The following is a 72,089-nucleotide window of genomic DNA, read 5'->3' as shown; positions in this document are numbered from 1 at the left end:
GGACTGGGTTAAGGCTTCAGAAGAGAAGGCTCAGCCTGGGATCCACAGGAGTTTGGGATTACAACACACAGACATCACAAGGAGCATTACTACCTTTGGCATAAAGCATGGGTGGCCCCAGTAACCTTCTGGCAAAAGCAGACTCTTATCCTTCTTCAGCTAAGTTAGCTGAGTTAGGCTAAAAATCAGGTAATGGCAGGACTTGTCCCAAAAGAAAACCATTGAGGTCTCTTGCTGACTGCAGCAAGCTTTGCAGAGAGTACTCATTAGAGGGGCACAAATAATCCAGCAGTACACTCATGTGCTCAAGGTGAGAGAGGAGAGAGAGGAGGGATGGAAGAGGCAGGTGGTGACCTAGGCACTGTGGTGCTCTCCGCTTTTTTGCAATTGTAAACACCACCGGTTATCAGGATTTCTACAGGAATTAGACATGGCCCCAGCACAGACCCTTTGGAAGGTGCACATGCAAACTGGTCAATAAAACCATCTTAACATTCCTCCTTCAGGTAGAAGTGCTTTTTGTGGAATAAATGAAGGAGATGTGGATATTTGTTTCCTCAGTAATCTCCAAGAGCAAGTGATAAGGAATGTGGGAGACATGTCAGTCTGGTAAAAAAGTTCATAGTGGAAGATTTAAAGAGAGAGAAAGAGTAACTCCAAGCAAGTTACATATTGTTTCCTTTCTCACCCAACAGGCAAAGGCAACACCATTATTGTTACATAACATCTTCTTAAGCCCCACTCCGGTGAAGTGGCATCCTGGAACAAACATCTTTGGGAACAAGCTTAGAAGCAGAAAAGGAGTAAAAACTGGAGAATGGGCAGAGTAATTTTAATTTAGATTACTGAATGACACACCAAAACTGCCTGGGGGAGAAGTCCTTAGAGAAAATGACAAATCTGTGTATTACATGACATTAATTGCACTTTTACTGTGAGTTAACCCTATTACAGTATTGTGTATGCACACAGAAGATGGAACTTCTGTAGTGTCCCTCCTAATAAAGAGCTGTCCTTGCAGGGGCCCAGACATGGGGTTTACTATGCCCTGTACCACTACCCATAAAGGCTGCTTAATGCACTTCCTTGCAAGCAGATTTCTTTGCAACTTTACCAGATTAGAGGAATGGGGAGGAGCAGGATTTTCATTAACTTATTCTTTAGTGTGAAGTCCTTTAACATGAGCTCCAGATGAGATGTGAAATCCTTGTCCCAGAAGTCCCAGCCAGACCTCTATTGAAGGACTGGAAAAGTACTGCCAACACCAATAGTTGTAGTGTCATGACTACTCAAATCACTTGTGCTGATTTATCCTCCAGCACAGCACCTTGGAGCACAAATCTGAGCATAGCTGTGGGGTATAACCCTCAACTTGCATTCAGAAAAGTGACAGAAATTAGTTCTTCTCTGTGCTGGATTGCTGGGAGACCAGTAATGTCTTTCATGGGCTCAGGTGGCAATGGACAACAGCAGAGGTTCAGAGCAGGAGCAACATTGCTGGGGTTTTGTTGGAAGAAATAAATTTCAGAGAAACAGAAAGAAAAAAAAAGCAAAGGAAGATGAGAGGGCAAGAAAAATATGATTAGTCAGGTTCAGGTAAAGCCACAAGAAAGAATTTAGTGCATCCACTACCACATAAAGGCTTCACACCATGAACAAGAATCTCATAGCAATTGATCCCTCATTCCCTCAGCACAGCAGGGTTTGGCCAACACAAATTAAATTGCATCACATTTCCCCTTTCCAAACAAAATAGCTTACAAGCACCCTAAGCACTATTGTACTTGAGGCAAAAGCTGTGATAGAGATACCAAGCAAAGTGCTCAATAGCAAGATGCAAACAAACCAGAAGTAGTCAGCAAAGTAACATCAAAACAAGCATTTTAACAGAGACCTCAAGGTGCCCAAAACTTATTTTGGCACTGAGTGATTGCAAATCTCTTCCTCACTAAAAGCTGAGGGAGTCTATAATAGGCTGGAGATCAATTAACCCATGGAAGTTCTGTGTATAAGAGTGTGTGAGCTGTTTCAGGAAAAAAAGAGCAAGCCAAAGCTTTGGGCTGGTCCCTAACATGGATGAGGTAGCTTGAGGTCTGAGCCTCTTTCCAAAGCATCTGAAATGGGCTCTCCAAAGAGAACAGGGACTTGTGCAGACAAACCACCACAGCCTGCAGTTGGCATGACACAAAAGGCTTTGCCCAAACAATGATGGGATGGATGAAAGAACAAAAATCAGCCACTTGGTCGGTTTTTCACTTGAAAAATATTGAGTCTTGTGGATCCAGCTGGACTGAGCTGGGGACTATCTGTGCACTGCAGGAGTAACCCTTGCTGGAGGTTTCTTTAACTTCTACTCTATCAGTTGAACTTCATCAGGGACTTCTCCATGCTTCCTGCTCCTAGCTAGCCCTCTCATTTTGCTGGAATTGAATGAATGCTGGCACAAAATACTGGGTCAGTGTCTGCCAATCAGCTGAGAATGACAGCCAGTATTGGGGATATATACTGTCCTGTAGGCTTGGCTAGATTTGAGAACAAGTCTTTCCATAGGCTCATACTGCAATTATTTGGCAAGAACACTGCATTAATAGTGGATTTTTCCTCAAGTAGGACAGACATGCCATGCTGGTTGCTCAACAGCGCAGCAAACTCATGCTCTGGCAAACTCCTCCAAAAACAACTTCCTGCTTGCAAGAGGTGCTTTGTGCACTTGCGTACCCAGTTGCTGAGTAGTAATCAGTGCAAGCATATGTATGAGTGGAATTCAACCTGTGTACAGCAGTCAACTTCAAATGTGGACTTTGGATGAATGCTTTGCAGGTTTTCAATGGTTTTCAAGGCCAAAATGAGACCTGGCTGCTGACAGATATCTACAAAATTCTCTGCTTTTTATCGGTAGAAGCAGAAAAATTATATCAGCAGGAGCATTGGAAGTGAAAAACACTGGTGAAGTGTCAAAGTGAAGAGTGGTGGAATGCTCTTTCACTCCAATAATTTTTCTTATAATTCTTATAATAAGTGCATTAAATTACATTTAAGGCGGGGGAGGAGGGGGGGGGGGGAAGAAAAAAATAAGCCGAACCTGTTTAATTAATTTTGGAGGCTGCTTTTTCCTTTCCAAAACCAAAACCAGTAAAACATAGTGGAGGAAATGCAAGAGGCCTAGGGATGAGGAATGTACAAATTGGACATGCTGCTCTGAATCATTCATTTTCTATAACAACACTCTCTCAAAGGTGATCAGAGAGAGGAAATGATAAAAAAATGGGTAGATAAAGATGTAGGGTATTAATATTCTGTAACTGTCAAAACTACCCTGAGACAGAGACATAGCTGGTAAACAGCAAAAAATATTAAAAACTTGATACTTGTATATTTCTTGTATGAAGCATCCCTTAGCCCAAAGTGCCACATAGCAATGTGTGCAAATCTCTTTGACTGTTTCACCTGCATTTAAAGACTTCTGAAATCAGGGACCAAACTGCCATGGTGGGAAAAAATACTTCCTACATGGGAAAAATAAACAGAAAAGACCCAATTATGTTACAACGTTCTTTCATGTTTATGTTGTATTCTTACCCTTAATACCACAATTTCACTGTCAAAAGGATAGTTAAATAGTGTTTTTCTTGGTTAATCTGTAGTATTTTCCTTCTGAGCAAGTTTGCCAAAAAGAAGGTACTTAAGCAGCATGGTCCCAGTTCCATGTGGCCCCCAAAGGAAAGTCATTTTCCACACCATCTCCTGGGCATCTCTGAAAATTCTACCAATTTGGCTCAACATTTTTAGCTGCAATATTCACCTTAAAAGAGATCATCAGGAGAGCAAACACCATCTGTTTTGTTACAAATGCCTGTCTCATAGTCTGGTTCCTGGGTACCTCATTGTGTGCCAGGACAAGGCTTTCCCAGAGCTTCATATCATATAGAACCTTCATATCTCTTCTCTATAGTGGGCTGGTCATCTTCTCCAAAGGAGCTCCCTGATGATGTCTCCCCTCTTTGGGATTGCCTGTTTTCACTAAACTTGCAGAAAGAACCTACCTCTGACATCTAGCTTTTTCTAGCTGGGTAGCCACCCAACCTGCCAAGTCCTGGAGTCACTGTGTGTCTGAGAAGGAGCAGACCTTCCTCCCTTCCTCCATCCTCACTTCCTAGAGAAATGGTGGAGAAAAATTAGAAATGCATGAGCGAGACAAACATGAAATGATAAATTAAAGAGGACAAAAAGATGTTTTAGGAAGGGAAAGAATGGTTCAGAGAATGTTCGGGCTCCTGAACTAGAGAGAAGATAAAATAGTAGCTCTGAATTTTATCCCCATTGCTCTGCTGTTTGCCTGCTTACAGCTCCTGCCTCTCCATCTCAGTCCAGCCCACCCCGAAGATGATCCATCATGTAACCTGCCTAAAGTGGGCTTTTAGCTGCTCCAGGTGCTCCCATGCAGGGGAGCCACAAACACACAATTCAAGGGAGGTTATAAATCCCCAGTGGCACTGTCTAGCAGGTTACCACAGTATGGGTTTTTTTGCTTCACAGCTCTTGAAGGGAGCCCTGGGAGTAGAAGGATGAGAGGGAAAGAAGGAAAGGCTGTAGAGAGTCTGCAGTGGGAGGAGGGGAAGAATGGAGTCATGCTCACAGCTTTTCACAGCTGAAAACAGACCCCACTGCTGGTAATGTGAGAGGGCTGGAGCAGGCGCCAAATGGATAAGGCTGTAGACAGTGGGACTAGAGCACTGATACTTGCCAGTACCTGCAGATAGGAGACAAATAATTGGCACATGTTAAGAAAAGAAAGGAAAAAAAAAAAAAAAAAAAGGGAGAGAAAGAAGAAAGGAAAAAAAAAAGGAGAGAAAAAAAAAAAGTGGAAAAAAAATAGAAAAGACGGGCAGAGAAAGACAGAGTTGTTAGACATCTGTATTTTCTAAATGTGTCTGGCAGGAGCCCCAGCAAGGAATTTAATCAGCAAGAGTTGTTTAAACTGGGCTTTGAAAACAAGCCCTGTGCTGCTAGTAATGAACTTCATATCATCTGCAACTCCTGTTTGCTGACGACATTCAATTTGTTAATTCTGCAGCTGGTGATAGGGGTCAGATATGAAAGTGACGATTGTTTTTTGACGTTCCAACCTCTGCTCACATCTTTCTAATTAATCCTTTTAGGAGCCACCAGCAGATCAAGAGAAGTGTGGGGAGGGAGGGAGTGTAGGGAGGAGGAGAAAGAGTGCATTTTTTTTGTGTCTGGCCTGTGGTTCCTTGCCTCCCTCTGTGGCAGAAAGGAGACACAAGGACATACCTGCTACTTGGTCTTATGGTCATGAGCTTTTACAGATGTCTTAGAAAACCTTAATTTTGGAAAAGTAGGTGGCAAAAAATAAAAATTAAAATAAAAAAAGAAGTGTCACAGAGTCACAAAATAGGTAAGGTAGGAAGGGACCACAGTGGGTTATCTGGTCTAACCTCCCTGCTCAAGCAGGGCCATCCTAGAGCACATGACACAGCATTGTGTCCAGATGGCTATTGAATATATCCAGCAAAGGAGACTCCACAACCTCTCTGGGCAACCTGTGACAATGCATGGTCGCTGCTCAGTGAAGTTCTTCCTCATGAAGGTCAGGTGGAACTTCTTGTGCATCAGTTTCTGTTCACTGCCTCTTGTCCTAGTGCTTGGCACCACTGAGAAAAGCCTGAAAACATCTTCTTGGCACCCTTCCTTCATATATTGATAAATATTAATGAGGGTCTCTCTCAGTCATATTTTCTTGAGCCTGAACAAGCCCAGCCCCCTCAACTTTTCTGCATAAGAAAGATGCTCCATCTTCCCAATGAACTTTGTTGCCTTCCCATGGACCTGCCGCAGGAGCTCCAAGTCTCTCCTGCACTGGGGATCCCAGAACTGGACACAGCACTCCAGATGTGGCCTCACCAGGGCTGAGTGGAGGGGCGGGGTCACTTCTCTCAGCCTGCTGGCAATGCTCTTCCCAATGTAGCCCAGGATACCACTGTGCTTCTTGGCCACAAGGGCCCTGCTGGCAAAGGGACAGCCTGTTGTCCACTGGGAGCACCATCTCTTCTCCGTAGAGCTGCTTTCCAGAAGATTAGGCCCCAGCCTGTGCTGGTACATTGGGGGTTACATTTCCCCTGAGGAAGGACCCTGCATTTACCTTTGTTGAATTTCAGACTATCTTCTCTGCATATCTCTCCAAACTGTTGAGGTCCTTCCCCCTAAAATAGCTCACTTTAAAATCTGGCAAGCATTTCATCTATAACTATCTCCACAGGGAATGTGGAGATCCTCCCACTATATTATCTTGCTGATATGGGGCTGGTGAGATCTCCCTGGTTTAAAGAGCTGAGTGTGTACAAACCACACAGAAATCCAGAACTCTGTACAGGCAGGTAAGAATGTCATCAAACAGAGAAGAAATCATGGCCTCAAAAAGAGCCCATGTACGCATACACAGGCTGGTACTGCAAGGGACCCACCAACATACACAGAGGCTCACAATGCATAGATGGTTCTAATGGAAACAGCAAAAGGGCAGGAGATATTGCTGGCCTGTGCACCATGACAGCAGGACCATTTTGCAAATGCCAAAGTCTCCCTTCACAGAGTTTTTAACCTGTGAGCCTGAATTTCTTACCTAGAAAGTTATTTAGGGTATTGAGTCCACTGTGGTAACCACACATGCCTTGGAGAGGGCCAGCTGGCACATCAACCTAGATGTGGTGCAGGAAGTCTGTGTTCATCTGCAGAGGTTGGATGACGAGGCCTTGCAAGGCAGAAGAGCCAGCAATCAAGAAGGAAGAAATTTAATAGAAGCTCAAAAATGTTAGAGTGGAAAACTGGCTGGGTGACAAAATTTTAAGAAAGGAAGACCTGAGATTATGCTCAGATTGCTGGCATTGGGGAAAGGTAGAAGAAAATAAACTTGCTCTTATTAGCACTAGACTGAAAAAGAATTTTTAATGGAAGAGTTTGGTTTTTCTCTCCCAGTCCACCTCAGCACTGAGGTTTGAACTCACAGGAAATACATCATTATCAGCTGCCCTAGAGCAGGAGAGTCCTGGCAGAGATTGCACCTGTTCTGGGTCAGAGCTGAAGAAACAGTTCCAGGTGCTGCCCTCACACAATGATTCCCCAGGAGAAGAATGCTGGGATACTGGCACAACTGAGTAAACACATCTATACATTTGCTCTATTCCAACAGGATCTAACAATGAGCATTTGGCTCAAATGCAGGGGTCATGGTTCCTCTCAAGAAAATGGGGATCTACCAGCTCATTCTGGCTGTGTATCCACTGGACCCTGCTTTTTTGTGCCCAAAAATACAGCCACTTGCATATATGTTGTCAGTGTTCTTGTTTTCCTACAGAAATTTTCACTTGACTCCCTTTATTAACCAGCAATTACCGCTCTCAACAATTCTCATAATGGTTTACCCATCCAGTATCTTGCAGTATCTGGTATTGTGATGAGAAATCAACCACCTCCATAAAAGTTTATCTTTTTTCAGCAGACTTTATCAGTATGTATTAATTTGCACACAGAAAGGAGGCCTATTGCTCTTTCACTCCAGACTCAAAAAAGCAGTAAAACCCAGTTCTGCTCTTGGCATGCCAGGAACAAGACTAGCTTCAATTAGATTTGGCCTAGATTTAAATCAGTAGGCTCATGAACACGCTTTGCCCTTATGGTATCTCTTCAGTTTGTTCCAAAAGTTATGAAGAAAATCTCGGAAAATACTAGGGGTGGGGGAGAACTGTATGCTGTGATTAAATTGATGAAAAGGTATTGTTAGAGGTGGAGGTATATTCCTACTTGAGAATCGCTGCTTTCCACAAGCAGGTAACTCACTCTCAAAGCCTGCATGTAAACGGAAAAGAGAGTCAGAGGGCTGCCTGAGCTTCCTGGGAGACACCAGCCCCACAGAGGACAAAGAGCTCTGCTACATCTGCTGACAGTAGAGGACAAACAACTGGAAGGATAAAGCTGCACTGGGACATCAGCAATTAAACAGATTTTTCCCATCAGATGAGCTGAAGACAAGAAAACAGAATTATAAATGCAGTGAAAAATGAGTAGAGGAGACTGAATATCTCAGGCTATTTAAAACATGCACTGTTATTTTTTAATAGGCTTTCACCTGTTGCATATGTGAACACAAGCATATCTTTCACTCCTGCAAGATTTATAGGCTTAATTTAGCTGCTTGTGAAAGACCCTGAACATCTCTGCAAGTGGCTCATGGTATCCACTCTGCTTAGCCAGAAGCACAAAGCACTTAGTGAAAAACATTAGCCTTTCCAGTGTTTATGTTCAGCTCAAGCACATCTTAACCCTTTTATTGTCTGTATGGTTAAGTCCTACAGGTACCCTGTCACATAAAAGACATACTGTTTATTATTCCACTGTTAACAAAGTACTTGAGGGAAACAGTAATCTATTTTCAGTGGAGGGAAAAAACCCTACCAAAGCAAGTATGGCAAGAATTGCCAGCTCCAATAGCAACAAGAGGATCTTTTCAATCACAATCCACTGCAGAGGCATTCCCATGCAAGCCTTGTGCAGGCAGTTGTACCCCACTAGGTGCATCTTAAACCACAGATTTCAAATGGCTATGCTACTTTTCTCAACCTGTTGTTCTTGCATGACATTTCTTTGAAATCTGAATAATATTTATTTTTATGAATTAATCATATTCATGGTTATAAATTCTGGTTTAGGGTGATAGGTCTGATTTTCTCAGGTAGGAAAAGGCCTTTACATCAACACAGAATACCTAAAACCACAAAGAATCAATTCCATACATTATCAACTCTGTTTTCTTAAATATTTTGTGTTTTTTTTCCAGATATGTCTCTTGCCACAATATGAAGTTTTAATAAATGGGAAAATACATATCTTAAAGAAACACACCCTGTCTCTGAGACACACACACAAAGAAAAAAACAAAGCATGTCTAGATCGAAAACAGCTAAAAGGAATAAAGTCAACAAGGACAGTGTTTAAGTAATCAACATTCCCAGATAGGTGATGTCAAAATGGTAATTATCTTTCCAGAGGTGCCTGAAAATCTAAAGCAGGAGAAAAATATCCAAAGAACCGTGTTGCACTGCTCTCACCCTGTGAGGATACAGAGTACATCTGGAATAAAGTGCTCACAAAATGGTGTTCATCTTCCACAGCCCTCCAGAGCTCTATGGAAAGGGTGTAGGTGGTCCAAAGGGACACAATTACAAGAAAAGGAATAAAATTTAACACAGTAACATTTGCAGTGTTTATCAGAACAAATTCCCCAGCAATGAGACATAGCTGACATAAGGAAGTGTCCTTAAGGAATCAATGGGCGCTCCATTAAAGGTTATGCTAGATAAAGCAGGCAGCGCTACAACTTGGAAGGAAAAATTTCCAAATGCTCTGATTTTTGTAACAGAGTGAAATGACAGAGACTCTTCTGGGCAGCAAAGTTCCAAAAATGCCTTTAGGTCTCTGGCTTGTTTAGGCCTCCTCTTGGAGAGCAATGCAAAAGAATTAGATTGCATGAAAGTGGCATTATTCAGCAGGTGTTATCTTGGGCACTTTGGAACAAAGTTACCCTCTTGTATTTAGCACTTAGGCCTTATGATTAATTATTTACATCTGCCCTGTCTTGGAGGGTGTTCAAGGATGCTGCTGCAGTACAGGCCACCAAGAGCAGAGTTTGGGAGGCTATGGTTCAGTAAGAGAACACAGGACAGGGAGAATAAGGACAGGTACATGAAGATACCCATTGAGCTTTCTAGATCCATATTGAGGAATCTGAATGAAAGCAGCTTGATTTATGAAAACAAGCACATAAATATCAGACTTTCATGGTGAAAAGACTGCTTAAGATGTACAGCTTAGGAATCATGGATGGAAGGAATAGCTAAATCAGTCTTTTAACCGTTTGTTACACATTATAAGAGAAGAGAAAAGCCTTCATTCTCAGCAAACACATCAGGGCCAGAATGTATTAGAGACAGTCCTTGCTGCCCAAATGCTGTCCAAATCTAAATACTTAACAGTATTGATAGACATTAATTTTCAATACTAAGGTTTTAGATGGCTGCACAGAGACCAATCTTCCAGCTTTTATTTATCCATCAATTTCCATTTTGAGACCACAGAAGTATCTATGCTGGCAAGTGAAAAATGGGGAAATGAGCAGAGAGACATCTTAAAACAATACCGTTGTTCTGCACCACCACAGTCAAGGGATTATTGCCCTTCTCTCCCCCTGTAATGAGAGATTTGACCTGTATTCCCCGGGCTGGAAAGGGACAAGTGACCCACGTACCAAGACGCCCAACTCTCTCACCAGCAAGTGCCAATGCATTTTGCATTAGCACTTCTCACGAGGACACCCTGGGTCCCAGCACCAATGGGGCTAGGGGAGTGTGAAAAACCTCCAGAATAAGCTTTCTCACAGCTTGACAGATAACTTGCCATGAAACCCAAAGACTGTCATGTCATCCAGGACATAATATCCCATATTATAATTCAAAGGAATGAGTTGCTACTCATAGGTTACATAGAAAATCCTTAAAACTTCTATTGAAAAGTTCTTTTTCTTAGGAACACAGCTTTGCTCCTTACAGAGCCTATTCTCTAAATCCACATAAAATATGGCTCATTTAGCTATCTCTGGGACAGCAAAGTTCAGCTGGTTTGAAAAAAAAGAAAATAAAAATACCTACTTACTCAAAATTTTCGTTCTATGGAGTTTACTTTGCAAAAGAGCAGGGAAAGAGAAAAAAGTAGATGGAAATGCTTTAAAATACAAATACTATTTTTTAAAAATGAAAGAGTTAACATGAGGAAGGTTATTTTATATCTAAATTTCAAGTCCAAGATGCTCTGAGCAAGCAGTGGTTGGGAACAAAGCTAAAGTAGTAGGTTTCTCTTTAAAGAAATGTAGACCAAGTAGCAAAATATAGACTGAAAATTAAAGTGCAAGAAGACAAAAATGCTTAAATTAGCCTGGGGAAGTCTATCTATCTAAGTCTTGCCTATATTAGGGCTTGCTGGAAAAGGGAAAATTTTAAAATTACCAGAAAGTTGCCCTACTGGAAGCACAACCTTATATTAGGAAAAAGGAGATTTTGGGCTACTATAGCCCTATAAAGTTCCTTCAAGCAAGTAAGCCAAGCAGGAGAAAGGATTCAACTTCTGCTGAACCATTTGCCTGCACCTGCAGCCTGATGGAGAACAGTGTTGACTTTGCTGGTAATGGTTAATATTTTAGTATTTAGAACCATCCTTGGCATTCTTGGACAGCCTGGGGGGCAGTACTCTGTTTCATAGACTGCATTTCACAGTACAATGTCCTGTGTGGCTGCATCTGATTTCTATACACCCTCCAGAAGAGGAAGAGGAATAGGAAATGGAAGAGGAAAAGGAAGAAGAAAAGGAAGAGGAAAGAGAAGATAAAAGGAAGATGAAAAGGAAGAGAAAAAGGAAGAGGAAAAGAAAAAGGAAGAAGAAAAGGAAGAGGAAAAGGAAGAGGAAGAAACTCTTTACTTGAAGTGGAGGAGAAAATTGCTTAAATGTAAAATACTCAGGGGGTAGCAGAGATCCTGGGAAATAGGGGAAAGTAGAGGCTGTGGCCTTCTCTGCCTTCTAATGGAAAAGTTTAAAACCCTCTCTAGGAGGTCCAGGTACAAATTACTGTTTCCACTCTCATCCTTCCCTAACTCACAGGCGCTGTATGTCAAATACAAATTTTGGGCATGGATCCACTGCCTTAATCCCTTCCAAAGTCCTCTTGTCCATTCCCTCTTTGGAATGAGGTGACTCTCTCTGCAAATCAGTCCCATGATCTTATACTTTTCAAATCTGCACTTCTACCTCCAATACTTCCCCAAACCTCATCCCAAAATCCTTTTTTAACCCATTTCAAAAAAGGTACAACAAATGCTTGCAGATTGCTGACCTAAAGCACGATTCTTCACCTGATTCTGCACCTTGTAAACTTTACATTTTTTCTTACATGGCCTCTAATTTTGAGTTTCTAATAGAAACCTTGTACTGGCAGACAGCACCATTTTGTGGTCAGTTCAATGCAGATGGCCAGGATACTGTATTTATTTCCTCCTGGTATCTGTTTTGGCCAATTCTCATTTTTCTCTTTCCAGCAGAGGGGATACTCAAGATTGGTTAAAGAGAGTTAGGCATCCAAGTCTCTGTTTTAGAGTGCTAGTGCACACTGCTTGCAATTTGCTTGCAAATCCCCAGGCTTAATCTAACAAGAAGAAGTAATTTTAGCCTCTTTAGGTCTCTTTGCCATTTATAAGTAAACTATCACACAAAATAAAACAGTGGGGGTTTCCAACAGTAGTCTCCCTTCAGGCGAAGTCGTAACTTTTTCCAGGACAATTTTGATTTTCTACTACCAAACTATGGGTCTCAGAATTATATTCTGCATTGCAGATTTCATATTTGTGGCCTGCAGTCACAGGAAACTTATCCTTCAGAAGTTAATTCACTAGGACCGCAAAATGGGACTTGCTGTTCAAAACAATAGGAAGACAAGGTTTATTCTTTTCCTTACTTACCATGGCCAAAATGAAGAATAAAAAAAAAAAAAGAAGAAAATCAACTTTATCTTCTGGAAATGTCACATTTGCCTTGTGTCCTTCAGAATCCATTGATTTCTCTCTTCTTCCCCTGGAGTAATTGCCCAGACCTTTTCTGCCCATCTACACTTCCTCTACCACAAGCTGCAGAAGCATTCACTGTTAGCATGTCTCAGAGGTGCTAACCTAAAGAGACAAATATTAATGACATAAAAAACCCTGTGCAGCCTCTTCTATCCTTTTTCATTCTTACTTGTTAGAAGACAGGGAGCAGAGGAGGGATTTCCACAATGGTATTGTTTCAGCTTAGTATGAAGAAAATCCTTGATTCTTTATGTGTGCTTGGAAGCCTATAGTAATCATATTATTCCAGGGTCCTTATTGCTGGTTAATGGAATTCTTTTAATATTGACCCAAGTTTCTATTAAATAGATTTGCATTGATCTGGTGATGTATAGAGCTCAAGTAAGTCTATCTATGTGTAAGCAAATTAAAAGCCTTAAGCCTATACAGCCAAACTGCATAATCCCATGCTGAAAAATTGATCATCTGATACTCTCCTGGGGACATTTTTTTTTTTTCTTTGTAGGTAGAGAGATACCTTCAATTTCTTTGACACAAAGAAAAAAGCACAAATATTTTACATTCAACAAATACAGTCCAAAGCCACCAGAAAAAGTGTTTATAATTAGAAATTGCACCTTGCATTGGCTAACACAGCACTGACAATTCAGCAGTTATAATGAACATATGAATTATGTCGAATACAATAAATTATGTTTCTACAGCATCACTCATCATTGCTTTCCAGTCTGAGCATAGAGTTCGATATTTTTGGAGCAATATGTTTACCACAGCCTTGCTGTCACCAAATTCAATACCGGCATCACCCAGACCATTCTCCTTTGAAATCAAATTGGTCTTAGTTTGCCTTTTCCCTGCACTGGAATAAAATCACCAAACACATAGATCTCAAAACACTCAGTAAATTACACTGTCCTGGTTGTGTATGTGCAGTAGTGTTGAAAGTGCATCCATGAAACCTGTGGCAATAGCAATAAGATCCACAAATCTGCATAAGAACCAGTCTCCAGCCACCACCATGGGTGTTCACAGCCACTGATTGTGAGGATGGGCACAGGGGAGTAAGCAGAAGGAGCTCAGATGGGTGTTTTTCCAAGGCACCGTGCTCCTGGGTGGCTTATCCCATCTCTAGCAAGAACTGCATTCACTTTGAAGTCTCTCTTCTAAAAGAAGGCACCAATACTGCTCCTCCTTTCTCTTCCACCATGTCCATTAATTACATTCATTAATTAACCAGGAGATAATCCATCTTCACTATCAGACCAGTGGGTTCAGAAAGCACCCAAGGAGCAGGAAGAAACACATGTACATACACCCAAATAAGTGGGATGTCTTCAACGTTATTTCCATATTAAATTATACTAAAATAATCATAAAGCTTAATTCAGTTTCTCAGTTCCTGTTTCACACATATTTTGACCCTCCAGCACAACTGCACTAGAGGTAATCTTTTTCTAAAATATTACAGACTACTAGCACAACTTCTGAAAATCCACAACCATATCCAAGGTGCCCAGCTGCATATAAAGACCAACTCAAATTTAGGAAACCTTAATTTGGAGGACATTCTTACATTACCCAGTTAATATGTGTGTATGCTTCTGCTGTGTGCTTATAGTGTGTGAGCAAAGAGTGAGTAGAAAGAACCCACAGAAGCCTGCCAAAACACAGTGATCAGGATGGCAGAGTTCATGCAGTGTTTTTAATGGGGATGAATGATGAGCACTGTGTCAATGCTTGCCTTACTGAGTGGGATCTGTTCAAGAAAAGATAGTAAGTAAAAAACCACCTTTTTAGAAATGCTAATTAACATCAAACACTGATCAATAATCTTTAAAACCTCCCCATTATAAACGTGAACAACTATAGCTTTGAAAATTGAAGCAGGTCTTGGTATATGTGAAGATTTTCTGACTGGAAAAGCCATATCTGATGTTATCCTGTGTGCAAGCACATTCGTCACTTATTATCAATATCCAAAAGAGCATATCAGCAAAACCAAATATTTTCAGTTAGGGTATTGCATGCCGTGAACCTTGCATGTATTTCAAGAAGCCTTTTTTCGTACTTGTTATTCTGATAGGCTTGAGACCCAAACTAGCCTCTATTCTCTGCATGCAACCTTCCTGCTGGAAGAGTTTTGAATGCCAGGTCAGGAATGGTTTTCTTTTGATGGACTTTCCACATGCTTCAGTAGGAGTAGTGCAACACCTCGCTTTCATAATAAAGTTGTGTGCTTCTCTGTGATTTCTCAGACAAACACAATTATGAAGTGTTAAAACAATTTTCCTGCAGGTCAGCTGCATGAATTTGTTTTGGGGTGACAAGAGTGAAAGCCTTCATATCATTACCATCTCTAGTTTGCAGAATGAATAGATCACATCCCTGCATCAAGGGAAACCCACTGCCTACGGGACCTCAGTGTTCCATTATGATTGTCTTAAAATAAGTGAAAACTTAATGGGATGCTAAAGAAAAATTATTTTCCTATTATGGGTTTTGTCATGGGTCCTTAAAAGTAATTTTATCACAAAATTCCTGTCTGTACAGAAAAAAGATCCTTGCCTCTCACCCTCTACTAAAGGTAGGCATTACCTGCTATGTGGTACCTGCAGGATTTCCAAGGAGTGTAGTATGCAAACAACATCTCTTTCTCCAGGTGCAGAAGTCAAACTGAAAAAAAAAGGCTAGTAGTATGCCCTAACTCCTTTGCAAGACAAGGGGCTGCATCAGCAGTATGTACAGTAGCCCTGTGCAGCCCCCCAGGGCTGGGGCATGCTCCTGAGTCCTGCCTACCTCAATCTTCTGCTCCAGCCCCGAGCTGGAAGGTGACCTGCAGGAAACTCACAAAAAGCCATTACTGTGTTGTGTCAGCTCAGAAAACCACAACCAGGCCAGGCAGGGGAGGAAAAAGCCTGGAGAGGAAATCAAGGAAATTCACTTTGGCAGAAACTAGCAAAGCCTTTTTCTGAATGTTAACTATCTAATTTAATGAAGTCTAGAGATCAGTAGAGACAATTGTCACTGCCAGCTTAGATGCCAATCACAACTCTGGAACATGAGCCAGTGAATGCATCCAACACACAAAAGAGAAAACAAAAACAAGGCAAGGATTTGACCCTTTGCTCTCATGATCATTTAAGAAGAAATATCACCTTTCAAAACTATGGGGGAAAAAAATCTTCCCAGTCAGAACAAGTCAGCAAGTAAATGGAAAGAGAAATCACAAAGCAAAATACTACAGAATTGTAATTCCTCTCTGTCGGTCTGTGGTGCCTTTAGGGCTGTCGGCAGGAACACTTGTGGGTTGAAAACCTCTGTGTGGGCTGGAAAATTAGGGAAGATTTCTCTAATCCCTGTCAGGGAAGCAGGCCTGAACTTTTTCCATGTGAGCAGCTGTATGTCTGCTGTGCCTTCATGGGAGTCCTATTGCCAGGACACACTTCTCTTGTGCTGGTGGGTTCCCAGTATCCTCGGCTCCATCACTCCCTTCCCCTTATTCTTGAGAAGGCATACGGTGAAGGAGACGTTTTGCATCTCTGCTGAGTATATACAAAGTCCAATCCTCTGTGCGTCAAAGGCACAGCTAAGCAAATTAATATAGTCTGATTTCTTTCAAGCAGGTTTTTCCACAGAGACTTTCAATGGAAAAAAATTAGAATCATTAGGTTTGGAAAAGATCTGCAAGATCAAGTCCAGCCTTTGAAGATCACCATTCCCACTAAACCATATCACAAATTGACACATATACTCATTTTTTAACACATCTGGGGATGGTACATTTCTTTTTTCCCTGAAAAACTTCTTGCTCCTATGGGTAAAAATGGATTAACATATAAATCTGGACAATCTACTCCTTCCCAAGCTGAAAGACTGAACTCTTTCATCACTTGTACTCTTGAGCCACTCTTCCTTCTCTGAAAATGGGCTCTGGGAAAGCTCTGTAAAGGAGAACAGCATTTTATCCCCCCTTTAAAATATTAGGAATTTTAAGTGTGCCCATTTCTTGCTTTACATGGCTTTTGCTTATGTACATCCTCCTCAGAATAGTTACACCATGAGAAATTCTGATGGTAATAAAAATTACTTTAGTGTGACACCGTATAATCTAAGAGGTTTGCATGAAGTTTCTACCAAGCATACAAACATTGAGGGTGATTTAGGGATGGATTTCCCTGAGGGTACAGTACCTTGTAGCCAGTTTTGGAAGAATCCTGTCACAATGCAGAAGCATCCATCCTCTCTCCTGCATGCATGAGAAATACGAGATCCCAAATTCTTCTGTTTGACTTTCCCTTGCTTTCCTCTCAGTCTTTTCATCCAAGCTGTAGAGCTGAAAACCAAACCATATGATCAGAAGACCATGAACACATGGAGACCTATGGAGAGCCCCCAGCTGCACTGTGCATTTCCAACCTTGATCCACCAACCATCGTGTGTCTCATTTCAGCTATGCTGATGGCAGTCACCAAACTACACCAAGATTTGCAGCACAGTGAATAGCAACAGAACTCAGCAGACATAATCCCACCCAGGCCAGTCATATATTTTCCACAAGAGCTATACAAAGAGTGCCCCAATCCTGGCAGAATTTAGGTGATTTTAAGACAATGCACTGAAAACCATACTTTAACTTTTGGTCAGCCCTAAAGCTGTCAGGCAGCTGGACTAGATGGTCATTACAGGTCCCTTTTGGCAGAACTATACTAATTTCTGCCATTCTTAGTATCTCCTCCTTTCCGTAGAAGTACACACTGAGGCACACATACTGATGTACTAAGTACAGGTGCTGGGCATTCCTCATGCCTCTTCTGCCATTCAGCTCCCAGGAACTAACCTTGTGGTACTCCTCTCTACTTAGGCCATGGCAGAAACCAGCCCTGCGGCCCAGGGACTGCTGCTATTAGCTGTTCCCTCCCTGAAGACGAGGGATAATTTCCATGAGGCCATGCAGTGAGGACTGGAGACACAAACTCAGTTTTGGGGGGGATACAAGGGGTGGTTTCTGCAGCCACAGCCTGGATAAAAGACAAAGAATAACCAGAGCCATGGGCTGGGCTGGCCAGTGCCAAAAGACCGCCATGGAAACAACACAGGCTTTGAAAAACCAGTAAGTGGAGGTTACACTGGTGTGGTAGAAAGGTTGGTAATTTTCAGATCTAGAACATTCAGATCTGTTCCCAAATCAGAGCCAGGCAAGAAACTACATTTCCAAATGGCAAAAAATAGCCCGCTTCTGCTATCACTATCATACTCCCTTTCCCCACTGAAACCAAGCTGCATAGATCTTCTGTTAAACACACCAATTTGCTGTGTTTACATAGGATACAAAATGCATTTCAGCCAAAGGGTAAAACTTCCACAGCTCACTTGTGCCACTGTCCTTTTGAAGAGGAGAGGGAGAGGAGAGTTCAGCTGGATGGGACATACACCAATTACCTAGTCCAAATACCTGACCACAAGTTGAAGGCATCATCCAACTACCTCTTAAGCACCAACAGGTTTGGGGCATTGACACTCTCTCTAGGAAGTCTGCACTAGGATTTGGCACCCTCTTGATAGATACGTTTCCTCATGTCAACTCCAAAACTTCCCTGATGGAGGCAGATTTAAACCTGAGATTGTCCCTCAGCCTTCTCACCAAACTAGACAAACCTTATCCTCAGCCACTCTTCACAGGTCATGCCTTCCAGCCCTTTCACATCTTTGGTACCCTCTTCTGAATGCATTCACATCCCTCTTAAGTGATGGAGCCCAGAACTGCACACAGAACTGCACCAGTGTTAAGCACATTGGGATAATCCCCTCTTTTGACCAGCAGGTTGTGTTATGTTTGATGCACTCCAGGATGAGGTTTTCCCTCCTGGCTGCAAGGCTACATAATTCTGGCTCCCACTTAGCCTCCTGTCAGCCAGCACCCCCACTCCTCTTTCTGTGGGGCTGCTCTCCAGCCACTCCTCACCAGCTTTGGAGTTTCATCCAGTGTTACTTTACCTTAGATGCAGAATCCAGCATTCATTCTTGTACAAGTTTATGCCACTGATTTGCCAATGCTTCAGTCTATCCAGGTTCCTCTGCAAGGGCTCTTGTCCCTCGGGAGAATCAACACACTGATGACTGGCTGTGTGACGTTTATAACCCCAGTCATGTCAAGCCTTTGAGAGCTCTGCCCTCCAGTCAGTTCTTCAGCCAGTGTAATGTCTCCCTGTTCATTTTGCAAAACATCTGGAAAAGTTGTCCAGAAGGATGCTGCGACAGACAGTATAAAAAGAGTTACCTAAAATCCAGAAAAACTACATCCACTGCTGTCCCTTCATCCACTAGGCAGGTGACCTAATCACAGAAGAATATTAAATTAATTAAACAAGACTTTCCCCTTGTGAACCAATGTTGGCTGTGTCTGACAATTGCATTTTTCTTTAAATGTCTTTCAGCAGCATCCAGCATGATAGTCTCCATCATTTTTCCATGATGGTTAGACTAACAGTTTGCAGTTTCCTGGGTCTCTCCTCATCCCCTTTTTCTATGCTGTAGTCATACTGGCTAGATTCCTATCAGCAGGAATCTTCCCAGACTCCCAAGATATTTGGTAGATGATTGAGAGGTTCCTGCCATGACACCCACTAACTCCATTACGCCAGAATGAAGCCCAGCAAAACTCCATGGACTTGCAAACATTCAGCTGATACCATTGGTCTCCTACAGGTTCATTATCCATGAAAGGAAAGTCACCACTTCCATACTCATGGTCCTCTGGCTCAGGGGACCTGGCAGCCCAAGGTCTATCAGTAGTATTAGAGATTGAGACAATTGAAAGCATTGAATGTCTTTGCTCTTTCTTTATGCCTATTAGTCAGGTGCCAATCTTCAACAAGAATCTTGGCTGAGCAATAGATAATAGGCATCATGATACCTGCTTTGCCTTCTGTGTCCCTGATCCTCACTCAGAGGCTCTCAATCACATCATCCCTAACATTAAGGGCTGTGCAGTCAAAACCTCTCCTTTACAGACATTGCAGCTCCTACATCTCATGTGCTCTGTCTGTCCCTCCTGAAGAGCCCAAAGCCCTTCATCTCATTTGCCTACTTCACTTTGTGGGAAGATTCTCAGGTCTTATCTAAAATCCTGGTAAATCTCCTTTCCCTTTAGCATTTTGAGTACTGAAAGAGGAAGGAATAATATTATTCTTCTCATTTTGTACATTGATGCTAAAATTGGTTCGTACATTCAGACCATGTAAAAAAGACCATTTATACCATATACATTTATTTCATTGTGATGACATCAGAAGGAAAAAAAAAAGGGGATTGTTCCCTCTGTATGAACTTCACAGAGATATAGACCAAGATGTTATGGAAAAGTCTACTTGAAATGAACTTCTGGACTGTTTTTGCACTTTATTTTTTCCTTGCACTTTAATAGCTCTTTTCCTCTTTTGGCACAGGAAAACACCTATGTCCTTTCAGAATTCAAGTCTGTGTGAAAGAAAAGTTAGAACTTTTACCTCTTTTATCTCAGGAATAAGAATCTGTGTCAGGACTTAGGCCCCTCATATTTGTTGTGCTACATGCATGCTTTCCAAACTTTGGTGATAAGGGCACAAAACTCAGCATTGTGGCCCACTGAGGTGTGGAAATCTTCTTGGCAGTCTTTCCACTCCTCTCCCAAAGTTGACCCACTGTACCACTGGGTAGTGAATGCCTGGGTCATGTCACCTGCACGTTGGGAACCACAGAAGCCACCAGTCTATGAGAGGAACAGAACTTTATTGAGGTAGATTTGGGCTTTTTTTCCCATTGACTGCATTCAAATCCTATATACATTTCTTTGCCTCCAAAAAACCAGAGATGTCTTGGATCAAATGGCAATTTTCCAAATAATATGAGAAGGCTCTCAATAAGAAAGTTTCTTATCTTAAAAAGATAATTGGTGAAATATATACTGTTAGAGTACCCATCAGCACTGCCAGATGTCAGTCATTTCCATTACAAATCAGAGTACTGAAAATAAACTGGAATTAGGCTATTATGTCCTTTGTATGGAAACCAGCTCCAGCACTGAATGTATCAACTCATGTACACTAATTATTTTCTTAACTGAATTTTATCTCAACATACTCAAATGAACAGAGTTGATATGATGGTGGATACAAGAACTAGAAAAAATATTAACTCTAAAGATGGGGAAAAAAATTGTTCTGGCTATTGATAATATCAAGAAATATCTGTTCAAATTAGCCAGGTTCACATCACAGATGTTTTGGACTGAGTGAACCTGTCTTATAAATAGTGCTTCTTATATTGTAGCTTGGCAGGACGAAGACCAGGAGGGGTGATAACTCTCTCTGTAATGACAGCAGAGCAGCATGTGCTAGAAGAGAGGAAGCCAAGGTATTTTGTTGGGTTAGTATATAAAACCCAGCTTTGTAAAATTGCAGTGAGATTTACATACATTTACTTTAGGAATTATGTCAGTAGAGAGTTTCTGGATCACTGATGCTGTCACAGTTGAATATTGCAAATTCACTCTTTCAGAGACTTGACCAAGGGCAATCTAGAGAGCAGGTAGATTTGCTGCTGTCCCTGCTGCCATTGGAAAGCCATGACAGAACACTCCTACCATCAATTTCCAATTGTGGTCAGCTGTTCTCAATTTTATTTTAGGCTAAACAACAATTTTTCCTCATTGCTCTTTGTTCCTCTCATGGATGCAGACAGTATTTACAGTCTCTTCACAGAAGTCTTTATGCTAGACTCTGTAAATGTTGTTCTTGCAATTCCCTCTCCAAAGGTTTTTATTTGTCTGGGCACACTATCTGTCCTGTCCTCCTGTGCTCATGGGTGTTTAGGGCCATATTTCCTATGAAGATACACCAATGCTTTGCCCAGGATATTGCTTTTACTTCCTCTGCTGGAAATGGATCACCTGTATTTCCCTGTATTTTCTGTTTTCACAGACCATCACAGGAGTATTCATAAGCAATCCTGTCTATCACTAATTGTTACAATTATTTGTCCTCTGCATCATGTTTCAAGAGAGTTTTCAGGCACCAGGAAAGCCAAATTCTGGAACAGACTCAACTCCTACAACGGGGTGGGAAGAAAAAATCCTAACTAGTTTTAAAACTCAGCCTGATAAATGAAGAGGAATATATGATGTGACTGCCTGAAATATCAGGAGCCTGGAACTCATGATCCATGAGGACCTTCCTTACCCCGAGTCCAGAATTACTAAATATAATAATATACGATAAAGTCACTGAAAATCTCTAGCTAATCACTCACATGCCAATAGCTTTTTAGGTAGAATTTTGAAAAGCAAGAACAAGATGAGTACCTAAGTCCCTTCAGCCCCTGTAGAAGCTTCAAGATGCTTTTTAGTTACACTTTTTTCTATTTCCAGCGTTGGCTACAGAACTACATTCACATAGAAAGTTCTTGTTTCCTGGCATTTGTACACTGAATGAGCATGACAGAAAGACCAAAAAAGGACTATCTATGTTTTAAACACTCAGAAGTTAGAAGAAAGGAGATATTAGAAATTCTGTGGAGTTGCAAAAGCCAGAAACTGATCTCAGCACTCCCAATCCTCCCTGCAATGCCTAATTTGTGTGAACATCTCCTTTCCTGTAGTGCATCCACTGCTGAGTGAGTCAGAGGAGACTGAATCAGGAAACACATTTTCCATTTAGATCTGAAACCACTTGGCTCCAAGGTAGTCAATCTCAGTTGCATAAAGCAGATATAGAAAACAAGAGCAGTCCTAAGGAAGTTGTCTCCTGTGTTCCCATTTTTCCTGCTATTCCTCAGTTGACTCATTATTCCATTAGAATAACATAGATATTATGATGAAAGCATCATTTAGGACAGCATTTTCTAAAAAGCCTATGTAAGCGCTCAAATATTATTTTTAGAAGTAAGGTATATATGATTCCCTCCAGTGAAGATGCTGAAAACATGGATTATAACATAAATATAAAAGAAAAAAATGCTATACAAACTCAGAACCAAACACTGCTCTCCCTGTTCAGTCCTTACCTGCCTTCCCTGGGTACCTGTGTTGATTTTCAGGTTTCTCAATTCCATGTACAAATCCCGGAGCATCACAATTTTGGCTTGATGTCTGACACATCCCTATGCTCATCTGGGCTTCACAAAATTAAGTATTTGACCCCCTTCCTTGAGGCAGGAAGGGCTGAGATGCCCAAATCACATCTATATACACACCAGCAATATGAGGCTGTCCAAGAAATAAAGAATTTCCATGGCAGCCCAGGGGTTACAATAAGCAGGATGGAAATCCAAAGACACAGTATAAATATTACAGACCTAAAGTCAAATCCTTCCTCTTACTGAGGCAATATTTGTGACCCACCATAGCATACCTCACCCCAGAGCTTCCTAAGTACCCCAAAAGAGGACATTTTCTTTTTGCAGGTGTTCATTTTAATAAAAAATCCTAATTCTTCAATTGAAAATGCAAGACCAAAATCTGGCCCCTGCAATAAGGATGGTCTGTGTATTATCCAGCAAGCAGTTCAGCATGGTACTTACTTTTCTTTCTACATATAATCCCAAATTACTCCTGAAAACAGAACTTGAATGTTTTTGACAATTCTGTCTTTTTTTAGCTACTTAAAAGATTTTTTAATTCAACTAAAAGTCTTTACTTATTGTGGCAGTGAGTTCCACAGATTAACTATATGTGACATAAAAGGACATTTTCTTTACCATTTTTAAATTTATTGCCTTTTAATTAAATTAGGTATCCTCCTGTGTCTCTTTCATAGGATGGGATAAATAGAAGCACCTGCTGACCTTCTTTATGCAATACATCATTTTATATACCTTTATCATGTCACTTCTTATTAGTCTCTTTACTAAACTAAATAGCTGGAATCCTTTTAATCTCTCCTATTATAAGATACCTTCCAACCTGTAATCATTTGCTTTGCCCTCTCTGAAAAGTTCTTGGATATTCAGATCTCTCTAGCTAATAATTTAAAAGTAACATATAATTTACAATAATTTAATCTTAAGTAAGTCTTACACTGCACAACTAAGTTCCTTCTATGATCTATCCTTTATATTCTGGTACAGATTTATCAGGAAAATAATGCCTCTAGGAATGGTCTTTGTTGGCAGCAATATTTGCAAACATGAGAGACTAAGCTCAACCTCAAATTGTTTATGTATTTGGGGCAATACTTCAGGATGTACCCCAGGTCAGGTCTGGTTTTACATTCACAATTAGTTTGAGAGTGTAGTCAAATCCATCCCACACGCACCTCTGCAACATTGATGCCCTGAGTGTACTTCAGGTGACCTTAGTAGACCTTCATGTAGCACCTTCTGCCAAGTTTCTTCTCAATGAGTGCAGGCTGGTGATTTCATTTCCTCTTCATGGAGGTGAGCCCCAACCAGCAGCTTGCGATGGGAAGTCCCAGCGCTTGGCACAAGCAACAGACCCTACACTCCCAGCTCAGGTTCCTGCTGTTGATGGAAACTAGAAGATATAATCTCCAGTTTCAATATCTCTGAGCAATCACATTTGCTAAAGAGAGAGAAATTTTGAATGGATGTCTCAGTGTATCATCAGTGACAAAATGCCATGTACAGTTCAGGAGCTTGAGAGTTGTCAGAGCTTTCTCACCTCTTCCAAACATTTTTTGACTCACAGTATCATTTTAACAGGCAGACAAGGTAAGTTGCTAGCTCCACTGTAGGAGAATTTCTACCACCAGTGTACAGCACGACAAAACAAAGGAGTTTTCTGATGTAGTTCCACAGTGGCATTAGCAGGAACTAGTGCCAGGTATTATAACCTCTCATCTGTATTTAGACAGCATTCGTTCTGCACCTCAGAAAGCTCTCACTGCTATCATTGCATTTGGTTTAGGGTTCAGCCTCTATTCTTTAACACTAAGATTTAAACATTACAATCCCTCTGTCCATTTGACTCATAAGTGGGGAGCAATTCCCCCCAATCTTCTTCCTTACACCTCCCCAACTGTGGCCAGTCTTCTCAGGGCCTGATGGTTGTGCCACACTAAGGCACCCAAGCTGCTGGGCCCAGAGAGAGGAACTCCAGCATTTCACCAAATATTTAAGCTTTCCTAACAGTGAAGTCACAATGCCTGTTCATCCCACACCAACAGCTTCTGCTCTGCAGGTGCTAGAAAGAAAATTAGTGAAAACTTTCCCTCTCTCTTTTTCTTTAACAGAAAGACATTCTTCTTCCACACACACAAAAAGCTGAAAACTCTGGTTTTACTTCAGTTTCCTAACCCCAGGCACCCTAATATCACTGGAGATACCATAGGTAGAGGCAAAACTCATGGCAGGTTGGGAGATGCAACACAGAAACTGTGATAGACCCTCATCCTTCTGAACAGTACCTTGACAGCAGCTACTGCAGCCCAGGGCAGTCCAAGCAGCAATTATTAGGCACTCACATTGAGCCTTTGCTCTTAAATGCAAGTCCTAAATCAAGTACCAAAAAATATATTTTGTGGAAAGTGACTGACTATTCGCAATCCAGCTGTCTTCAGACCCGGCATGTTAAAGAGCATCTGATCCCACTGACTGCTTTCTGAACACAACACCCACTGGTAGAGGAAAATAAAGAAAAAGCTCAATCTCGCTTGCATGGTGTTTCTAAAGTGAGAACACTCCCAAAATTGTAAAGGAAAACAGAGACATCTACAGGGGAAACTCTTCTTGTTTGGCAAGAAAAGAGATCTGATGAGACAACACATGACCCTCTGCAGCCAACACAGGGGCAGGATTGGACAAACAGCAGGGTGACAAAGGTTGCATAAATATATACTGTATAATAGAAGCTTTTTAAATCAGGTCTCTCAGGCTCTCTTCTTTCATAGTTTTTTTAGCAAATCATTTCCATGAGCATCCAAGCAAAGCTACAACTAACTTAGTTTCTCTGTGACTGCCTCCTCACATTCCAGTTACTGTTAATTGCTGGAAGACACTCACTGATACACACCTTGCACCTACCCAGGAGACAGGCTACAAGACAAAACAGGTTACTAGACAAAACTAGTGCGACATCTGAGGCTGCAGTCCCACACCATCTTTTGACTCCCAGCTCCTTTCCATCAACACTCTGCCCCTCTCAGTTGCCTGAGCATGCCCTTGCTATATCAGAGACATCCAAGCTGTACCTGACATTGCTGGCTACACAAGATGTAAAACAACTTATCTTTCCTGTTGTACAATGGAAAAGAGAAAAGGCTGGCACTTTTTTTGGTATTAATCATATGTGTTTAGCTCCCTGCTTGTGACAAAAACAACCAGTAGCTACAAATTTTCAGTCTCACCAACACCACAGGGAATGGCTCTTTATTGCCTTTTTGCCTCCACAAAAAAAAGATCTTGGGGCTGAAATCCTCTTAATTCATTTTCCTATTGTTTGACCAGCCCACTACATGTCTGCAACCAGAGAGACAGAAAGGAACAGAACAGTTGGCTGAAAACAGTGTATGATTGGCTCAGGGTATACGGAAGCCCTAAAAAACTGTAGCAGAGCAGCTGCTAAAAATGCTATACTAGGAAATGCAAGGTCTTCAGTGTTGGGGATTGCTACAACTTTGGGAAAGAACTCTAAGACTTACCCCATGGCCAGATGATAAAAAATGGGGTTTTTAGTGTTAACACAGGAACCTCCACACTTAGCTGTATTAAGCCAATTAAAATGGCACGAAATCAATCTTTCTTTAAATACTTAAAAGCAGAGCAAAAATTAGGTTGAGTGATCCCACCCTAATTGATTTCCATTTCTGTAATGACTAATTTATGTGATATATAAAGTTCAGTTTCATATCTAGTTGGACTTCTAAATGTTTGTGTGTTCTTACTTATTCAATCATTCTCTTGTAGTATTATTATTTTAAACTCATCCAGACTTGAGCTTTTTGAGTTATTAGAAAAAAAATTATACAGACTTACCTTTTGCAGAATTTAATAATAGTTTTAATTCAATTAAGTCTAATTGAATTACTTTAAATGCATCCTGCAATTTTATAGGTACTGACTGAGTTGTACAGTCAATGGAACAAAGTCATCAGTGTAACAGTATAGCTTTGAGTTTTAATATTGTTGATATAGGTCATAATATAGGAAACTAGGACTTTTGTGGGTAGAAAAGATTTACTTTGGCCTAGATAGTCTCATTTCTGCATCAAAAAGGACAATGGTTGTGCCTTGTACTTTACAGCTTCCATCTGGTTCAGATATCACACACACAGATACCAAGCAATGACCCCTCATGAGGTGGCTGTTGATTTCTGTAGGAGCTGGATGGTGTGGGAAGGTAAGAAAGGAGTATTGTGTATATGAGTTTTCTGGAGCCCTTCTAGAACAGGACAACTTGGGCCTACCACTCTCCCTGGCCAATTATATCTGAAGACAAAACTAATGCAAGATATTTTGAAACATTTAAAAAAATTTTCACTGCTCTTTCTTCTGTTTTAACAATGAGTTTAAATGAAAAACACATGGCAATCAATTAGGCATGGACTGTAAGCTCTCCCAGACAAGGGCTGCTCTTTTTGTGTATACATAGAGAGTGAGATATGTTTCTGTTAATTTTAACTATCTAGGAGTTGTGTCTACTCTAAAGCAGTTGCCCAGGCATCTGCTGAACTCTTTGCAGAGAGTCTTTGCTAAGCAATCCACCCCATCTATCTTTGATGACACATCCTTTAGGGCTATGGAAAAGTTTTGCTTTGACTTACATTTATTCTTTCCCTCATACAAGTAAAAATGCAGTTTTAGCTCCATCTCTTTGCTTTGCCACCCACTCAGCCCCAGTCACTCAGAGTCTCAGTAGGCGGAGAGCAGAGGATCTCGCCTGTCAGGATGGCACTCCTGTATTCCTGCTATTGCCCCTCTTGGTTAAAATCAGTCCTCCTGAAGAGGGAAGAGGGGAAAGAGGGAAGTGGGAAGAGATCCTCAAGGACTAACAAAAAAGGGAGTGAGTTGTGGAGGAAGAACACTGCAAGCAAGGAAGGTACAGATGTTAGAAGACAAACAAGGACCTCTAAAAGAAGACTGGCACCAGGAAAATGAGATATTTTGTGGCAATAGAGTGCAAAAAACAGATCTTATAAAAAGCCATGGCTGAAAGAAGAGCACTTGTGTAAGGTTTGGCAAATGGGTTCATCACTGAGCTTTTTACATATGCACTTAAGTGTTTTTTGTTCCTGTTCTCTGATAAAAGTGAGCAGCAGCTATTCTAGTCACCACAATATTATTTCATGCCCAGAAATCTCCACTGAAGAAAAGGTCAGTTGGCTTCCAAATGCACAAATGAGTGGAAGAAGTCAATAAAGCAATATTAAATACCAACAGCTGTTTCACTCAGTATCTTAAACTTGGTTAAAGCATTCAACTTCCCTTGACTGTTACTTTTTTCCTAAAGGGATAAATATAAACCTAACATAAATTTCTCATTTTTTATAGGATGCTGTGTCATTTTCAACTCATTGTAAAATATCTATGCAGGGAGAAACTCACAATAGACAGGCTTGATACTTGACTCTGAGTTTCTACAAGAGGAATACACAGCCTCCTTCAGGTAATGGGAAGATAAAACAAATGTGTGGTTAATCAGCTAAATTAGAAAATAAAAGAAAAAACATAAAAGTAGAAGTTAATCACAATGCACATTGTCGTCATAAGTACATAAGTGTACATTTGGGATAAGCACAGGAAAGGGACTTCTCTCAAAGATATTTTCTAGTAAGAGGAGGAGAGGAAAGAAGTAATCTAAGGGATTATCTGCACCAGATAAAAGCTCTTGGATAAACTCCCATGCCTATTAACAGCTCATCTCCAAGAAAACATAGTGGAACCCACAGATAGGGAAAAAATGTGTGTATACCTCATACAAAATTTTCTCCCAGGCTCTTCCAGTAAGAGTAGATGAGGGAATCTGTGGGTAAGAGATCTGCAGGGCTTCCCATCTTCCACCCCTAAACCACAATTCTTCATTCTGCCCTGAGTTTTGCAAGCCCAAATCCTGCTCTCCACATTCATGCTTTGTGTAAAAGCAGGAGGGGAAATTAGCTCACAGTGTACCTAGGAAAAGTTGTCAGTGATGGTGAAGAAACTGGGAGACAACATTTTCTGCTTCTCCTTGACTGGTTTTAGGTTTTCCAAAATTCCCAATGAGCTCTTTGGTCTGACATACAAATCTAACTTTCATTGCTGGCAATTCCTCTGCACAGCCCTGAGGAGACACTTCTATTTTGTAGCGTGAGCTCACATCTGGCTCCATACTCATCAAATTTGTGGCAAGCTTGGCAGGACTGCCACAGATCTTCACTGGCCCTCTGTGGGGGAAAGGGACAAAGAGCAGTCATAAAGGAATGAGACCAGATTTCCTCTCCAGTTCTCTCAGCTGGATTCCCCTCTTCCAAGTATGTTAAGGCAAAGTAACAGTGTAAGGATCTAGACATATAATGTTTGCCTATCAGGCACTTTCCTTACCACACCAGTCACTGTGATCAAGGGGCATCCACAAAGCCAAGTACCATAGGAACAAATGGTGATTGCTAAGTGTATTTAAAAGGACAGAAACTCAGCTGAGATAAATGAGTACACCTTTCACAAAGTATGTGAGTCTGTCTGGATGCAGCACTTTAATTTTAGTTCTGCAGCTCAGGCAGGCTTTGGGATGGAGATGCATTACTCTACCACCTTGTCCCACCAAGCAGCTGGGCAAGCAGCAGCAATCCAGCACTTATTTCACATTCAGGTAGTTCCTGCTAGCCAGGATGGAAATTCCACTTTTAGTTTAAGGTTTGATTCGTATGACTTTGATAGCAGGTTTATGGCATAACAATGTCTTTAGGGTTTTCTTTGTGTTTCCCTGGTGCCTTGAATCAAATACTCACTTCAGGCAAAATAGGAGAATTAGTCACCTATTGGTATCAAATGGGTCTGCATGGGACCCCTAAGTGCCCCTTCTGTTACTAGTTACAGAAATTCCTAAGAGTAATATGAAATAATACCAGTCCCTGTATATGTAAGCAACAATTCTTGATCTATTTTGACTAGTCTGTCTTCCTGATCAAAGAAATTTCCTGAAATTTTTTTCGGTGTCTTGGGTAGAGATCAACTCAGTGTCTTCATATACTTTGGTATAGACATATCAAGTCACATTTTTTGTTCCAATACTTAGAGGTTTCTTCTCAGGGTACAAGAAAAAAAGAAAAATTCCAGTGCAGATCATGGACTTTGATGGTATATGGACACATGTGATTCTTAAACACTAGATCTCATTCAATTAGTCATATTGTTCTCTAAGGAAAACATAAAAGTTTGAGGGGTTCTCTGAAGGCAACTCAGGCTTTATGTGTTCACCTCCAGTGAGTATAGTCTTAATTTATACAGACAGTCATGTTATTTGTTGATCATACATGTAAATTATATTTAGATCAGACTACATAATGAGAGGAATTCAAATTACAGTTGATACATTCAAATCACAGCACCACTTTTGTCTACTGAGATTTCAGGCCAGAGCTTCTCTCCCCCATTTTTGTCATAGTTTGTTTACAGAGTTTATTGAAACATCAACATTTCTAGAGAGCACCAAGGAAAAAATCCTGTATTTTAGACAGTTACTCGTTTGCCAGTATACTAGGACTTTATATTGATTTTCTGTCCTCAGCTGCTAATGTGGTGCACTTCTATCTATTTTTCTCTTCACAGGTCACAGAGATTTATGGCTGACCCGAAGGAGATGAAACCAGACTGCTGAATCGCCACTGCTAGAGGCCACCTGCTGCTGACCAGCACTGGGTCACATACATCTCCCTGAACACTTCAGGCCACACCAAAAGCTCCACTGGATATTTTGGTCCTTGTGTGGGAAAGCTTGGATTATTCTTCCCATATTTACAATCTAGCTAATTCACTTCCTCCCCACTCTAATGAAATTTTAACTATTACATAAAATGCAGTGCATCTGAATGAATTATCTGCTTGGAGAAAAGGCAGGGCCTCCACTGAAACATTACTTAGCAAGACACTGCTTAGCAAGATGTCTCCAAACTGGATAATCATTGAACTTTCATTACTTTTTTCTAGGATAAAAAGGTCCCAGTGTGTTTGAAGATATTATGATTGAATATTTAAAAATAGTCTGACATAAGAATTGGTTAATGTTAGAATGGTAAAACCTGCAGCTGCAGCCTGGGAAGGGATGGAATGTAAGAGACACACAAAAGAAAGGAAGGGCTGAGGTTAAGATCTTCATCTGAGACATAGGGAGGGCTTGGGATGAAGGAGATGAAGTGGGGCAAACTGGCCTACAGGTAACTGAAGTTAAGGATTAGAGTTCCTACTGAAAAAAACTATCATCAACAGTGCTGAAGTGCCTGCAAAAGTATCTCAAAAAATAATTATAAGCTCATACCAGCAGTCTCATTTGTCTCACTGGACTAGCTTCCTGGCTTGTTAATTAGCTTAGGATTTGGGTTTGGGCTAACAGAAAGTTTAGGACTACAACCAGTGTGGGACCAGAAAGGGTCTTTTAAAAGAAACTGAGGGCTGCAAAAGGAACTTCTGAATGAGAAAAATGTTATGCAAAATTTTGCTACTGGGATCCAGAATAATATTTCCAGTAAGATCATAGAAAATCCCTAGAGAGGGGACTCAGTATTGTAATGCCTTCCTTTTCTTTGCCCATCTTCAGTCAATCTTGAAGAGGGTTGAACCCAACATAGATTTCTCATATTCAACTATGGAAATACTTGTCCTGAAAATTATTGAAATATAATGATTTAATCCTTGTGTGTACTGGGGCGAAAAAGGTCCACTGAAGATGATTATATACATAGATCCATCAACCAATTTAAAAATAAAGAAAAGCAAACCAAAATCAAAGCAAAACAAAAAACTTCCCGGAAAAATGTTAGCTGAAAATAAAAGCTGAGAGAACATGTGAAGAAAGTGTCAATTTTTTCACAGTAAGATCATATTCAGTTAAGGCAATAGAAATGGCATTGTTCCCAGAACAGCCCCCACCTGATCTCCCCCTGTGCTGTGGACAGCCAGAGCAGGAGCAGTGTGGACAGAAAATATCAGGTTTTGGTGAGGCCAACAGTGATGGGGCGGGGGGGCTATAAATTAAATGGTAAGGGGAGGAACACAGCTGAACTTCAATGAAGTTTTGAAGGAACTGGAAGAGATGCTGCTGCCCTGGAACGTGGTATCCCCACACACAGTTATTGCCACACAAATTGGGGAGCAACATTTTCCTGTATTTTTCCTGTAGCATGAACCCAGCAGAAAGCACAGTGTGGCTTATGGTCACCCCAGACACAGGGAAAGCATTGTCAATGAACCCCTGTGATTTGGTTCTGCTGAGACATTTTGAACCCATTATGTCTGAATAGGTCCTAAATGTCCCCAAACATGTTCCCATTATCTTTAATTAAATTAGCTTATTGAGATTATCTATGACAAAACATCATACAATTAAAACATTTGCACTCAATCAATTTTAATTGTATTCACTACAGTCGCCTGTGCCAAACCAGATGCCTTCTAGCCCGAGGTAAGTGGAGGAAAAGCAATTTTTAAACCCCTCACTTACTGAAGTTTGATCTGATCGAGTGACGCAGTCGGTTGGGTTGTTTGGTTTTGTTTTTTGGTTTTTTTTCCTCCCAGGAGATGCGGGCTGCCTCTGCCGCCGCATCCCCCCGGCCTGGCAGAGGGAGCATCCTGCATCCCGAATCCCCGCTGGCTTCGGCGCTCGGGGACCGGCCTCGGCCGGGGGGGTACCGCCACCTAGCGCTGACGGCGGGAACGGCCGGCCCCATCCCTCGGCAGTCTCCCGGCATCAGCTGTCTAACTCGCAGGGCTCTGCAGAGCCTGGCCACCACCAACATCGGCACATCCGAGCCGCACCTGCGCTCCCCGGAGAGTCTCTCCGTCACCGTCTCACACTGCCTGCGCCGAGCTCATCGATCAAAGGTGGCGCCCTTCACAAATGACAGATAAAACACCCATCGGCTTTCGTCTCCAGGGCCAAGACTGAAGTCAGCATGCCTGCCTCACGTTCCTCTGGGATTCAGAGCATCAGGACATACCATAACTCTCTCCTGCCCAAAAACTGCTGGGGAAAGGGGATTTGGGTCCCCACCCTCAGCCACAGCAAAACACAAAGATGCCTTGCGAGTTTCTCCCTAGCCCAGTTCTCCCAGATGAGGCTTTGGGCAGAAACAGCCCAGTTCTCTGCTTTCTTGAAGGATGTAACCAGTGGGGAGGTGGTAGCAAAGTGTCTGGTTTTCATCCAGGGCTTGTTTAACCTAAGGAGGCCTTCATAGTTAGCTCAGGCCAGGATTAAGTCTCTGAGCACCAGGCCATGGTCCTGTTTTCCCTCCAGATTAGTGGGTGCACTGTGCTCCTCCACAAACCCAAAGCGGAGGATGACTGCCCCTAGAAACCTTGTATGTTCTGATCCTCTCCTGACACATGGACATGAATTGGGCAGGGAAGGTGAGTGAGGCTCAGGGCTGTTTGGGAGGCACTCCAATAGGCTGGAGCTTCACTGCCAGCCAATCCATCCATCAAGGCTGGAAGAAAGCATCATACCCTGCTCACGGGTACTGACTCACAGGAGGCAGCACCAGGCTGAGAATCCAGCTGGAAAGCAGACCTCCCTGCAGCCCTAGGCCAGGAAGCTCTGACCTCCTATTTTCTGGGTGAATACTTTTACTACCAGCTTGAATACAAACAAAGAGGAGACCAGATTCTCTGGTGTTTACATCTTGAAAGAACAGCCATCAGCAGCCTGTCTAGCTTATGTGTGCATAGAAGGGTAAAATAATTTACATGATCTGTTCAGGTTTAGGTTGTTTCTGCCTCTCAGACTGGTAGGTATTTCCATGTATCCAGAAACAATTTCTATGTGTCTGTGAACTTCTGGATTAAAACCTGAGGCTCTTTCAGACTTCAAATACCTTCAAATTAGAGGAGAAGATTATAGGTTTCTGCATACAGAGAGATTCAACTCCTTTTTCTTACCTCAGTAATTAAGCAGAGCCTTGTTGTAAAAATCAAACCTACCATAGGACTTGAGAATTCTGGCTCATGTGCTCATACAATTTTTGCAAGGCTGGCTCTAAATCTAAGATCTGTGTGCCACTTTAGTATGCATATCCAGCCTGTCTCTCTTTAAATACAAATGCTAATTTACTCTCTGTTCTCCCTCTTGTGGTTGAAGACCTCTAATCTCCCTTGCTCCTCTCTCCAAATCCTTCCTGCGAAACTGTTCACTGCAAAAATAGCAGTAATTGATAGCAGGTGATTCAGATGTGTTTACTGCTCTGTGGCACCAGTTGCTTCATATCTTGCCATATCATTCTCTCTTCCAACATCATGAATTTATGATCACTGATCCAGAATAACTGTACAAGAAGATTGATTTAGAGATGTATTAGTTTCCAAGTATTTACCACTTCTCTTAATAATCGAAGAAACTCAATAGATGTGAGCATTGAGGAAGCCAATACAAATATGTTTTTTTTTACTAGGGTTCAGAGCAAGGTTTTTCTTTCAATAAATTTTACAGATATTAGTGTTTGAATTTCTAATTCTCTTCCCATGCTCTGAACAAAATTACACATGTTGCAAAAATAAAATAATAGTCCAAATATACTCAGATCTGTTGTAGATTGTCAGACTTATTCCATACTGCATAAGCTGTCTGGCTGCCCTGTGCTGTATTCTCCTATAATTAGGGAAAATAAAACATACAGCAACAAAAGAGTAAGATAATCCAGGAAACGTATCTTACCAGGAGTCAAGTTGAATGGACATGAAGCATGAGTCTGAAGAGAGGAATTAGGTCTGCAACTATCCTCCAGAAGCTCTGTGTAGCAAGATCAAGAAGGTGTAAGAGGGTGCAACTATTAATTTTGGTAGCATCAGCTAACACCATCCAGGTTGCAAGTATTTCCCTCTTCTCTCAGATTGAAATCACCCTGTATCCATGTATGACATAATCTGGGTTCCATGGCTCCAGATGTCAGCTTCAGCTCATACGCCAACCACGTTTCTTTCTTGACCTGAAGTGGACCAGGGCCTTAGCTCACATGCAATCCAAACCCATACAAAACTCAGCACTGGCCTTTCCCTGCTCAGCATTCCCTTTATTTGCTGTCATGAGCACATTGGTATTTCCCTGATGAGGGAAGAAAATATTTATTTCTACTTTTTTGTTTTCTTTTGAATCCAGGAAGGGGATAAATTCAAGGAACTACTGTCAAAATTGCCAAATAGTTTTGCTAACTGACAGTATCCTATTCCAGCCATAACCCAAGCCATCAGCGGACCATAACATTGCACATTTCAGTGCCAATCCCTTTAAACTGCAACTATTGTGCCCCTCCAATTCTGATTCCTGTTCTCTCACTGGAGAGTGGTGCACTGAGGAATGCACCACAAGCAACCATAGGAAGCTGAGATTCAGGTTCAGTGCTGCTTGTGTGCGTCTGAAGAGTCCACAGATGAAAAGAACAGGAAAGTTGTCTTTGATAGCACAAAACTGATGGTTTTTAAACATCAAAAGCAGCCATTGACCTGCCCTGGTATTTCAGAATACCTCAAACACCAACTAGAGCAATTCATTACTACCAACAGCAGGAACATGATCTGAAATCAGTGCAATCACACACTGAGCTATAATAGCAACAAAACCTCTGCAAGCAGACCACAGAAATATTATCTCTTTTCCTTGCTGCCTGTCTAGGATGGCAAGGACAACAAATTCAGAAGTTAAAATTCAGTTATTTTCTAGCCAGTCCATAGTGTGACCCCTGTTTAGGTCAGTCAGATTCTTCAGGTTGCTTGGAAAATGGACCAGATAAGCTGTCAGGAGCTCTGTCTTCTAATGTTTCATATAATCCACTGACTGACACTGACTGCCTTGTGGGTCTGATCACCAGCACTGCAGCAGGGTAGCAGGAGCCACAGCACGACCACAGATCTGGGAACAGACTAGGTTTCATGGGATAGAGCATAAAGGACACATTACTTAAGCAACAAGGAGCAGAGGTGAGGAGGCATAATTAAATTCATAAACACCAAACGCACTCATGAGAGTGCCTGTCTTTACAGGTACAAATGTTTTATAGAGGGCATCAAACACGCAGTACTCCCAAGAATAATATCTTTTCTCCAGCTTGAACTGAGGAAATCTCTGGTTCAGCTGGAGTTCTGTTCACATCCAAAGTGGTGCTGGAGCTGTCTGCTCTGCATCAGATTTCCAGCTACAATCTCCTCAGAATTGCAGAATCTGGAGAATTTTGATTGGGAACTGTCAAAACAAAACATTGTTTAAAAAAAAAAAAAAGAAAGAAACTTTTGACTTTCAAGTGTTGATCTTTTCTCTGTGTTGAAATAGAAGTCAAAAATGTCATATTTAAAGTCTCTACTTTCAGAAGAAAACCTGTATAAATAGTCAAAGCTAACATTTTCTGACAAAGAAAAAATATTTCAGCTAGCCTGAGAGAGATGGGGTTTTACAGGGCCAAAATATTTCAACACCCTTTCCACTATGGATGGAAAATGGGGCCTCCTTCCTCAGCCCTAGCCAGACTAAAAACACTTGGCAAACCTAAATTAATTCGTCCTTTTGCTAGTGGGGGAAAGAACAGAGACAAAAGCTCTAAAAGGACATGCTTAAAATGAACTAGGGTGTGTGTTAATAGAGCTACAGAGATACCTCGTGGCTCCAAACCTAAAATGCCTGCTTGGGCACAGGTTCCGTTGTACAAGATGCCTGGATGTGAACACCAGTGATGCCCAGCAGTACTCGTCTGTCCCTTAGCATCCTCCCAGCCCAGCAAACTCCTCCAGGCAGAGCAGAGCTGTAGCAGTGGGACAAAAATATTCCAGAGGCTGCCTGCTGTAAAACATGAATTAAAATCTTAGTCTGGCAAATCTGCTTGTTTTGCAATTTGGTCATCCTGACTACATACTCGATGGCTTTTCTTTAACCTCCTTTTCTAAAAGAGAAAGGAAAAAAAAGAACAATCCCCAAGAAAAATGTTTATTTCATGAAGCCATCCAAACTTTTAATTATCTTTCTTTTTCAGAGAAAACTAATAATGGCAAACCACAGAAAGATACACTACATGGTCTTGTGCTCTCTGATGTTACTGAGAGGAGAGGAACAGGAAACTAAATAAAGATGTTTACTGACAGACTAATAAACAAATGGGCCCATTTTGATGTAACCTTGATGAATGGAGCATCCAGGTGTTTTCAATAATGGCAATAAGCACTACAACTCAAAGTATTTCTGATTCAAGTATAATGCATTATTAGGCCATTAGAGGCTGAGTATAGAGGGCCATTTGTGCTCAGCCCTATCAATAATGCTCCTTCCCAGCCTACATTTAGGCCAGGGGAATTAGTCATACGGATATTCTATTTAATAAAAACCTAAAGAAGAAGCATCAAGAATCGCATTACATTTTAACAGGGTTACAGTAGTCCAGGAGGACCACAAGTTTAATTTTCATAAGAGCATTCATTCCTCAATTATGTCAAACATGAAAATGTAAATGGCAAATTTAATGCTAACAATATCCCTCAAAGCACATTGGCAGGTAGCAGCCATTATGTTGAGTGAATGCTGGCTGCATAACAAGCAGCCCCAAACTAGACAGCAGGGGATTAAAATTGCCAAGCTGAGCTCCACTGATTACAGTTGCACGCTGCCGAAAACACCCTTTGTAATACGCATGGGGACTAAGGGCACATTCTTTCCTCCTGAAGAATTTGCTGACTGTGCAGGAATCATGATTAATATTGGCAAGAAGGTGGTAGCCACAAGATGTGATAGGAGCCACTCTTTGGGTCCTTACAAGCAAGCGCAACGAGCCAAATTCATCCCCAATGTAATTCCACCAAAGAGGAGGGATTTGCATGCACAGATGTGCTTTGCTGGTTACCTCCTTGTAAAACAGGAATGGATAAACAGGGTGGAGGTTGGATGCTCACATCTGGTTTCAGGGATGCAATCTGCAGCTTCCTCAAATGATGCAAGGTAGAAAAGCAATTAAAATATTCTACAATCAAGCCAGAGGTACCTCTGTAATACATGTAGGAAACTTGTTGCTTTCAACCATCCACACCACAGTGAAATACAAAGGGGATAATGTCATGTGTTGCATCCTGCACTTTCTGAATACAGCTCAAACCTCTGCCTTTGTGCAAGTGCTTGGCTTCATTGCCATGCCATGAGTAGCCTGGGACTCCAGCCCTGTTTCCATGTAAAATAATAACATCGGGAGGCAGATGTGCAGTGCACAAAGTACCTGTTCCCTGCCAGAGCCCTGAAGGGAAGACATATTCCTTAGAGCATACTGTGATATTAGATGGTACTGCTGAATAAATGCAGCCCCTACACTTTGGTGACATTCACAGTTCAGAAGAGGGAGTTGCATCCAGGCTCTGCAAAGCAAGCCACGCCAGGCAAGCGTTTTCCAGTTAACACCTCTGCTCTGGGAGTAAAAAATAGGATTAGCACTGCAGTTCCTCTTGCTGAGGTCTCTAGAAGTGTTTGTGCATTAACATCACACTGTGCTTATGTTTCTGTGTGTCCTCTTGTTTACATTAGGGCACATAAACAGATACTGGTGCATAATCATACATTCAATGAAAATATTAATGTTTTGACACCCATTAATTCAGCCTCATTGCAGAACGTTTGCCGGTGAAACATTCATTCTATTAACATTTATTCAATTTTTTTAAGTAGAAAATGCTACTTATAAACTTCATCTACCTGACATCTCCAAACCTACTCAGAAAGTAAGATTCCACTAAAGGTTAACAAGACCAGGATTGGTTAACACCATCATATGTTTCAGTAGCTCTTTTTTACATAGGTATGAATCAGAGCTTGGGGGCTTTAGATTTCCCAAGTATCCTTAGACTTTTTTCCTCACAGAAACTTCTAAAATGCATGTGCAGGAACATCTGAGGTACAGATCTGTATTCTTACAGAGCCTTGCTACTAAAAGTCCAAATGCAGCAATGCTTTAGTTTAGGTAGGAAATCAGTAAATTGTTATCATGTTGTTTGGTTTATACCTAGACACTCATGACCAAAAATCATGTCAGGTAAACCTACTGGCCCCCACTCCCTGGGAGATGGGATTTTACCCTATCCACCAGTGGGCAACAGGGCTGTGACAACTTCAGCTGAATCCTCAGTATCTTCCAAGATGTCTGGGAAAGAACTGGAGTCAGAAAGCACTAAAGAAACTTGGACTCTGTATACCATGGAAGTATATAGGTATGTATATAGGTATTTTTCTTACTCATCTGCATCTTTACCTATTTTGGCTCTCTCTGTGTTTTTGTGGGTTTTTTTTTCCTTTTTATTGGGCAACATTAACTAAATCTCTCCATAGGCTTTTTTTTTACCTTCTTTCCTTCATCTTCTTTAATGAAATCCCCAAATCACTGGGCTCCTGCAATCAACAGAACCTGCATTATCCTTAATCTCCCATCAGAGCAGTCATTCCTCAACAGCTCTCTTCTCCTGCCAACACTCACTCTTCTACCTCCACCCCGTCAGGTGGCTCTGTAGCTCTGTGCTGCTACAGAGTCTACCCTGCTACCAAACCAAAATCTTGGCATTAGATGCTTTTGGAATATGAAGGGATGAAGTGGCATTTCCCTAATCAGATTCTGCAATACCTACTTGTCTTTGTTTACCACTAGCACTCTGGTTGTTGAAAGATAAAAGACATTTTACCAACCAGCTTGTTGCCCACAGGGACTGGCACCAACCCCCATCACACAAAATAAGCTGTCTCACACAGAAAATTATTTCTAATGCTTAAGCTGCAGCACAAGAGAGAAATTTGGAATAAGCAAGCTACCGGAAGGATTTTACTGTTGGTAGATTTATCTTTTTCACAAGTCAGCAATAACAAGGAGTGAGGCATAATAGCATAAGCAGGATTTCAGACATGTTAAAATATACATGCTCATCTGATTTAACTTCCTTATCTCTTGGATGCCTTCCTGCTAAGAGGTGGAATGAGTCTGCATCTTGGCAAATAGAAATAGCAATGTTTTGGTTTGGATTCTACCAGCTCAGAAGACAACTTCCAGAAAATCCTTCCTCTTGCTAGGGCATGGACACCCTCAGCATGTATTTAGAATATACTGAATTTCAGAGAGAGATCAGGGAGTGGAGACAAAAGGGAAAAAAAAATAAAACAGAGCAGAGTAAGTTAGCGAATGGAAGAATTTTAGAAGTGATTCTTGTTTGACAAGCCAGAAAGAAGAGTAAATTGTTTTATATGGATGCTTCAGAAGTGGATATTAAATTTTGGGAGGCTTCCTCAGATTTCTGGAGCCACGGAGAAATCCACTATGTTTTTGGTTTTTTTTTGGCATAACTGAATATTTCAAGAAAGCTCAGTTTTCTAGCACCATAGAAGAGTTTGAGCTTTCTAATAGCAGCCACACTTCACAATGCATACACACTCTGAACCCAGCAGATGTGTTTTCATGATGATTGGTTCTTGTTATTTCAGTCATTGTGCCCCAGCTTTCCTCCAAGGATCACTGCGGGAACCAGCCCAGAACAAGTGTTACATCTTGAGATCCTCTCTAGCCAGAGGCCATTGTGTCAGCACCAGGAAAGACTTGGTTTTCATCAGCCTGAAGTGAGGATCGGTTCTGGCTTCATTTGTGAATTTCAGCAAAAAATGGGTTATTCCATGGTGGCTTCACCAAATCCCAAAGCAACCAAGTTCTTCAGTACTGGAAGGATTTGCCTGCAAGCTTGCTGAACCAGCACTGCTAAAGACAGGGAGTCTTGGCAGGCCAGCACACCTTGACAAAGTAGGTCAACAAGGCAGGTCAACACAGCCTTGGCTCCCAAACACTAGCATCCATATCTGAGCTGTTTTCACATACTAGAAATTCATTTGGAGACGGACATGTTTTCTTTTCTGGGGTGGGTTATTTTAAGTCTATGTCAGATGCTGTCAGTCACCAGCCTAAGAGAACTGCTCAGACCCCTGGCTTGGCTCTCCACGTCCCACAAGGAACTTCACAAGCAGCCCACAGTCGTATTGGCATATGGCTATCACCACTCCTCTCCCCAGACATCTTAGAATAATAAACTGGTAATTGAACGGCGAGTTCAGTGCTGCTGTTTGCAGAGAGCCATGACCGCTGAATGATTACGACAGCGGGCAGCGCTACGGAGGTGTTGAAAGAGTCTATTAGTCTGCTTAGTCTAAGGCAGTAAGGAGTGTTGATGCAAGCTCTCTGCAAACAAATACCCAGCACAGGCAATACAAAAAGGGCAGCAAAGGGTGGGGGGGCTGTTTCCTCTGTGGAGGTTGTTGTCAGAGAAGTGTCATACTTGATTGGGTGAGATATGCACAGAACAAGGTGACCAGGGCTGGAAGCAGTTGTCCTCACACTCTGGTTGTAGCTCCTGTGACTGGAGCAAGGCAAGAGGAAGACTGTTGCTGTTTACTGGCAAGGAGACACACCTATTCTGTAACATGATGTGGCTCTAAAACACATTACCTGGGACTTAAAACGACCCATTAGATACCCAAGGAGACATGGCACGTTCAGGAAAGGATAAGGATCACCATATTCTCAGGACAAAGAAATTAGTGGGCCTGAGCTACACTGAGTCACTCACCAACACCCCAGGGGATGCCCATTCAAGCCCCTGGTCTCAGCAGCCATGAGGCTCATAAAGCCATTCCCAGCCAGGGGAGCTGCAAGCCCCAGCCCTGGCAGACATCCTCACTCCACCAGGGCTTGCAGTGGTGTTTCCAGGAGCTGGTAGTTCACAGCTGGTCCTCAGGACAGCAGACGCCTTGAGCAGCTCCTGGTGGCACCGCAACACACTGCATGAGGCAGATGGACACAACTCATATCTCAGTCCCTCAACAATCAACAGGGCTAAAATAAGGTATTGATAGGATGTATCAGATTTGTTCATGGATGCCTCTTGATTTATTATGACTTGGACAAACCATGGGTTTCTTTAAATGGCCAGAACAGCTGCCTGCTGTGGTGCAAATCTCCTGCCACTGAAAACCCCTTATAGATAACACTCATCCTTGCACAAGTACCTAACCTTCAAGCAATAAAACATATCAGGAACATTTAAAATACATTAATACTGTGAGGTGGTTACTATATCTAATTTGGTGTTTTCAAGTAGATTCTTCTCTCTTCATTTTACTCATCAGGAGGCTTATCGGACATAATTCAAAAGTTTGGGATTGACCTCGTTTGTGTTTATGAGCTCCTCTGTTGCCATGGCTCTAAGAAGGCGTTCAGGTCACCTTGCTCCTAGTTGTTTTGACATGAAAGCAACAAGACACCAAAAACTGTTTTAGAAAACAGAGGCTTTAAAATAAAACCTTATAAATCAGAAAATTGCACAAAAGGATTTGAAGGGTCAAATCCAATGAAATTACATCTGTCTCTTCAGGTTAAAATTTTAATTGGGAACTGCAGATACCCAAAGAAAGGGTAAATCTTCATTGTGAAACCTGGAGTCAAACTCTGTTTCGGTCTGGTGTCTCTGTGTAAAGAGAGCGGCGTAACTCAGCCCAAACCAGATTTGAAAAAATCACAGCATATCCCTTCCCAATTTTTTTTCCTAGGCTTCTCAAGAGCCTTTCACTGCAGTCAGCAAAGAGGTGCAAATTTGCTCCATATGAAAGCCTGGCCTTTGAGGCATGATGGAGTGAAAAACAAAGGTCAGTGCTTTTCATGAATTTCATGAGTGGGGCTGGAATTGCAGCTGCCCCTAAACCCCAGGGTCAGCCACACCATCAGGGAGAATGAGCAGTGAGAAGCCAGGGAGATGCCTGGTGATGGTGGTGATGGCTCCCAAGGCTGGAGCTGCCTGTAAAGATGGAGCATCATTGCTACACTTCTTCAGAGAACAAACCATCATGGCTAAAATGTGATTTCCCAGAGTAAGACACTCAGACATTTTTCCTGAGCACTGTGTGCCTCTCTTTTCCTTTTCTTCCTGCCTTGAGATTAGAGGGAAAAGACATCTCAGCCCAGCCTGCTACAGAAGCCCCCACACTTCAGGTGCCAGGACAGAAGGCATCTCCAAGTGGGACCTGCACAACAGGCTGGTGCATCTACTGTGACCCTTCTGGCACAGATGAGGCAGTGTGCTTCTCAAAACATCGGAGCAATCCCTTGCTGCCCAAATGCAGCCAAGTCCCTTCCCTCAGGGATCACTTCTCCACAGCCAGCCCCTCTGCCCACCAGCCTGTGTTACCATCTGGCAGATCTGGCAGGCAGGATTTAATGCTCTGCCTTGTGATTCAGCGGCTGAGGATGTCCAGTGCTATAAGCTCATCATATGACTGCATGCTGTGCACATTGGGGCAACCATGTGGAAGGGCTAATAATTACAAGGCAGTAAACTAGAGCACAAGCTTGGAGGAAGCAATCTTTCAGCACGCAGCAAAGCCAATCACACAGACTTTAGCAACTGTACCTTAAGTAGCAAAAGAAGTCTGCTGAAGGAGGACCTGAATCTATGTCTCTTCCACTCTGCATTGTCTCAACTTCTGCTCTTGTAGAACAGTGGAAATCCAAGCAACACTGTCCAAGAGAGATGGATATCTCCCTACATTAGGGTGTGTGCTTAAATTTAGGTATGTGGGTGGGTCAACCTACTGACTTCAACAGGAAGGCTTGTATGTGTTTTATCAGATGAATGAAGGAGAACTTTGATGAGTCAAATCCAGGAGTTTCATACTTTCTCCAAGAACAAAGGCAGCACAACAGCTCCCACAGTAGAACCCTGCTTAGTCTACATGGCTGCAGTTTATTTGCTTTACGCTGACCCAGTTTGAGTGGGATGAAGTACAGTCTGCAGGTCAAATTAAGCTCTCCACTTCTTGTGTTTCTTTGTGATTTTTTTTCTTTTTCAGCATGTCAGCAGAACAAGTTGAACTCTGACAGCGCAGAGACTTACAGATGAAACTCTGGCATTGTTTGCAAACTGCTGTTATGCTAAAATACAGAAAAAAGAAAACAACCTGCATTACAGCTAGGTAAGATGTCAAGCTAGTTAAAATGTTTTCATTGGCACCAAGACACACCTCTGTGTTCCCCTTCCCCACGGTTTAGCAAGATGGAGGAACTGCCAGACAGCTACTCCTTTCGACTTGAGAATCTGCATTTGCTACTATTGTTTGCCTTGAAATCCGAACATCAGTAGGAAAGAATGGTAAAACCTTTTTGAAATATATCAACCCTTGGCCTGTTCCCCCAATCCAAATTATCGAAGAGTACAAGCATCACCCCCACAGCTGATAGAGAAACTCTGGAAATAACATCACAGTCACACTCTACTGTAGATGGCTACAAATAATAAAGTAATTTGAGCTTGCTTTTGGCCTGCTAAGTTTTCCAACACTGCTCTAGGTCAAGGGATGAAAACACAGAGAGCTGTCAGATCAGACAGGGATCTCCATGGGCCAGCTATCATTTGAGGAGAGGATCAAAGAGCTCACAGCCTGCTGCCTAACTCTGAGCTGGGCAGCAGTAGTGCTCAGCACATCACAACAGCACAAACCTCTAGGAAAGGCAGAGTAGCAACCACAGCCGGTGCACAGGCAAAATCTGATATCCCAGGAGCCATACAATGATCCTGAAGGCTGTGGCATCTCTCAGGGACAAAGGCAGTGATTGCAAGTGACACTTTGGTCTTTAGCATCAGTCAGGTGGCTGTCTTCAGATGAGACCTCCAGAGACTGCGGAACTGGAGTCAGTGGATGACAGTAAAAGAGCTTGAGACACAGATCTGCCCTGCGAAGGGTGCCAGCAGCACTCACACATGCAGAAGCACATGCCTATATACACACTTAGGTTTCAACCCTCATATTAAATTCTTATGCTCTTTGGTACAGGTTGAAAAATAAACAGCAGCTGTATACAACTGACACCCCAGAACATTTATGAGATATAAATTATGGTTTTGCTCAGAAATGTGATTAATGAGGAAGAAATACCTTGTGGGCTTCTTGACATCTCAGCGATTCCTAGTTTAAATTGTTTTATTTAACATCTAACAGCCTTTGAACCAGGTTTCCTTAAAATATAAAGTACAAAATAACACTCAAATGCAGAAGTCAACCTGGTTTATTTCCAATGAATGTGCCACCTACTTGGCAGCCAAAAAGGCTCAAATACTTCAAACCAGACCCAAGATCACTGTGAGAGCATGAACAGGAACAGAGCAAGAGCTTGTGTCAAAGCTTGATCCCTCACTCCACTACCAGTGCCAGAGGCATTGCAGAATCCATCTAATCCCCAAACATAACCAGAAGTAAAAGCCATACGATGTATTTTGGACAAAATGTCAGCAAGGATGAGGTTTGTCCAAAGCTGTTGCACTGGAAGGTCACTTTTTCAGTGTTATTTCACTTTAACCTTTATCACCCTTGTTCACATGCAGATTGACCAAACAGCCAGAACCAGGGAGTTTTCCACTAACACACCCATAAATGCATCTTTCCTCTGAAGCAATGGAAAACTTTTAAGGCACTTAGATGCCATGATGATGATTATGGCATTAAAAAATGTAGATAGATAAGATAAGGCAGGGGATTGTCTGGCTGGAGTCAGCAGCTGTAATTTGACATGGTGATAATTTCCCTTGTGCATGCTGGGATAGGACAAATGCAGCTCTCACATCTTCCATTAGCAGGGCAACAAATACAAAATATTCCTTTAAGAGAGCCCTTTAAAAATGTAGCTCATGTCTAGAGCTACCAAGAAAGTCAAATACTCCACTCTTAAATGAGAGACTAAGGAGTGAAAGGGACAGCATCAAGTGCTGACAGCTCATCAGAGCTCAGACACTAAGTGAAAGTGAGATCAGAGCTTGGATTAGGACACCACAGTAAAAAACAGCACTGAGGAAGAGGCAAGATCATTAAGCGCAAATTTAATTTTGCTTATGTGTCAGCTTCCTTCTCTCTAGCTATAAAGATTCACAGTAAAGAAAATTCATTGTAAAGTCATCCCTTGAAACCAATTAACTGTCAGTCTCCTATATCAGAGAAACATTTTGCTGTAAGGAACTTGCAGCAAAACCAATATATGGGAATAAAGCACAAGTGCAAGGAAAGGAACCCTTTTAAAATGCGTTTGAAAGATCCCCTCCTTGCACAACACATACATTTCTTGAGGCAGCCCTGTACTCCTGTGTAACACACAGCTGGATTGCCACAAGATAAATTTCACCAGTTAAAAGCCTTTTAAATACTTAGGGCAATTGAAATAATTCCAACAGAGCTTGTTTTTTATGCCCAGGAGTCTCTTCAAGTTTAGTCATTCATAAGCAGTGGAGAAAATTTATCTAAACTATAGAAAACTTACTATAATTGTTATTATTGTAATTAATAAATGAGGCTATGAACATCACTGCCAATTTCTATGCCCTCCTCCAATTCATGTATAAGCCTTTCTCCACATATTTCTAAAAACACAAATTCATTTTTCTACAATGCTTCTTTAATCACTGAAGAAACAGCACCTCGGTAGTGACAGCCAGGAATCTGCAGGAATGCAATTCAGGCAAACAAAAAAAAGGATACACTCATCCCTCAGCACTGAGGGTTGAGTATAAAGGAATTATCTTCCTACAGTTCACACAGAACTAGAAACACTTTTCTTCTCTATGTAACTTCTGGGTCAGGTATTTTTCTATAGAAAGAGTTATAGTTTACAAAAAAAAGCACAGGATTGTTTTGTTTTAAATGTCTTGAACAAATTTTAAGTGCTATTGCTAGAGCTCAAGTGCAAAGAGTTGACAGGAGCTTCATCCTCCACATTACCTTACCATAACACATGTGAGCATGCACACATCACGTGCCCTGGCAACTTCTATAGTTAGTAACAATTTTTCCAAATTTTTCTCTTTGCTTGGTTTTTGGCCACAAGGAAGAGCCCTGGACACTTGCAGCAGTGAGTATTTGTGCTCATTTTTCTGGTACCATCTTGATTAAATGATGTTTTGTGGTTTTATGAGGCCCCAGAGGTGGAGAGTGGGGAAGTCCTTATCACCTGGATGTCATGGAAAGTATCTGTGGTGCTTCAGCCAGGCTTCACCCAGTGGCTACACTCATCCCTTTATCTAGGGCAGCCACACACATGGAGTTAAACAGTGAAAATTGTGTTGAGCTGAAGAGTCTTTAAATAAAACAGTGCCACAGAACACCCCCTGGCTAGCATTGGCATCTTAGCACACAACAATGGCTGCTATTTGAAGCTCCAAAATCACTTCTGCAAAACAAATACAAATAAGAGAAATCCTTCCATGGCATGAAAACTGAGACAGAGTTTACAGTAGAAGCAGAGCAGAATACTAGAAAAAGGCTTAAGTTTTTATTTATTTGTATGTATACACATATTCATATATATATATGTGTGTGTAAGCAGTTTACATCAGTGAGAGGTTTTACTATTGAAAAAAATAAAGCCTATCTTAGTGGGGTAGAAAGGTCAAAGTATTTTAAATTAATTTTTCCACAATTTGTGTCTGACAAACTGATGCTGTCTAGGTAAGTACTGCTATCTTGGATGAGCTCAGGGCCAGCAAAACAAGGTGATAAGGAAGGGACATCATTTCAAAACCAATAAATATCCTTTCCAGATGGCATTTTTATCTAAGAGTGCCAAAAGAAGCCAGACAGGAAATTTGTGGACCTATATCATGGTAAACTCATTAAGAGTAAGTGAGTTTCTGAAAGACTAAAAGCAAGTTAATCTGGTGCCACTGATTAAAAAAGAACCTCAGCACTTCAGCTCCATCAGCCTATTGTTTACAATGCATAAAATAACTTAATCCACCAGAGCATCAGTCCCGTGAATATCTCTGGAGGAGATAACACAACTAGCTAGCCTTTTAAAGAGGTCCCAAAATAATGTGCTAAAACTGATGAGTTCAGCAGTGTAAGCATTGAGGCTTGCCTGAACAGAATGAGAAGAGTCCTACTCAGAGGCTCTCCAAATAATTCCTAAGTTTTAAGGTTAAAACATGAAAACATGAGGTGAGAGGGGAACATTAAAGCAACAGGAACTTTCTTACAAAGCAGCCCAGTCCTTTTGCTACATTTCAAGCAATGAGACCTGAAGTGGAGATTATCTCATAGTAATGGACCAAAACAATACCAGGAATCCATGCAGGATAGAAGATCCTTGGTGCAACCAGCTGTGGCCACAATGTCTGCGTGAGGCCAGCGGGAGGGAGATGTTCTCCCAGATATATGATGAGGCATCTGCGTCTGCCCAAGAGCCAGATGTAGGTGTTACATTTTAGCCCCTGTTCTCCCGAGAGAGTCAATATGAAGAGATACTTCAAGCACTCAATTGCTACTAATTGATAGTAATAGTATCAACCAAATAGGATCAACCAAACCCAGCTCTGAGTCTTCCTTGTCCCACAGACAGCTGCAGCCCAGGTTTGACCTCCTGGGTCAAACCTGAAACACAGCAAAGAAACACTTTGGATACAAGTGGATCACATCCAAGATCCAAATATCTGTTTGCAGCTAAATCAGCTTTTGCACCAGCTTCAGCTCCAAAATTGGTGACACTAGAGTATGGTCATCACCCTGCTCTCATCCCATTGCTCAGCTGTGGGACTCTCCTCAGCTCAAACAACATCAGCTCTCTAGCCAGGGCTAGGGAGACCACCAAAGTTAGAGACAACCACACCACAGCTGACAGTTGTACCACTGAAACAGATCACACATGAGCAACGCACCCTCTGATTCTCATAGACATAAGAGGTTTAAAATTCACTGATACTATCATTGAAAAGATTCAAACATTCACAGTAACCACCTTTCAAACTCAAAATCCTGATTTTCCTTAGAAGAATGAGAGGATAAGCAAATGTTTATTTTGCTATATTCTTCTAATATAATAAAAGCCTTTCCAAGTACTTTTGCAAGTGTAGCCATAAAGTATTTGTATAAGAAGGAACATATTCTTGGCATAGGAAGCATATTTTGTTCTTAAAACTAATATTTAGCTAATGCTCAGAAATGCATTTATGTAATCTCTGCTCTGTTACACTGATGTATTAATAATGAAATTGTAGCTCTCTAAGAAAGTAATGAACATTAACAATGGAAGTGGAATCAGAATCCTATAATGCAAGAAATACTGCTTGGTCAGCTGGACACAGAAGGTGCATCGGTGATTTGAGTAAGAACATGAAAGGACCATAATGGTAATAACTCACATCGCATTTGCATAGTTAGTGCTTTTCAGCCAGACAGTGCTCTCTGGACTTTATAAACTGCAAGGCCTGGAGGTGCCAAGCTGTTGCAGAAGGATGATGAGCAGCAGCAGCTTTTGAGACCTCTCTACTGAGTTAATTGGGTAGGTTCTGTAGGATTTGACTTTCAGACATAGCAAATCTTCCTCCCAAAAGCCCTATTCTTTTTGGACTCCTGTGAAACACCCTCATCATAAACAGGCCCGTTTTCCAGGTTGTAGTCATTGTCCCGGGTGTACAGCTTTGTTACTGTCTCTGACACTGGCCCATCCTGGGTAAAGAGGTATTTTTTTCACTCAGAAGCTTGTTTTTGCACATTCTTCCCACCTACACATTCATGGGAGGTGCCACAGAGATCTCTCCACTGTGCCCCTGTTCCAGGGCAGTCATAAGCTCAAGGGCTGCACTCTCTCTGGGATATGCCACCATTTCTTCAGGCTCCTGGTCCCTGCCATCATCCAGAGCAAGAATTTTTCAGAGGATGCAGCAGCTCTGGCTTCTGGAATGGGCCTAGGTTTCCTTTCTTAACTAAAAAAAAAAAAACAGGGAGGGGAGGGAATCCTTGTGCAACACAAGTGGTTCCAGCCACCATGTACCTCCAAGCATGGAAGCATCTAGAAGCCTAAAGGCTGCAAGAGAGAAGCATATGTTTTATAACAATTTAGACATGAATGCAGAAATCTGGGGTTCTAAAAACACTATAAGCACTATTCTATGCTCAGTTGTATTGCTGATAGACAAGGGAGCTCTTTAGTGTCTGATAGAGTAAGAAAATGGATGTGTTGTCAGCCAGTTAAAAATAGGTTAGAATTTCATCCATCCCTAGTTTTCTTGAAGACAACATGGGCTTGTAAATAACTGTAGTTTGAGAAACATCAATATTTCTATCAACTGCTACTGACCAAGAATTGAAACCACAAACCCCAAATACAGATATTCCTAAATTCATGCTACAAGAGGCAAGTGGCCTGTCTATGTCATAGATCAATAACCAGCAGAGGCATCTTTAAAAGCAGTAGTGCTAAGTGAATCTTCCCCTGCTACACATGGTGTCTTGACAACAGTTTTGTGGTAGTCTGGCATTTACTGAAGGCTAGGTAATTCCCCTCCCCCTGCCCTGAACAGATTTCAGTCTTCTTTGATTTTCCATGCACGAGTGGCCAGGCTGAATGAGCAGATCTGTTATCAGCTGCAAGGAGTCTGGGCTTACTGCTGTTGACTGATAACTCTCTGCAAGCCCCCCTCCAGGGCACCAGGTCTCGCTTCTCTTTGGTTATGCTCCTCAGGGATCCCAGGCTCAAGTTTTGCTTGAAGGAGCCTCTACCCTGGCACTTGCTCCTCTCAGCTACTTCCCCTCTCCTGTGCAACAATGATGCACAAAGCACTGGGCTGCAGTGCTGGATTTTGCCAGGTGAAGACATGGAAGGGTTTTGCATCCTAAGGTAAAACCATCAAAATATTTTGTGTTGGCAAAAGATATCCATGATTTTGAATCTTGTGGGTTTTTTTTAACAAGAACAGTGACTACACACAATAAAGCAATCAATAATGCACTGCTAACATCTCTAGCAGAAGAGCAGTGTGTTTCAGATGTGAAGCCCGTGACTTCTCCGGGACAATGTGTTGCCTTGGTAGCTTGATTTCCCAGATTCAAAAGTCAGTATTTCCAAAACAAAGATCAACAGAGCAATTCTCTGAGAGAAAGTGCAGTGGTGGGAAGCATCTTACACGCACAAAGCCAAATCATTTGTTTTGTGTCAGGTGAATAGTTGTCAGCAGAGACCCTAGAGACGGTAAATTGAATTTTCTATTCTGCATAAACTAATGGATGCTCAGTGTTAAGTCAAATAATGCTCCAAGATGGCGTGAGGTTAAAAAGTAAGTTATTAACAGGGAGAGGGGCTGAGGGTGCTTTCCCATTTGAAACATGCTTTTGCATTTTCCTTCCAGACTTGGAGGATTAGTGTGACAAAGGAATAGGATTTGCCAGGAGTATTTTAGCTGACTAATGCATGGAAACAGTGCAGATTGCTCTTACCCTGTTTGTGAATTAATTACCAAGCTTACTTTTTTTTTTTTTATTTCCCTATAAAATGTTTGGGAACTGTGCTAGAAAAGAAAATTATACCAATAATTTTCCCAGAACTGAAGTTACCTATATAACCTTTATATTCAACTTTTGACACAAAGAAGGACAAATCCTCACCTGGCTTTTGGCATACTAGAAAACTTAGTATGTCAATGGCACCATTTGAACTACGTTAGTAGTCAAGGTGACAATGAAAACTAAAATTGTAAATTGCACAACATATCTTATAGACAGACAGTAAGTCATAGAAAAGCTATGTATATATTTCAAAATATTCCTTTGAAAACAAGAAGTGAAAGCGGTACGATGATATTTTAGGCAAAGTTTAAGTTATATGCTACAGGTAGAAAATGTTATTGTTGCACGAAAACAATTTTAACCTGGTCTTATTCAATCCAGTAAAATTTCCATAAGATTCAGGATGAATGGAAGAATTATCTTAGCTGTTCCCCTCTATAAATTTGATCATCTTTGATCAGTGGATTAGAGCTGATGGTTTGCACTTTGTTTCTCCTTTATTTTAGGTGCCATCTCTGAAGCACTGCTGCTGTATCGGAGTTGGCAATTATTTATTTCATAAAGAAAAAACGCATACTGATTGTCCAAAATAAAGGCATGGTCAACCTTGTATAAACCTATCCTGCAATCAGCATAAGTAAAAATGCTTCTTTTTAAATGCTATTCCATAAGGGATCAGGGCTGCCACACATTGCCTCAGAGATGAGACAGGATGAGCAGGGACCCAGCATGTGGTGGGTATGAGTTAAGAAAAAGGGACAGCTGCTTCCCAAGCTGCAGCCAGGTCTTCTCACCATCCAGTCTCTGTTGTGCTGCTCTGAAGATTATGCCTTGAGGAAAGCTTCCCATGCTGCTTTAGCAGCATTTCTTGGACTGTTCCCCCATCATAAATCCCTAACTTGCTTGTCAGGAGGAAAGCAACTGAAATTAGGGGAACACTGACAGCCTCAGACCACCTACACTGCAATCAGCAATGCCCACACAAACAGGGTGATGCAGCTTCTGAGACTCTGCATAGCCACCAATACCAGTGAGAAAGTTTTCTGATTTACAGTCTTCATTCCAACCCTGGAGCTTGGCCAATGGCCATCATATCCAAGAAGATTTCTTCCAGCCGGGTGTTCATTTCACAGCTCTCCTGTGCTGCAAGAACTGTCTAGTGCAAAGCTGACTACACATTTTTTTATTTCCTTGTAGATAAGGCTTTCCACTCCAACAATATTTATATCATTATCTTCTTCCTTTTCTATTTACAGCCCCATGCTGTGTTCTTATATAGCATCTGCAAGGCATTGACATCCAAAACTTTGCACAGGAAAGACCCCTCATGATCCATCTGTCTCTTGGGTGCTGTCCTGCTCCACTAGAGCTCAATAGGGCCTTTGTGGGTAACAGCAGCTAGAGACTACCAGAAAGCCTTGGACTGCAAGTGTTTAACACATCACAGTCCAGAGGACAGCTTTTCTAGTTCACTCTGAGCCAGTGATGATTTTTGTGACCAAAAAATGCTTCTTTGCATAGCAGAGGCTGCTCCAGTTTCCACTATTGTGTTCAGATTTGTGAGAACTCTGCCGCCCACCATCAGCGCTAGAAGTGACATCCACTTTGGGGTTGTCATTGAATACCAGGTAACACATAATTAAAGAGTGGGAAGAATACTTGTTTTTTGTATCCTCTGACCCTTGACCCTCACTTAAAGAGCCATAAGTGGTAAATAAATGCACCCAGTGGGTTACACTCAAGCCAGAAGCAGCATCACAGGTACCAGATGAGCACTGCTCATAAGATATCCATTATATTCAACTTCACGATGCTGTGGCTATATATCATAAATAATGGACATAAAAGAAGTTTCCTTTACATTGCTCTAGTTCATGTGCCAAACCTGTTTCCTTCTTGCCTTGAGCATTGTTTAATCAATTCAATCTTTACAAAGACATTTTTACATATTTTTTACAGGTACACCACAAAAGTATATATGAAAACATATGGGTCTCTGAAGTTGAGCCCCTCAGTTTTATCTGCTCTTAGGATATCTTCTCTTCATGCCTGAAATTCTTCAAACCCTTCCCCTAGCATTGCCTATCCATGAACCTTGCAGGTGCTAACAACAGCTGGAAGCCACCACAGGCATATTTCACAACATTGGTCATCACTGTTCCAAACTTTTTCAGTTGGGATTGCTGATGAGGCTGCAAGTCCTTTTCAAGATGACCAAGAAATATGATGGTCCTCTTTGTATCCTATAGCCTCAAGGAACCTCTTTGGTAAGAGCCCAACTACAGGGAGGTCTGCAGTCCCTGAGAAAGCCTTGAAAGCTTTAGTCTGAGAAAGTTTAAGAAAGCAATATTGTTTCCAAAAGAAAGTGCAAGCACATAGTTGGCTGATGCCTTTGTGGCACCATTGCCCTAAAAAAAGAGCTGCCACAGATCACTCAACATTTCTGTTCCTTGCAAATATTTTGAGGGTGTTTTCTTCCTCTGGGGTGAAAACTATTGACTTTGATATACTATGCCAAAGGAAGAGACTGCTTGTTTTTCATGTGAGAAACATTTTCATTTGATTTCCCCATAATGCAGTATCTACCATAACTCCTGGAATTCCCAAACACCTCAGGAAATCCTCAGCTGCTCACATGCAACCCTTCAAAGCCAGAGGGGATTCATAGCAGTTCCTGCCCTAGAGTAGGCACCCCACGAGCATGCCACCCCATCCCCTAGTGGGAACAGAGGTCTTGAAGAGCAGTTTTTCCAGTCTAGAGGGTCCATAGGAGTTTTGATATAGCAAATAGTCCAGCCCAAAGGATGGAGGCCCCTGGTTTTCTCACATCTCAGAGAGGTTTCAAGAGCAGAGCAGAGTTGTTCATATCCTACTGATTCAGGGCCGCAGAAAACAAGGGCTGCCATGGGATGTCTCTGCTTCACCCCACACAGAATCGATACCCAAGGACTCCTAACTTCCTACAGTAATAGAATATAGGATCTCAAAGCTGGTTATCCAGAGGAACAACTTTTCTTCTTTGGGAGACTCAGGCTGCATTGCTGGTTCAGTCCTCATGGACATATGAAAGGACTCAAAAGGCATCTCTGTATTTCTCCCCTTGTGCCTCAACAGCAACAGGAATTTGTTCCATAGGGCTGCACCTGCAGCACAGCTACCACCTCTCAGGGGAATGTTCTGTCAGGCTTTGCATCCCACTGGTGCTAACAAGGAGATAGTAACTTTCTTTTCAGCAGCAGATTTGGTGATGGCTGTTAATGATATGTTGGGGCAGAAGAAATTCAGCCAATGTCAAACTGGCACAGTGTGTGAGGGCTAAATTGAAGCTATCAGCCACATATTATTCTAATTCTTAGGAAGTTATGATTTTTTTTTTTAGTAGGCCAGTTCATTATATATTTTGGGGTTAATTTAAATCTTAGTTTTGACACCAGTGGCAGGACAGATAGATCAAGTACCGTCTCAGGAGATCAGTCTCCTGTTAGCAGAATCAAGGACCATACACACTTTTCCCCAAACATAGCATTGAACTTTTCCCCTAGACTTACATGGTTCAGTTAAATGGAATAAACAAATAAGGATCTTTTATCTGACTAACTGGAAAGCATTTTTTCATTGTAATAAAAATATGCTAAGTACTGGAAACATAGAGGAAGTCTTTCCAGAGCAAGCTCTACATACTTATTTCATCTTTTGTTTGACAGAGACAGGCAATTTAAAAGAACCCTATGACAGAGCAGCACACAACAGAGGATTTTCATCCTTGGCCTGTCATTGATCTCAGCTGTCTATCCTTGCACCTCTGTCATCAGTCACAGCATTCGCATTACCACAGTAAACATCCATAGACTCAACCTTCATCCTGTCCCAGGACCTGCTCTATGCAGACTCTATGTTTTCCTCCTGTTAATTGAATTATCTCATTCTCTGTGCCAGGAAAAGTCCATTATTCCATGCTCAGAGCACTAATTTCACAGTGTTTACAAATCCAGTGAGACATTGCTGGAGGACACCAGCTGCTTTCAAGAGCCAAGAACTCACAAAGGAACAATTTTGCTTCAAACAACAGAGACCAAGATTATGCTTACCTAAGTGCTGGGGAACAAATTGTTTGGGACAAGGAGGAGGGATTGGGGAAACACTATTCTTGCACATGTCACCAAGTCATGGGTCCCAGCACAGGCAGGCCGCAAAGCAGCAAGGATTGATGTGGTCCATCAGTCAGACCAGACTCTGACTATTTACTACACTAAAATTACCCTTTGCACATTCCAGAGAGTTTTGTATGTGCCTTGAATGTAGAGGCGTTTTGACACACTTCTTTCTGTTGTGTATCATATGAGTCTCACAAACTCTTGACATTTTACTGCGAATCCTGTTGAAATCAGCATCTTCACACATGTGCCATACATAGCAAGGGACCCCTGCTACAACTCTGCCATGTAAAAAGCAAAGCTATTTAAAAGACACTGGGGATAAAGCAAATGTACTGGTCCTTAATCCAGCTTTAGAAAGAAAAATGCTGCTTCAGATACCACTGAATTATTGATGAATGAGCTAACAGGCTGCAAGAAAACATCTCCTCAGCAAATCACGATCCTTTAACTTAAATGCCTGGTACCTACTTGTAGGCATAAAACCAAAGTTGGTACATTCAAAAATAAAACCAGTTTCCTAGTTAAATCACAATAACATCAAAAACCTGAAAGCTTCAAAGGAAGTAAGGAAAATATAGTCCAGAAGCGGGAAGTACCACAAAATGCCAAGTTATATCTTACAAAGCACTAACCAGAAGTCTTTAAACCTTCAGACGCCAGCTTATCCAATGTACCATTCTGCTCTTCTCAACTCAAGATATGTGAGGATACTTAAGGAATGCAACCCAGATGTTTATGCTTTTTTCAAATTTAAGCCTTTCTGAAACACTAAGCCGGTGAGATGGGTAGAGTTTTTTAGAGACCAGACACCAGCCTGTTAATTACAAAGCAGATAGGCTTGTCTGGCTGAGCTGGGAAAAGCAGGGAGCAACCACTGATGTTAAAGAATACTGAAATAGAAGATTCAGAAGGTAGAAGTACTGGACAATATTTTTTCCTTTGGTGCTTGACTTTTAAATTGGATTGCAGTCCTCCATCCTCCCATCCAGGGAAGATCCTGTTCCCAAGTTAATTCTGGTAAGTTCTGGTGCAGTCTGCAGAGGAACCACAACGTCTATCAGCCATTGGGGCAAATGTGTTGCCAGAGGGATGCCGAGAAGGTGGTTAATCTGAAATTCATATTCTGACACATTGCCCGGATTTGACTTATTTCTGGGCTCACAGATGTGGACAAGCCAAAAAAAATAAAAAGCCAGTGAAAATAATTACTGTCATTATTTCTTGGCAGTCACTTTCCAATGTATATATTATTTGGCACATTTTTGTATGGTACATGCCTGCAGATAGCTTTAGAGGTATTACTGGTGTTTGGACATGTGGAAGTAAACCAGATGCCTTGGCTTGGCCCCAGGTTCAGGTTTTGCCTCAAGTTGCCCATTTCTAGTAAAGGCTGTCACCAAAAGGATGTTGTTGATCTTACTGTGACAAGCACAAGAGAAGTGGACTACACTCCAAAATACAGAAGCCTCCTTAGGACAATGCTGTCCACTGACTGAAGCTGTAGGTTTACCTCAGTGCTGTTTTGGATCTATTTCTATCATGATTGAACCATGGGTACAGATGCTGGGCACAGAATCTCCACTTCTTTCATTTTTCAAGAGGCTCCACTCCAACACAATCCATCCTGATTGAAATATCCCCTCCAGAGTCCAGTCCCTGTCTTCCCTCTCAGTGCATGGAGGGAGACAGCCACTGCATGGCTGAGTGTGTATGCTTTTGGACTGGGAGTCCAGAATCTCCCTTTTCAGTGTTAAACTGATTTTATAGCTACTGAACACCCAAGATAGAGCAGTAATTTGAGTATCTCATAGTTTTTCTTCCCTCCTTTCATCTAAGCCCTCTACTCCTTGAGGAATCACAGCTCCTGCTAGAGGTTCTACATGCTCTGGTAATGCAAAAACAACAACAAAAAAAAACCCAAACCAAGCTAAAAATAAAATTCAAACAAAAAAACCAAACAAAACCAAAAAAAAGTAAAACAAAGAAAAGTTTCAGGATTCTTATTCCATTGTGTCTCTAAATGTCCTTTGAGGAAGGAAAGTTGCTATTCAACTAGGCAGGTAATCCACAGCAAGGTAAGAATACAAAGTGCTAACATGTAGTCAGTGCATGAGTTTGGGGGTTTTGGGTGGTGGGGACTTCTTGGATGGATTTTTGGGGGTCTTTTTTTTGGAAAGGCTAAAACCACACTATTATTTTTCTTTCTCATAATAATCACTGTAATAAGAGCACAGCTCAGAAAATACTGAATTGGCATTTCTAAAGCCTCTTGGCTGCCCCATTTTGCACTAGAAGAGCTATCTTCTTGGCACTGGACAAGCCTAGACAGCCCAAAGACATAGTATGTGTTGCATCACATTTTAATAGCCAGAAGAGCAACATTTATACTACTTTATATGAATGAGACATGAAGAAAAATAAAGTGTCTTATGGATAACTCAACAAGCTATTCATATAACTGGGCCTTAATTTATTTGATCTATAATAACAAAATATTTCCTCCTTTATAATTTCATTCTTTAAATTCACCAGATGACAGAAGAATATTGTAAGCAGAAATTCTGTACTAGAAACCACATTCCAGTGGTATTGAGAAATCACTTTCTTGTGGTGGAACTAGAAGCCTGTTCTTGGAGCTGCAAAGATTTCTATTTCTCTGTGATAGTTTTCTGTGTGGTTGAGATGTAGTGTACACTACAGAACAGGCCTTATTTTGGATGCCAATGAACCTCATGGGTAGTAAATCTTTTTTCTTAAGCAATTAAATTTCTGACTTTAATCTTTCATTCTCTGATAGAAGTGGTTTTCTGGATCAGGCTGAACGCCAGAAAATAATTTGCAAAACAAAGGTTGCCCCCAGCTCTAAACTACATTTAATATTTCTCTTTCACTGCAATCATCCCTGCTGCTTTCTTTTTTTTTTTTTCCTTTCTTCACTATAATGTAAGAGATCAACTCTCAGCTGGGAAAGAGCGAGCAAGTTTTGAGACATGCTCTCTTAAGAGACCTGAAGCATCTACACACCAAATCTTGCCCTTTCTATTATCCAATGAAGCAGAAGTGCTAAAGCTGGAAGAGATATTCCCAGTCCTCAATGCCTTACAGCAGCACTCAAAACCTCAATTACATATAACATTAATCCAGAAGTCCATGTCCATCGCTACTTTACCCTGTCTAGTCTCTCATATCTAGGGGTGAAACCCACTGAATGCTGGGATTCCAGTTTATCCCTTCTATCTGTAAATGAAAGATTATTTTAAAATAAGGAAGAGGCTTTGCATCACCTATGCAAAGGTAATAGTATCTCAATTAACTATAGGGTCCTGAAACATTTTATTTAAGCAGCTAAATGAACGTATATGTCTAGTAAGACCCCGGTGCTCCCTATTAAGCCTACATTCTTTATTTGTAATGAGGCTACTGAACAGAGGCAGGCATTCATTACCAGTGGTCTTGCCACCTCCAGGGTGGGCTCTTTCCATTAGGAGGCATCTAATGGGACCATATTTTGAAGTAATACAGAAGACTAGACTAGATTGAGACACACATAAAACTGTGAACCTGAAACCTGCCAGAGAGTTTGGATGTCCAGTAGTACATTTTGCATCAGCACGGGCATTTCTGCCTATCAACATGGAAAAGACTTTCTGGTTATGGTGATTGGTTCTTAGCAGAACAGTTTCAGAGACAGTAACGAGACTTAACTGAGGGCATCAGAGCACTCAAGCTCTCTACTAAAAGTTGAAAAGGAATATTACACATACCATAAAATGCATTATATATTCCAACGATGTCTCACACAAAATAAATCTTGCTTAATAGAGTTCTCCATTATTTTTAGAAACGCCTAGAGTGTTATGGGGCTTGGCATTTGGAAAGAAATTTTCATTTAAAACACCACCTGTGACATACAACTGCTCTCAGACCAAATGGCAAATCTCCTTTTTCAAGACTTCAGTATGTAGCTTCTACCCCATAATACAGTTACAGGCTGGGTTTATCCAGGTCTGACCAAGTGAGTACAGCCAAGCTGTACTTTTCCCTTCTGCTTCCATTGTACAATAAATGTAGCATGATTTGTGGGTGTTCAGCACTTAAATCTGATCCAGCAGACCTTTAAGATCTTGTTTGAGACTTCAACCCTGCGATGATAAAGTAAGATGTCCAGGATAATTTAGTCCATATAAACAACCTGCAATTCTTCTTTATGGCCCCGTGTGCAGCCACACAAAATATGGGTCCATATTTTGTCCAGTATCACACAACCATAAAATTAACAGTCCTGCACCTGCTGGAGACTAACAAAAATCCTACAACATATTTCAAAACAACTGTAGAAAAAAACCTACCCTCTCTGGTGCCCTTCCTAGACTATCCAGAAGCAGTTGTTATGTCAACATCTTTCTCTGCCAAGTATCAGTTTATGCAAAATATTTTCATGACTGAAAACAACTGGGAAGATGATGGAATTACTGTGTAAATCGGAGCCAGGGAGTATCTCATCATACTTGTTTAAAGTCAGTGGAGGGTATCTGTTAGCATTATTGACTGGATAGACTACTTACTGAAGGAGGTGGCAGAATTAGCTCAGTAGGTTTAATTTATAATCAGAATAGCCTATTGACTTCAAAAACTCAGCCACTGACAGAGAACAATTGCTATATTTGCTTAATAATTTCAGGAAAATGAATAGCTGTCTTTAGTCCTCCCAGGTCTGAGAAACTGAGCAAGCAGCCACTGAACAGACAAACTTTTTGTCCAAGACACACAACACCTTCCACTTTGTTGTGTCCCTGCAAACTGGAGCCAGGGCATGATGTAATACTAGAGTTATCAATTTACTTGACACAAAAGACACAGAGAGGACAGTGAGAACTGCAGACTGAGTGTGTTTTAAGAGAAGCATGTTTCCAAAGAGGTCAAAAAAGTAATTGGGCAGTAATACAATTGTGGGAGTTGATATTTAAAGTCCATGGTTATTCATTTTATTACATTTTGCTGCAAGTCACAGAACCAACGATCTGTCTAGGTTGAAGTTTATTTTGTTAAGTTTAGAAATATACAGAAAATTATTTTTTGGTGCCACCTTTGGCTTTCCTACCTAGGGCAGAGTTCAAAACACTCTAGACTAGGTTTCAAAGCTACTGAACCTGCAGGAAGGGTAGATCCCTAAACACACTGAAAACCCAAAGCAGGGCTACTCCAGTGTTAACTGCTGGCTTAAACATAAACTCTTCCTACACATCCCTAAAGGATTGTGCATGTTTACTAAAGCAGGTGCTCTCAGAGAACTGCTGTGGTATGCTCCTGCAGTCATCAATCGTAAAACGTGCCCGCACTACTCTTGGCAGGAGAGTGCATTAACTCCTGTAGAAGAGCTTCACAAAATTCATCAGACAGCCCAAGTCTAGGTTTCTAAACCTTCTGATTCTTAACATTGAATTATTTACTGACCAGCATATGTGATCCATTTCACTACTAACTACTAGTACAGCCTCTCCTGCAGCAAAACAAAAAGGAAAGTCATAGCAAGAATTGTGCTTAACTAAATTAACTGCAAGTTAGAAGGAGTTATACTTAATGGCTGGTGCTTCTGCTGCTTGGCTACACTAAACGTTCAAGATATTTGTGGAAACCAAAACAAGATGTAAAATGTGACTCCATCTCACTGACCTCTATAAAAGCTTAAGATCAACTTCAAGTTTTCAAATCTGAAAAACTTCAGATTAACCCAAACTTTACAAACATGCATCCAGCTCTTCATTTATAATTGCATATCAGAACCATCTTCACCTTCTAGATTCTTATGTTCAGAAGGAAGATGTGGATTAAGTGTGAGTTTCTTCAACTGAATATACCTTTGAGCATTGCATTCACTAGAAGTTCTTCAAAGCTAATTTATTCCTTGACTTTACAGATTGGTTATTGCTTGAACCTCAAAGCAAAAGAGGAGCTAACAACTTATTCCCCCATGGATTAAATACATAGCTACTTCTTCATACGGCAGGAGGTCCATTTTGGCTAGTCTGTGCCCAAATCATGAGAAAGGGCATCAGCCAGTCACTGCCTAGGACAACTTATGGTCTACCATGGTACCTGCCTTCAGCCCAGCTCCTAGGAGAGCAGAACCACAAGTTATCCTGCATGCATGAGCTTGGCAGAATGCACTGGGGATAAAGATTCTGCTCTAATTTTTTCAAAATCTCACTTCCTCTTATACAGAAGAAGGTGAAAGACAGTTCATGCCAGAATTAGACTAATTCCGTTCTGAAACACCACATTTCCCATCTCAAAGCACCAGGTGTAGGTGGTACAGATCATGTGACAATACCCAAGCATCTGAACAACACCTGTTCTAACTGCAGGGGGCTGATAACTACTCTGCAAATACCCACTGCTTGGCTCAAGCAACACATTTACTTTCCCCAAGACAATCAAAAGTTACTCCTCAGATGACCCTAACTCTAAACATGCCTGCATATTCACAATGGTTGTCTAATTTGTTGTGCTAATTTGTTGCTCTGTCTGAGAGCACTATTACTTGCTACAGCAAAGCCCTAACAAAATCCACTGCTGGTAAAAGCCTAGTGAAATCACCTGGCACAGATTTACTAGAGTGATACTTCTCTTTTTATTTCAGTGGTTTTCCCAGATAAATTTGCAAGATGTCTTGATTGTAGCTGTGCTTGTGTATCTTGTCACCCCAGGAGGACTTGGCCTCAAGAAGGGTCAGTTCTCCAAAATCCTAAACAAGTTATATGGTTAGACTGACAAACTTTCTAGAAGCCCTAATGAGGCCAAACCCACAGATGCTGATGGGGAGCACCTCACAGTCAATCCCCTGACCACTGAACTCAGTGGAGCACAGTCAGCTGACAGGTGGTATTGAACCACCTGTGTGGCCAAAGAATCAGAATCACAATGGGCTCTGCTCTATTCTACCATCAACATTACATGGATTTACTCAGAAAATGCTTGTTTCAGGTGGTACAATTGCAAGGAAAGAAACTGGTGGACATGATAGATCAAGACAGAGACTAAAGAGCAAAAGTTTTAATATGATCACTTCTCAGCCAGAATGCTAAAGCTAAATCTTATTTCCATTGAGGTCTCAGTTTTATTCCCTTCACAATCCGTCTTGTCCTCTAAAACCCACATACATGCCATTAGGCAATAAGCTTAAGGATATCAAACAGCAGGCAATTAATGTTAACAACTGACTCAGTCTTCCTTTTCCTTCAGCAGTATTTTGTGGTATTATTGAGCAGACTTTAGAGGAGAAATAGAAGAAATTGAATACATACCAACTAGTGAAAAATAATATACCCCCTAATTTACCTATACATAAAAAACTAGAAACTGGATGTGACTGAAGAACCTATATCCAATATGTATTCAATGCTTTACCATTCACTGGCACATTCACTCACTGCCAGCAAGGAGTAGAATGGCAGTAGACATTTGCCAGCTTCCACAGATGTGTTTCCTGTTTATTCTTAACTAAGTACCTTTTTCTTATAAGTCATTATGTCAGATGCCAGAACTTTGGCATTGAGCTGTGGCTCAGTATTCCAGACCTCAAGAACCACGTTCAAGTTTGAGTAGCTTTTATAAGGCTGTGCAAGATTATTTTCTTCTTTAAGGGTTCCATCTAGAGTTAGGAAGTGGTTTTGCTGTCTATTGGTCAACAAGATAGTCTAAAATTGTTATCAAAAAGTAGAAAGCAGCTACTGGAAATTATTTGCTATATTAGACCCAGGAAATCCTCAGTGATCTCCATTCTAACAAGACAGCACTAATTCTGATATAGACTGAAAAATTAGAAATCTCTGGACTACACAGCTTTGTCTTCTAGCCCACTGGATAAGATGTAACAACAATGTTTTTAACAAAACCAGTGAAAACCACTGCTGGAGTTTCAGGAAGGCATTGTGCATTGTAATGAAAATATTTTGTCACAATTTCCAGTCATTCTATTGCTTTTTTCATATGGAGCCAGTTATTACTAAGTATCTTGTTCATCTGAAGAAAATACATTTCCATCCTCAAAGGCTTTGCCTGTAACACAAATAACCAGGAATTGCTGGTACTCCAAATGATGATGCACAAATCAGTACTTTCTATCTGGCATAGATGCAGCATCATTTAGAAAATAAAGGCTAAAGAACATGCTTAGCAAACCTTCAGGTATCCAAAATCCCCATACCCATAGAAGTAAACCAAGCATCTCTAATGTCCTCCCTTGTCACTGAAGAGGGACATGGGAAAAGTTTGCTCAAAATATTTGCTACGACAAATAGAAGCATCTGCTCCTGATGTGTGGTGGTTTACAAGCCCAGAGTGATGGTCTTGTTACCCCACACAGAGACAGGCTCCATGTTTAGGCTTGTGCCAGGTTGAGCTCCAAGACTTTCAGTTCCCTGCACAATGGGAGGTCAAACCTGAACCGAATAGAGGCTCTTCCTGGCAAGAAAGCACTGAACTACACAGGGGAAATAGGTTAGAAAGAATAATCATCAAGTGGGTGCATGGTGTTTTTAAACCAGCATTTTAAATGTTTTTCTTTGAACTTGGAACTCAACCTGAAACAAAAGTACATGCTAAGCAACAGTCTGCAAACAGATTGGGATTCATAAGTTACCCAAACCCTGTCACCAGGGCCATCAAATTTGGTGTTCTGGGAATAAGAGCTAGGCAAGCACCACTCGACTTGTGCAATGATTTAAAGACAACAAGCAGTACATACAAGCTGCTCTCCTGAACCCTGATGTTGCACACAGAAGTGCACCACCAGCAAAACATTTATGCTTGTGTTTCAGGGAGGCAAGTACTGTATACACACACACACTGAAAAAAACCAGCATGTCTCTGGAAAGGACTCTTGCTAAGGCAAAACCTTTTTTTCTCAGAGATCAGTCCTTGATTCTCCTTTCCCCCCAACAGAGAAGTCAGCCAACTGTTTGGTGTGAAAACAAATTCTCCCAGTGTGGCCACAAGCTGAGCTAACACAAGAAACATTTCCTCTTGCCCAGCTTCTGCAGATGATGGGACTTGGTCCCAGGGCATTGTATTTAGTTTCAGTCTAGAGCTGCAGATCAGCTCGAGGCTGGGAATCCCACCCTTGCCCTGTTATGAAGGAAACAGTGTTGAAAGGAAAGCATTTGCCTCCAAGAGGGAGGATTATTTTTGAGGACTAAGCATTTAGCTGTTTAGGATACAAACCAAGCAAAGGAATATAGCCTGAAGTCAACCAGAGGAACAACACATAATTTCTCTCTGTATAATGTAACAGTTTTCTTAAGTAAGTTAGAGAAGGAACAGCAATTTGGTGGTATTCTAAAAGAAGGCAGTCACCCCAGGACACTCATATTTTAACAGAGTAATTCAGATCTGATGAAGTGTATATGCATTTATTTACCTTTGTCTTGGTACATAAATCTATCTGGGCAGCTATTTTTCCGAGCAGCAGTTCTGTTGTGAAACAAACTGGTACACACACACATACACACACATTCGCGCTGACTTTATGAAACAGTCACCAAATCTTGGCCACATATGAGCTATGTTCAAAGAGATCAAATGAAATGCTATCACTTCAAAACCAAAGCTAGGACCCCATTCTTCAGTGTCCAGATAAGATCACCTAAAAAGAACTTCCACTTGTGGTACTTCCACAGCATTGCTATGCAAAGATACACTGATCCTTAGGGACACACAGCTATGGACAGCCAGATCCTCTCCCTTACTGCACAATCACTCACACAGAGCTAGAGCATCATACTGATTATTTTTGACCCTATTGCTAGGAAGGGGAAAAAAAAAAAAAAACCACAACAAAAAACCCATGCCAAAACATCCAGTTCTCCTTTCCCCAGCCTTTTCACTTTAAAAGCAAAATATTCAACGGGTCTGAAGATTTACATTAACCTTGTGAGGCCTCCTGGGAACTTCAGAGCACCATAGCTCTGACACAGAAAGTGCCCAGATGATATAAACCCAAAACTTGGATAGTATTAGGTACCTAATGGAATACTCAAGAATGTCTGACTGTGTTACGCCTACACTACAGTCACCACTGTAACCACAGCTTGGTGCAGAGGAACTTCAACATAAAATTCAGCTGAGTAATAGAATTTCAGCATTTGGACTTTGCTGAGCTCTGACCTAAAACTCTGCTGGTTCCTGGACAGGCAGCTTACAGTTCAAGAACAGCTGCCATCTACTTCAAATACAGCAGCTGTTACAGTCTAAGAATAACATAGATGGGTCTCGACACAATTTTTATGAAGCTTTGAAGTCCAGCATTCTTTTCCAACTGGGAAAAGAACTGGATCTGAGAAGAAGGATTATTTGTGAGGACAAAACATTTAGCTGCTAAGAGTACAAAATGTACAGTAATCTTCACAGATCTATGTGTTGAGCTAGGAAAACAACATCCAGCATCAGGAAGCAACATAGGCTACCCATCTGTACAGTAAAGATTTAGAACATCTACTCAGGAAGCCTACATTCAAACTTTATGAGAGTCAGGCACCAACTGCACGGCCCTTCCCATGTGTTAATTGAGTCGAACAAGCAGAAAAAATAATTAAGGACAGAGGAAAAGTAATGGAGCTTGTGCTTTCATTAAATCTAGCCACTTAATTTTTTTCTTCCCACTCTCCTTCAAACAGCTAAGATTTCATCTCCCAGTATCCTGGGACATGTGGTGGGAAAAATGGGACAAATCAATTCGCACCTCTAAAATTATGCTACTGTACCCAACACCCACATACAGAGACTCACTGGACCAAATCAAGAGGCCCTGTTAGTGTTAGGATTTGCAAGCAGAAATCTTCATCGCTCATTGTCCTGGCACCAGGCAGGAGCCTGGAGCTTTCAGAAGTTTATTATTCCTATTCCACAGTACAGAGTGTTTCACTGATGTATTTAAGCAACCTCCAGTTAAAAAACAGAACAAAACAAAACAACCAGATACATGCTTATCATTGGCAGGGGTGTGATGTCAAGCAAACCTCAACCAGCTCTGCAGGAAGGTTCAAGCCTGCAAAAGTCAAGGGAAATGAAGGAGAGAACCACTCAACCAGTGCAGCACAGGCAGCACAACTCCCAGGAGAGGAGGAAGGCCAAACAGAACTCACTAAAGACATATTTTAGCAGCTAAGTCTGCTAAACCAGTGTGAATGGCCCCCAGCACAGTTTTGTACTCTGTTCTTTCCCAAGTATGAAGTTTTTGTTAGCTGCCCAAGTGGGATGGGAGGTAGATATCCATATGCCTTCAAGAAGTCTCAGCAAGTGATTCTGGCTTAGGGATGCTGACATCTCTTTTCTCCTTTCTGAGCTTCAAAGGTGTTTTGCTGTACACAATCTTTCCCTCTTTCTCTTCACTGAAGCTATCACTCCCCTCTCTCCTATTAGCATCCATGAAGGCAAATCAGTTTTTCACTTACCTTTTAGCCATAGATGGCTTGCCTTGTGGTCATACCAGTTCACCCAGAACATAGGAATAACATCCATTAAGATGCATCTAGCTATTTCCACCTATCCTTTCTTACACAGCACTCCTGTGTTTTACTGCTAGTTCAGGGAGCTTCAAGAAGCTTAAAATTTGTATTTATCAACATGGTCCTTAAGGATGAGGATCTTCCTAGCTACTCACTATTCACACTTACACTAACTCAGAACAAACTAACCCAAAAACCCATTGCAAACTTAAGAACAGCAAACCTACTCCCACAGCCCCCCAAGGCTCACAGCCCTTCCCTGGGCTCCTGCTGGGCCTGTGCTAATTCACAGCAGCTGTAGCTTGGAACCAGCTTTCTCCCAGCTGATGCTGCTTCAAGTCAGCTCATACTGAGATAACGGAACTTAGTACATGACATCAGTTTTTCTGATTAATATGTTTCTTCTTCTGAAAGAAGAAGAGTTTTCTGAGGAAAAAGACAGGGTGTCAAGGGCTTTTCCCTCATTTGCTAGGGAAAAAAGACTAAAAATCCTGCAGTATGGGGACCCTTAAAGGGAACCAAAGCAAGCACCAGTTCCTGCCCTAGGATAACATGGTGTTCGCCTTTACTGGGAACACCATATGGAAGGAACTCTGTCTTTCCTTCCAAAGCACTAAGACAGAAGATCCCAAAGCCTCTCTTTTTCCCAAAATAAAGGGTTGTCTCTTTAAACACCTGTTCAGAGGTAAGGATATATCAAAATCCATCCCAAATGAAGAAAACAATTAAATCTACACCATGTCAGGTATTTGTTCCTCACTGAAGTTGGCAGGAACTAAGTGTGCAAGTTTCTCTGAAGTTGACTAACAGGAAGATTGAGCCCAGAAACACAAACCTTTGAAAACCTGGTGGTAGAGTTTGGATCTATGTTTGTAAAGAAACACGTACTTGCACTGCCCTGAGCACTGCCTGACCACAAGGCAGTTATGCAGCTCCCAACACAGTGCTCTGAATAACTGAAGCGGGGTTTTGGAATTTGCTTGGATAAAAACTGAGCCACAGCTAAAGGACATCATCAGAAGTTTTGCTTAGCAAGGAGCTGGATAACTGGGATCTAATAATGGCTGATTAGAAAAGCTTTGTTGCATTTCAACAGTTTGAAATTTAGTTTAGTTTTCCACTAAAGTCCCAGGGAGAGCAATTCAAGTTTGTGTGAACCAGTACCAAAGGCAAACTATTTTCATGACTTGAGGATTGACCAGCTTTCAGGTACAGTATGAAGCATTACATTTGCCATGGTGGATAATGACTGATGGAAGAAATTCTCTGTGTATTGAGAAGTTATTTTTCCCATCTGTTTTAAAAATTATTTAATTTATCCAAGGTTACTTGTGGGAAAAATTAATGGTTAGTCAAACACATATTACTTAGTTGCAAAAATAATAAAGAACTTTTTAAAAGGAGAGAAATCAGAGTACCAAATTGACTTGAATTTATTTGACTTGAATTTTCATCTCATATGGGAAGGCAAATGAATATTTATATACTGTAAAGTCAAGTGTCTAGCCACCAGAATAATGTCATCAAAAAGCCATCAGGAGAAAAGGTCTTATTATTTGAATAGATTTTTTCCTTCTGTGGTTCTTTCTTCTTGAAGTCTAAATAAACACTTGGGCTGCAGCCATATTTCATCTGTTGGAAGTTTGGGGAGGTGGCAGGCCCCTGTGTTAAAAGAGAAAAAGTTTTTCTCTTCTTAAGCAGCAAGAGTAGGGCCCTGAGGAATCGAGGGAGAGGCTTCACAGTCCAAAATAATCACCCATTCAGACTGATTGAGACACTGTGGGAAGCCATTTCCAATGCTCTCCAGATGCAGCCAGAGGAAAGCAAGTAGTTGTAAGTACATTGTCAAAAGGAGCAGAGACCTCCATCCTTGCATGATATATAACATAAAACACTAGGTAACAGTGTCCAAGGGAACACCACCTGAAGTTCTAAAGCTGAGGTATCTCACTGCTCTTCACTGGAAATCAATTAACCACCAGTACAAAAGATTTGCTTACACATGCTTTAGGCAGCCATGTGATCCTGCAAAGTCTCCATCTGCGAGGTGTAGATCTCACTATCCCTCTCTTTGCACTGCAGCAACAGTTAGAAGCACTCCAAAATTCAGAAAGATTTGCCTCTAGCCCTTCTGGGAAGTTTTTCTACATCCAGCTTCAGAGGAACAGTGAGCACCAACAGACTAAGTACAGGATAGCAGGGGAGACTGCAGGGCTGTGACTTCCCAGTCTAGCTGGGCTGCAGCTCCAGGGTGCCCAGCACATTACCTGGGAGATGCTGCTGGCAAGCTACAGGTTTGGAAAAACAGCAACAACTGCCACATTTTCTTGTGATTCAAGACTGACCCAAGTGGTACAACTCATGCCAGCCAAGACTTTGCTGTGACCCAGCTTAAGTTTCAGGTGAATGAGAGCTTGAGAGCTTGAAGCTGTGGTGGATTTTTGTGTAAGATGACACTTGGAGATTGTAGAACAAATGGCATTTTTCTTACCAAAATTTCTTCTTAGTTAAAAAATTTCAATAGGAGTTTTCCCTCCTAGTGTCAGCTAGATATAAATGTTGTGAAACAAACCCTTCCAGACATCAAAGCAAGAGTGATTGCTTCTGGGTTTCAGAGCAAGCCTGAAACTCGATCCAGACCAGTACTTGCAGACATACTTTTTCATTTTTAAGAGCCATTGCCCAATAGCTCTTACATTCCTCCCAGTGGCCAGTCCATTGTTTGTGAGCACCCTCAGTAAAGTTGCTGTAAATAATTTACACAACCCTCAGCCAACCAAGGCTGAGATGGTACCACCAGACGCACATGAACATCTCAAGCTATAGCTGTGTTACTTTGTATGTGATGTGAAATGAAAAATAAAGCCCTGAGCATTCCAGTCATACCAAGTGTGCTCCTGATAGCACTTTTAAACAAATCTCCACTGTTTCAGGGATAGAGCAGAACTGGAGTCTGTCTGCTTCGATTTAAATCTGTCCCTGAATGATGTCCACGAGTTAACAGGGAGAATTACAAGGGAAGGAACAAATAAACATTACAAAAAGAAAAAGAAAACCAGACTTTTTAAACACTCAGACGCCTGCATAGTTCCCAGGCTAAGCATCCATGTGTTAAAGAAAAAACCCCAATCTGCTCAACAGTCCACAAGCTCTAGCAGCTCCGAGGCTGTGCAACCTATCTGAGAATCAGGTATGGATTTACGGAGGTGAGGGGAGGGAGAGAGTAGAAGCAGAATCCCTGATTTGTTTCCATGACCTCTGCCTTGCAGGGCACGTGGTCTCAGACCATACAGGAGACCTGTCTATAGGCACACCACCCAGCCCATGTGGGCTGGTGTACAGGTTGTCCTCTCCAGAGAGGTGAGAAACCACCCTGAAAAGTGGTTTTATCTGTTAACAGGGGCAATGGACCCGGTGGTTTGGTCAAATGTACAGAGCTTTAGCTACTGTAGATGAAGGAAAGGTCTATTTTTTTAGGAACATTTCTGCCTTCGCTTTCTATAGCAGCCAAGGGAAAGACTTGTGTCTTTCATATGTATGTACCTCAGCCAAAGCCATTCCAGATTTAGGACAAAGGCCCCATGAAACTTTGAGTCCACACTTATGTTGCTGCAGGACAAAGAGAAAGACCATGGAGACCCTTTCTCCACCAAGAGCCCAAGTCTGCAGCCACCAATCACAGGCTGATGCTAATATACAGCGCTGAAACACAGCAAGTCCCCAACAAGTGATAGTAGGTCATTTTAATGGTATCTAACTTGTCCCACAAAAAGCCATCTAGGTTCCCATTTGGCCCAGATATTGTATTTATGTGGTTCAAATTAATGCCCACATTTAATGCAGGAATGTTAGAGACTGAGTGTAATTTGTGTTTGTACTTCTAATAGCTATGTAGAAAATACTAGACAAAGACAATAAAAGGAAAAGCTTTCCCCTGTCTCTCTCCTCAAACTCCTCTTCAGCTTAACCCAATTTTCCAAGTCACTTAGAGGCCTTTAAATAAAATGAAATCCTAACGATGTCGCTGCCATGAATAATTAATCGTACCAGTACAATCTCTCAAACAAAATCCATTCTCATTAGATTAGAGGTTTTCTCAAGACACACGAGTTCATTATGGCATTTTTACATCCTTTTTGTCTCTTATGTTTCTTTGTCTTCCCTTATCTGTGTCTTTTCTTATTTGCGTTTGATCCACAGGACTCCATTCCCTTGGTAGCCTCCAAAGCAATATTCCAACACCCAGGGAAGAGCTCCTACACAACCAGGCACATGGTGGCAGGGGTTTGAGAGACCTGTCTGCAACTTATGTACAGCCCAGTGGGGTGGGAAGTTCACTGGACACTCCTATTTCCAGAATCCAAGGATTCTATTTGGAAGGTTTTCCCCTCTCTGCTAAAAGCCCTTAATTTTGAATACTTTAAGCAGCATGGTTCAAGATTAGTGCGAAATCTGTTAAAGCTATTCTCAGTGTTTTAAGATACAGGAAGTTAAAGAGCATTGCAATTTTTATATTAATAACCAGGCATCCATCTTTTTCTACACAGTTTTCTATTCAGATTATTAAAGATAACAGATGAATTAAAGATGGAGGATAATAAGCATTGCAAATAAGAAGTGATTTGTCTACTAACATTTTGGTAGGCAAAACTTCCAAGACACTAAGAGCTGCATTTATTCAAAGACCAAGGAAACTATTTTAAAGTACAACAGGAATCATTCACAGTATCCTTAGTAATAGCCTTTGCCACAAGGAATAAATCTTCTGATCAGACCCAATTCAAATTGCTGCCATCCAGTATGTTTTTTTCATTAAGCCTCTAGGAGTCCAGACTCATCCAGTGGAATTTTCTTCTTTTGAAAGTGATGATAGTATAAGAAATAAGAACTCCCTGAAGTCTTCAAAGCAATTATTATTTTTGGAAGAGGCATGAAAATAAAGTCCAGGTCACCAAGAGTCTTCAGGAATCTGATTTTATTTTTCACAGAGCCAAGCATTACTTTCAGCGCTGAGGACAGATTCCAAGTCTGATAACCACTTCACCTCTTACATGTGCCCTGAGAGTTCAGTGGGATTTGGAATCATGAAATGGTTTGGGTCGGAAGGGACCTCAAAGATCATCCAGTTCCACTCCCCTGCCATGGGCAGCAACACCTTCCATTAGACCATGTTGCTCAAAGCCCCATCCAACCTGACCTTGAACAAAGCCAGGGATTTGGCCTCCATCCACAATTTCTCTGGACAATCTGTTCCAGTGCGTCATAGTAAACAATTTCT

At 41.4% G+C, this 72,089-nt stretch overlaps 1 long non-coding RNA gene across 1 annotated transcript; it reads right to left on the bottom strand.

Annotated features, from left to right (window-relative positions):
* Window positions 1-30,852: 30,852 nt before the first annotated feature.
* On the bottom strand, window positions 30,853-67,091 carry LOC148185184 (uncharacterized). Its single transcript, XR_015773445.1, has 3 exons — window positions 66,758-67,091; window positions 34,510-34,584; window positions 30,853-32,692 (listed from the first exon to the last, which is right to left on the bottom strand). It is a non-coding gene; the product is annotated as an uncharacterized LOC148185184 (long non-coding RNA).
* Window positions 67,092-72,089: the final 4,998 nt, after the last annotated feature.

The sequence above is a fragment of the Pseudopodoces humilis genome, chromosome 1 (assembly GCF_049639895.1).
Source record: "Pseudopodoces humilis isolate 2021_Gansu_Grassland_sample_001 chromosome 1, ASM4963989v1, whole genome shotgun sequence".
In the NCBI taxonomy this organism is placed as follows: Eukaryota; Metazoa; Chordata; class Aves; order Passeriformes; family Paridae; genus Pseudopodoces; species Pseudopodoces humilis.
This window is presented reverse-complemented; position numbering and strand designations above follow the sequence as displayed.